The sequence below is a fragment of the Tamandua tetradactyla genome, chromosome 13 (assembly GCF_023851605.1).
Source record: "Tamandua tetradactyla isolate mTamTet1 chromosome 13, mTamTet1.pri, whole genome shotgun sequence".
NCBI lineage: Eukaryota > Metazoa > Chordata > Mammalia > Pilosa > Myrmecophagidae > Tamandua > Tamandua tetradactyla.
In genome coordinates this window covers 2,427,436-2,499,524 of record NC_135339.1, presented here as the reverse complement: position 1 = coordinate 2,499,524, position 72,089 = coordinate 2,427,436, and the positions used below count along the sequence as shown (strand labels likewise).

General features: G+C 45.3%; 1 long non-coding RNA gene and 1 other non-coding gene across 3 annotated transcripts; both read right to left on the bottom strand.

Annotated features, from left to right (window-relative positions):
- Positions 1-9,238: 9,238 nt before the first annotated feature.
- Positions 9,239-9,345, bottom strand: LOC143654719 (U6 spliceosomal RNA). Its single transcript, XR_013161911.1, has one exon. It is a non-coding gene; the product is annotated as a U6 spliceosomal RNA (small nuclear RNA).
- A 25,204-nt stretch (positions 9,346-34,549) lies between these two features.
- On the bottom strand, positions 34,550-61,747 carry LOC143652980 (uncharacterized). Of its 2 annotated transcripts, none has more exons than XR_013160992.1 (3): positions 61,084-61,747; positions 60,364-60,484; positions 34,550-34,879 (listed from the first exon to the last, which is right to left on the bottom strand). It is a non-coding gene; the product is annotated as an uncharacterized LOC143652980 (long non-coding RNA). The 2 variants fall into 2 exon arrangements; XR_013160993.1 differs by lacking the exon at positions 34,550-34,879 and adding an exon at positions 51,416-51,973.
- Between the last annotated feature and the right edge of the window lie 10,342 nt (positions 61,748-72,089).

Here is a 72,089-nt window from a genome sequence, read left to right as displayed (position 1 = left end):
CTTCTGAGACTTCCATAATGTGTGTGTTCTAGTTTGCTAGCTGCCGGAATGCAATATACCAGAAACAGAATGGCTTTTAAAAAGGGGAATTTAATAAATTATTAGTTTACATTTCTAAGGTTGAGAAAATGTCCCAATTAAAACAAGTCTATAGAAATGTCCAATCAAAGGCATCCAGGGAAAGATACCTTGGTTCAAAAAGGCTGATGAAGTTCAGGGTTTCTCTCTCAAGTGAGAAGGCACATGGTGAACACAGTCAGGGTTTCTCGCTCATTTGGAAGGGCACATGGTGAACACGGTGTCATCTGCTAGCTTTTTCTCCTGGCTTCCTGTTTCATGAAGCTCCCTGAGAGGTGGTTTCCTTCATCATCTCCAAGGGTCGTTGGCTGGTGGACTCTCTGCTTCTCGTGGCTATGTCATTCTCTGCTCTCTTAGAAATCTCTCTCATTCTCCAAAATGTTTCCTCTTTTATAGGATTCCAGTAAACTAATCAAGACCCACCCAAATGGGTGGAGACACGCCTCCACCTAATGCAGCTTAACAACCACTCTTGATTAAATCACATCTCCAGGGGGGTGATCTAATTACAGTTTCAAACATTCAGTATTGAATAAGAATTAGAAGAAATGGTTGACTTTACAAAATAGGATTAAGATTAATACATGGCTTTTCTAGGGTACATACCTCCTTTCAAACCAGCACAGTGCGTTTTTGTGTGCTTGACGGTGTCGCAGAGGACTCTTAGGCTATTTTCACTTCTTTTTTTTTGGCATGTGCAAGCTCTGGGAATCGAACCCTAGTCTCCCACAGGGCAGGCAACAATTCTACCGCTGAGCTACCCTTGCACTGCTATTTTCACTTTTAATAGTTCTTTTTCCTTTCTGCTTCTCATCCTGACTCATTTCAAATGTCCTGCCTTCTAGTTCACTGATTCTTCTGCTACCTTCAATCTGCTCTTGAAGGTCTCCTGGTTTTTTTTTTTTTATTTCAGTTATTGTGGCCTTCAACTGCAGTAGTTCTGTCTTGTTCCTTTTTAAAATTTCTATCTCTTTCCTAAGATGCTCATATTGCTCATTTATTGTTTTCCTGGTATCTTTTAGTTCTTTCTCTGCACTTTCCTTCATTTCCTTGAACTTTTTAAGGTCATTTTTAAAAAGGCTTTTTAAAAGTATGTTCACATTCTCATCTTTTTTGTTTGTACTTTCTGGATTTTTTTTCCTTCCTTTGGGTGAGTGATCATTTCCTCCTTCTTTGTCTTGTACCCTTTGTTGTGCTCTGAACATTTTAATAGTTTAAACTGTTAAATTTGGGATTTATCCCCCGAGACACCTGTTCCTTGATTTTTTAACTAGTTGGTGATAAGACAGATGTTTTGGGCTTCATTCTTTTCAGGAACGGCTGCCCAAACATAGATGCAGTGTGCAGGGTTTTCTCTCTCTAGGGGCCTCTGTCTTGTCCTGGGCTTTTGCTTGTGCATTGTTTTGGAGAACCCCTATTTACAGCAGACTGATTGTTGTCCCCTCTGGTTTCCAGGAGACAGACCTCTCTCTCCCAGGTGTTTGAGGCAGGCAGACTTTTCCCCAGATCATCTTCTATAGTTTTGCACAGTCCTTTTGTTGTCTCATGCTGCTTTTTCCGAGAGGGGAAATTCTGGGAGGAGGGCACAATGGAGAGGAATTTCCCAAGTCAGTCTTTCCCAGAGAAAACAGGGCCAGGGACCATGAAGGGGGCACAGACAAGCTCTGATGTACCCTCGCAAGGGGATCGAGAAGTGCCAAGTGCTTCTCTGCTGGCTCCCAAAGCTGAGCTTTCTCAGCCTTGCCAGCAAATGCAGTCCTTCAGCTGATTGTTCTCTGCAGCCATGATGAAGTGTCTTTAAATCTCCACCTCCTCCACTCTTGTCCAGAAAGGGTTGAAACAATGGCTGCTGCTGCCTATGTCCAGGGTAGGTTGAAAAAATGCCACCCCTAGAGCCTGGCTTCCAGCAATCTGAGGTTCACCACCCCTGTTCCTGGGGAAGAGGATTTTTTTTGGGGGGGTGCATGGTCTGGGAATCGAACCGGGGTATCCCACATGGAGGGTGGACATTCTACCACTGGACTACCTGTGCACCCTGGGGGAGAGGATCTTTATGTCCCTTTCTGTCAATAGCAGCTAGATTCTGTGGTGGCCTGCCATGAGAGTGGGGGACGATGCCAGCAGCTGCCTCATGGTGAGAGCAGCTTATAGTTCTTTACCGTAATTTCTCATCCTCTTCCTCCCCCTCTGCTCTGAAGGCTGTACAGTGTTCTGCTGGCCTCTGGAGTTTCATAATTGTGGTTTCAGACAGTTCCCGCCTGGTTAATAGCTGTTCTGGTGGAAGAATGAGCCTCAAGCTCCTACCCTGCCATCTTTCCACAATCCTCTCATTTTTGTTAAGATATGTGCATTGCTTTTTTTTAGACATGATGTTATTGTACAGCTAATAGACTGCAGTGTACTGTAAACATAACTTTTATATGCACTGGGAAACACCAGTTCATTTTGACGTCTGCTTTATGGTGATCTGGAAAGGAACCTGTGGCATCTCTGAGGTACACTTAGGACATGCCACTCCTTTGGGCGGTTGCTACACTTCAAATCAATGTTTAAGAAAACAGGCAATGGTTGGGAGAAGATATTGTCTTTACACCTAGCAAACTGAGGATTAGCAACTTAAAAGTCAACCAGGAAAATGCAAACAACCCACAGCTGAAATGGTCGTGGATGAGAAAGAACAATTCATTTTCAGTGTACTGAAAAGAGAACCTGAGAGGCCAATACAAATATGAAATCTGATGCTCACTATCACTAATCCTCAAGCGAATGCAAATTATCATGATGAAATATCATTTCATATCTCCAATTTAGGAAAAAATGCATCTGATAATTCCAAGTGTTGATAAAACAATGAGCAGTGGGGAATCTCTCACGTCTTGGCAGGGGTGTAAATTAAATTAATACAGCCACCGTGAGGAGGCAAGTGACAAAAACTTGTGAATTAGAAAAAGCGCATTTCTGAAGATGCTGAAAGCCCATGTCTGGGTACGTACCTTGTTACAACGAGTAAACTGCAAGGCTATTCACTATGGTATTGCACAAACCTGGAAGTAACTTAAATCATTAGGGAAGTAGATAAACTGCGAGATATTTATATGATAGAATATTTATGGAGAATTAAAATGAATGAATTAGTTCTATATGTATATTGTGGATGAGCTCGAAAATAAAGTATTATTGAAAGCGACTGCTTGAAGGTCTCGGCATATGCATGCCCCCGTGTCATCTGTGTGTTCATATGCAGTGAAAACGCAAAAACACGGATGGGACCTATGCTGTCAGATGGTGCCAGTGTTTCCTTCCAGGAGGAGGGAAAACAACCTGATTCAGAAGGGAACATATCGTATTTTCTTTTACATGAATTAAAAAATTTTGAAGTAAGAATGGCTGAGTTTTAACATTTATAACTCACAATGGGAGGGGTTTGATGTCAGCTAGATTGTGCTGGGCACATTTTTATACTTTCAAAATTTTAAACAAACATGCAAAGGAACAGAAAGAAAATTAACTGGAAAGAAAAAATACAATTAAGGGCAGGAAAGGGGACCGGCAGCCGCTCGTTGGCTCCTGAACCCTAGCCTTCTCCACAACCCCTGGACTCACCCAGCCCAGTGACGGGGTCTTGAGCACCCCAAAAGCTTCCTGCCTCCCTCAGTGGAGGTCACCACACGGTGGATCTCACTGTCAGGAGTGCACCTGGTCAGGAGATGCAGATGCTTCAACCCCTGGGCAGCCTGTGTTGGACTGGACATGAAGGTCTCCTCTGGTCTCCAGCTCATTCTGTCCAGGAAGCTGCTTGGGGATCCCCTGGCCCTGCTGCTTGGCCATGGATCAGCCCTGTCCACTCCTGCCATTCTACTCCAGAAGCCAGGCCAGGTCCAAGCACCACGACGCCCACCTCTCTGCACTGGGCTGAAAGACAAGTGAGGTGTTTACCAGGGCAATGAAAGTAACCACGCCCTCTTATTGCATGCATAGGATGGCCTGGAACCACCAGCTGCCTCCTGTGCGGCCTGTGTGGGGTGCCCACTGGAGCATAGGAGGCTGGCAGACCCAGCGCAGGGCTCCAGTGAGCCCTGCAGGCTGCAGCAGACTGCTGGGGAAGCTGGAGATTGGAATTGCTTCTGACTTCGTCTCTCCTGGTCTGGCCCCCCTAGGAGAGTGGAGCAGAGAGCACTGACGAGGCTGAGGGTGCAGCCCCTGCCCCAGCTCATCCAGTCCCCAGCCCCAAGGAGGCTCCTCAGCTGGTCCCCCAGGTGCCTGGACACCCTGAGACAGGATTGTCTTCATTTCATCCATCAACAGTAGTTATGGAGCCATAACCCAAGCCAGGCACTGTGCAAGCAATTTTAGGGGACGATTAGAACAAAGAAAGTGCTGGGATCCACTGAAGGATAAGTTGGATAAGAAGCCCTTGAATCTATACATACATAGAGCTAGGGGTGGGTCAGTGGTGGTGGTGGGGAAGCGGGTACAAGCTGCAGGCTTCTGGGGACAGGTGAGGGCTTCTCTGAACATTCCAACTCCTAAGGTGAATTGGCCATGGGGCATTGAACAGGAACTTGGGGCCCAGGAAGGCCAGAGCCTTGACGGCTACCCCAGCTGAGTAGGCATGCCTGGAGTTCACTGGGGCTCAGTCCTATCTGGGAGGAAATGTGAATGCCAGGAGTCTCAGCCTACCCTTGGCTCTGGAGTGGGGCCAGGCCCCATGCCCCTTCCTCCAGCCAGCACCCTGTAGCCAGGGGCAAACCTGTCCTGGAGGTCCCTTGGCTTCCAGGCAGCTCCCACCCGCCATGACTTTCCCGTTCTGGAGTCCTCAGCTCCACCTTGGCTCTGCCCATCCTGCCCAGATAGGTGCCCTTTGATGTCTTCCCCAGGCTTTAACTAGTTCTGCTGACGGCCCCTCCCTCAGCCAGATGCTGCTGCTTTCCTGCAAGAACCCCCTGTTCCATTCCCTTATTTTGGTCTCGACTTCAGTGATATCAGCTATCTGAAGAGGGGTCCTCCTTTTTTTCCCTCCTGGCTTTTATTTCATTAACATTTTCCTTTGCAAATGTTACAATCAGGATTTTGCCTCTTGAATTTCAATCCTGAATGTTATTGCTTTTGGTGCTACATTGTCTTCCGAGATAGTCTTACTAACATTTCCCATATATTGACTGGCTCCCCTTACTTCTCAGATATCGGGAAAACTGAACGCAAATCTGAGTTCCTGAGCCCACGGTAGTTCAAAGCCCTCCAATAGTTTCCGGGAATACTTTTTCTTTGTTTCTTCTTTATGGTTTAATTTTCTTTCTTTCTTTTTTTTGGCATGGGCAGGCACTGGGAATCGAACCTGGGTCTCCGGCATGGCAAGCAAGAACTCTCCCTGCTGAGCTGCCGTGACTTGCCCTTAATTTTCTTTTAATTAGAGAATTTGTGGGTTTAAAGAAGAATCATGCATAAAATGTAAGGTTCCCATCACCCTATTATTGACAACTTGATTGGTGTGATACATTTGTTACAATTGATGAACACACATTTAAATAACTGTACTATTGACCATAGGCATGATTTAACAGAGGGTTCACTGTTTGTGTTGGGAACTTTCATATTAAAAAAAAAATCATGCTAGTAACATGTATACAAACTGAAATTTTATCTCTTAATCACATCCAAATACATAATTCAGTGTTAATTATGTTCACAATCTTGTGCTACCACCACCACTATTCGTTACCAATTTTTTTCCATCATCCCAAACAGAAACTCTGTACATTTTAAGCCTTAAATTACCACTCCCTGCTCCTACTGTATCCCCTGCTAACCTGTACTCTCGATTCTGACTCTGAGTTTGCTTATTCTCATCATTTCATATCAGTGAGATCAAAGAATATTTGTCCTTGTGTGTCTGACTTATTTCATTCAACATGAAGTCTTCAGGGTTCCTCCATGTTGTCACATGCATCAGGACTTCATCCCTTTCGTGGCTGAATAATATTCCATTACATGCATATACCACATTTTGTTTATCCATTCATTGGTTGATGGACACTTGGGTTCTTCCATCATTTGGCAGTTATGAATAATGCTGCTATGAAATCAGTGTGAAAAGATCTGCTTGAATACTTGCTTTCATTTCATTTGGGTATATAATTAGAAGTGGGATTGCCAGGTCATATGGTAGTTCTATACTCAAGTTTCCAAGAAACAGCCAAGGTGTCTTTCACGGTTTAACATTTCCACGAGTAATAGATGAGTGTTTTATTTCTCTGCATACTTCCCAACACTTGTAAATTTTTTTTTTAATAGTTGCCATTCTGGTGCATGTGAAACATCAACATTGAGGTGTTGATTTGCGTTTCCTTAATGGCTGGTGATGTTAAGCATCTTTTCATGTGCTTTTGGTCATTTGTATATATTCTTTGGAGTATGCCTGTTTAAGTCTTATGCTCATTTTTATATGGAGTTGTTTTTCTTTTCATTGCTGAGTTGAATGATTTCTTTATATATTGATATTAAACCCTTATTAAATATGTAGTTTCCAAATATTTTCTCCCATTATAAAAGTTGTCATTTTACTTTCATAATAAAGCCATTTTTTGTTTTTTTTAGGGGGACAGGTGCATGGTCTGGGAATCAAACCTGGGCCTCCCACATGAAAGGCACATAATAAAACTCTTTGATGCACAAATGGTTTTAATTTCAATGAGGCCTATTATACATAATCTACTTTACTTTTGTTGTGTGTGCTTTGGGTATGAAGTCTACAAACCATTGCCTAACACAGGGTCATGCAGATGCATCTCTAACTTTTGTCTTAGGAGTTTTGTAATTCTGGCTTTTATATTTGAGTCTCTGATCTATTTTGAGTGGAATTTTCTGTGTGGTGTGAGGTAGGGGTCCACCTTCGGTCTTTTGCACATGAAGATCCAGTTTATCCAGCACCATTTACTGAAAAAACTATTCTTTTCCATTTGAGCAATCTTTGCCCCTGTGCTGGTTTGAAAGTGTTATGAACCCCCAGAAAAGCCATGTTTAAATCCTGAGACAATCTTGTGGTGCAGCCATTTCTTTTAATCCTGATTCAACATTGTCGGGTGGAAACTTTTGATTAGATTATTTCCACAAAGATGGGGCATGCCCAAATATGGGTGCGGCCTTTTGATTAGATGGTGTTTTAGTTTGCTACACCTGCCAGAATGCAACAGACCAGAGATGGATTGGCTTAAAATAAGGGGATTTATTTAGTTAAAAATGTATAGTTCTTCAGAGGAAGGGCAGCTAGCTTTCATCTGAGGTTCTCTGTTACATGGGAAGGCACATGATGACATCTGCTGGCCTTCTCTCCTGCCTTCTGGATTCCAACAGCTTTCCCTGGGGTAGCTCCTTTATGCATCTCCAAATGTCTGGGCTGAGCTGCAAGTGCTGAGAAGAGGTATGCTGAGCTGCTTGGACTGTGCTGTGTTGAGCTCCCTTCCGATCTCTCTCTTTTAAGACTCAGCTAATTAGATTAAATGTCACTCATTGCAGAAGGCACGTCCCTTAGTAGACTGCAGGTATAATCAGCCATAGATGAAGTTCACATAGTGATGGTTTAAGTCCTCAGAAACAGAACAACCTGGTCAAGTTGACACCTGAACCTAACTACCACAGATGGAGATGTGACTCCACCCGTTGAAGGTGGGTTTGATTAGTTTACTGGAGTCCTTTAAAAAGGAAACATTTTGAAGAAACCTCAGCTGCAGATGCAGATGCTTGGAGAACAGTTGGTTCAGAACTGACAAAGACATGAATGTGTGGAGACGCTTGAAGTGCTGACAAGAGAGAGCAGATGCCTAGAAGTGGGCAGAGCCCAAGAGACATCACCACGTGCCTTCCCCAGGGGATGTTAAGCACACCAGAACCCAGAGCTGTGCCCTGGAGGAGCTAAATGAAGGCCCACAGATGCTTTTTATTGTAAATTCAATAAGAAGATGTAACAATTATAAATGTACATGCACCGAAGAGCCGAGCCCCAAACTATATGAAGCAAATACTGACATATTTGATAGAAGAAATAGAATGTGTCCCAAGGAACACACTTTACCCTCTGCCATGTGTCCCTCTGCAGGAATTAAAGCAAGCAAACCTGTGCTCCAGGTCACCCACTTCACCCATCATTTCTTTCTGTCCTTTTGTATTCTCAGGCTGCTTTTGCCTAGAGGTCCTGTTCTGGGGCATGTAAAAGATAGTTTCCCAAGTCTGTCTTTCCCAGCTGGAAGAAGGTTAGGGGCCTACAAAGGAAGCACTGGATGACTCCAAACCATCCGGAGGGGTGGGCATGTATGGTGCACAAGCTTCTTCCATGGCTTCCGAAAGCTGTGCTTTCTTGACTTGGCATTAGCCTGGCACACGTAGCCCTTCAACTTCCCTCTGTGGCTCGATGGAAGCGTGCCATTTTAGTTTTCTCATGTGCCTTTGTCACGGTGAGGGCAAAACAATGGCCATCCTCAAAGCCAGGCCTCCAGTTATCCAAAGTAGCTAGTCAAAGGCAGTGGTCAGTGCTTGGACTGCATACCCCCGAATCTTGGGGAAGTAGACTTCTATGTCCCTTTCTGGTATGGGCAGTGGTAACTGCCACACGGAGTGAGAAATTTACTGGTATTTACTGTAACTTGCTAGCTTCTTATTCCAGTTTTTCCCTGCACTGTGGAGTTTCAGAATGGTTGATTAAGACAATTCCTGCTAGTTTAATAATCGTTCTGATGGAAGGAGTGATTTCTGGAGCTTCCTACTCTGCCATCTTCCCACAATTTCCTTGCTTTGTTTCTTATCAGCCCCACCCATCCACCTTGTAAAACAAAAACCAAAAACCAAAGTCAATCGAAAAGCTTTATTGAGGTAAAACTGACACACCACAAAATACATCCATTTTAAGTGTACAGTGTGATGAATTTGTCAAAATTCACTTGTAACCTTCACCACAATGTACATTGCATACCTGTATAACCTTCACCATAATCAAGATATGGAATATTTCCAGCACCCTAGAAAATTTCTTTATGCCTCTTTTTGATCAAGTCCCACACTTCTGAACTTGATGACCACCAATCCATTGGCTGTCACTATAGTTTTGCCTATTCTAGAATTTCATATGAATGGAATCATATACAGTTTCTTTTTTTTTCTTTTTTCTTTTAAAAATATGGAACACTTCATGAATTTGCATGTCATCCTTGTGCAGGGGACATGCTAATCTTCTCTGTATCGTTCCAAATTTAGTATCTGTGCCACCGAAGCAAGCACCATATACAGTTTCTTTTGCTCAGCATAATGTTTTTGAGATTTGTGTTGTGTGTTTCAGTACTTTGCTTCTTTTTATTCCAAAGTGGCATTCCATTGTGAAGGTACATTACAACTTCTTCATCCTTTCTCCTGTTGCTAGACTTTGGCTGAAGCTGGGTTATAAGGTATCTTAGTTTCCTGGATGCTATGACAAATACCACACAGCAGGTTGGATTAACAGCAGGAATCTGTTAGCCCATAATTTTGAGGCTAGGGGAAGTTCAAAATTGAGACATCAGCAGGGTTATGCTGACTCTGGGGAGACTATGGTGCTCTGGGGCTGGCTGCTGGTGATCCTTGGGTTCTTTGGCTTTCCCATCATGTGGTAATTCACATGATGACATCCTCTCCCTTCTCTTCTGGTTTCTGTTGACTCCTTGCTCCTTGGCTTTCTTCTCATAAAGCTGCCAATAATAGGATTAAAGCAACCTCATTTAGTTGGCCACACCTGAACTAAAAACATCATCAAAAGGTCCTATTTATAATGGAGTCTCATCCACAGAAAGAGATTAGGATTAAGAAAATATGTTCTTTTTCTGGGGTACATAATTCAACCTACCATATAGTTATGCATATATTGAGCTTGAGTAGGTACTACTGGATTCCCACAGTAGCTGTAATCAATTAATTTCCCACCTGAACTGTATGAGAGTTCCAGTTGCTCCACAACGTTGTCAACAGTTGGTGTTGTCTTTTTAAAAACTCAGCCATTCTAGTGAGTGTGTAGTGGTATCTTGTTGTGCTTTTAATTTGCATTGCTCTACTGATTGCTAATTTCAGGTTCATTTTATGGTTTTGTTTCAAGTTTAATTTTAACCTCCTGCTTTCTCTCTTTCTCTCCACATCATCTCAGGGTTTCAAGGTGTTCCAAAGACTGAATTCCAATCATATGACCCACCCCACTATGTTCAGATAATGTGCTTGCTCAGCCCACTTCTCACTTAAGGAGTAGCTCTGCTAGACTGGCTACGTTTTCCCAGGCCCCTGGGAAATACAGCCAACAAAATTCTCCTTTTTGTTTCATTAAGTTCCTTTCTCCCCTCTCCTTAACTCAGTTCACAAATTAAAGTAAGCCATCTGTCTAATTCATCATTTATCTCTTGTTTCAAGAGCTTTTTTAAATAAAACATTTTATTTCAAAATATCTTCAAATTTACAGGACTGTTACAAAAATGATACAAAACTCACATAGAAACTCCAACATACCCCAACACTCCATTGCTTAGATCCACCAATTTTAACATTTTGCCACATGTGCTGTATCATTCCATACACCTATCCATCTATCAATCTATTTATCCTGTATGCATCCAACTAGCTGTCTATTTATTAATACATTTTCTGAACAGTTGAATATAGGTTCTGTGCTGGTTCGAAATGATGCATGTCCCCTAGAAAAACCTTGTTTTAATCCTAATCGCATTTTGTAAAGGCATCCATTTCTTCTAATCCCTATTCAGTATTGTATGTTTGAAACTGTAATTTGATAATCTCTGAGATGTGATTTAATCAAGAGTAGTTGTTTAGGTGGATTACTGGAGGTGTGTCTCCACCCATTTGGGTGGGTCTTGATTAGTTTATGAAGTCCTATAAAAGAGGGAACATTTTGGAGAATGAAAGAGATTCAGAGAGAGAGGAGAATGCTACAGCACCATCACGAGGCAGAGTCCACCAGCCAGCTACCTTTGGAGATGAAGAAGTAAAACACCTCCCGGGGAGCTTCATGAAACAGGAAGCCAGGAGAAGAAGCTAGCAGAGGATGCCATGTTCACCATGTGCTCTTCCAGATGAGAGAGAAAACCCTGAACTTCATCGGCCTTCTTGAACCAAGGTATATTTTCCTGGATGCCTTTGATTGGACATTTCTATAGACTTGTTTTAATTGGGACATTTTCTCAGCCTATAAACTGTGAACTTGCAATTTATTAAATTCCTCCTTTTTAAAAGCCATTCCGTTTCTGGTATATTGCATCCAGGCAGCTAGCAAACTAGAACAGGTTGTATACCTCATGCGACTTAAACACTTAATACTGCCATGTACATTTCCTAAGACCAAGAATTCTCACTTACATAATCATCTTAAGTGCAGTTAAGCAGTTCAGGAAATTTAACGTTGATATGAAACCTTCAGTTTATGTTCCAATTTTTCCACATATCCCAATAATTCTTGTAAGACTTTTATCCTCCCTCTTAGATCCATTCCATTTAATTGTAATGCATTTAATTTATGTCTCTTTAGTTGCTCTTTTTTACTGTGGGAACATAATATAACATAAACATTCCTATCTCACCCACTCCCAAGTATACCTTCAGTGGGATTGATCTCATTCACAACAGTGATGTACCCTTGACACATTTCATTACTAAAACTTTCCATCTCCACATTCCCCCAGACACCTGCCCCTGGAGACCTGTAGAGGCAGATGTTGGAGAAATTACAAGTTTGGTTCTAGACCATAGCAATAAAATGAATATTTCAATAAAGCAGGTCACATGAATGTTTTGGTTTCCCCCAAATTAAAACATTTAAAAGTTATGTTTACACTATTGTGTAGTCTATTAATTGTACAAGAGTATTCTATCTAAAAAACAATGTCAATATCTTAATTAAAAATATTCATTGCTAAAAAAACGCTAGCCATCATTTGAACCTTCATCGAGTCGTGATATTTTTGCTGGTGAAGGGACTTGCCTCAGTGTTGATGGCTGCTGACCAACCAGAATGGTGGTGATTGAAGTGGGATGACTGTGGCAATTTCTCAGAATAAGACAACAATGAAGTTTGCAGCATCAATTGACTCTACTTTTTCTTTTTTTTACATGGGCAGGCATCAGGAATCAAACTCAGGTCTCCAGCATGGCAGGTGGGAACTCTGCCACTGAGCCACTGTGTCCCACCCAATTGACTCTACTTTTGTGAGAGATTTCTTTGTAGTATGTGATGCTGTTTGATAACATTTGACTGACGGTAGAACTTCTTTCAAATTTGGAGTCAATCTTCTTAAAACCTCATACTACTTTATCAATGAAGTTTATATAATAATCTAAATCCTTTGTTGTCATTTCAACTATATTCACAACATCTTCACCAGGAGTAGATTCTTTATCAAGAAACCACTTTCTTTGCTCATTCGTAAGAAGCAACCTCTCATCTGTTCAAGTTTTATCATGAGTTTGCAGCAGTTCAGGCACATCTTCGGGCTCCACTTCCAATTCCGGTTCTCTGGCACATATGCACTTACTTTCTCCACTGGAGTCTTTAATCCCCAAAAGCCATCCGTGAGGGATGGGATCAACTTCTTCCAAACTCCTATTCTTTAATGGTATCTAGAATGGTGAGTCCTTTCCAAAAGGTTTTAGATTTCTTTTCCCAGATAAATCAGAGGAATCATTATCTATGGTAGCTGTCTCCTTATGACATTTATTTCTTAAATTATAAGACTTGAAAGTGGAAATGAATCCTTGATCTATGGGCTGCCAAATGGGTATTGTGTTAGCAGGCCTGAAACAACATTCATCTCTTACATCTCCATCTCAGCTCTTGGATGAACAGGTGCATTGTCAACAAGCAGTAATATTTCGAAAGGAACTTTGATTCTGAGCAGTAGGTCTCAATAGTGTGTGTCAAATATTCAGTAAAGCATGTTGTAAACAGATGTGCTGCCATCGAAGCTTTGTTGTTTCACTGACAGAGCACAAGCAGAGGAGATTTAGCATCATTCTTAGGAGTCCTAGGATTTTGGAATGGTAAAAGCATTGGCTTTGACTTCAAGTCATTAGTCCTTCACTGGACAGTCAGTCTGTCCTTTGAAGCTTTGAAGCCAGGCATTGACTTCCCCTCTATAGCTGCAAAAGTCCTAGATGGCATCTTTTTCCAATAGATGACTGCTTTGTGTACACTGAAAATCTGTTGTTTAATGTAGCCACCTTCATCAGTTTTCTAGGTCTTATCCTGACCTTCCGCATTACCTACTGCAGCTTCTACATCAGTCCTTCCTGCTTCCCTTGCACTCTGATGTCATGGAGATGGCTTCCTTCCTTAAAGTTCATGAACTAACCTCCGCTTGCCTCAAACTTCTCTTCTGCAGCTTCTTTACTGCTCTCAGCCTTCAAGCATTGAGGAGAGTTAGGGCCGTGCTCTAGATTAGGTTTTGTCTTAAGGGAATGTTGTGGCTGGTTTGATCTTCTATCCAGACCAATAGAACTTTATCCGCATCAGCAGTCAGCCTATTTTGTTCTCTTATCATGTGCTCACTGGAGTAGCACTTTTTAATTTCCTTCAAGAACTTTTCCTTTGCATTCACAACTTGGTACAAGAGGCTTAGCTTTTGGCTTATTTGACTTTTGAAATGCCTTCCTCAGCAAACTCAATTATTTCTGGCTTTTGATTTAAAATGAGTGGCATGAAAAAAAAAAAGAGTGGCATGTGGCTCTTCCTTTCACTTAAATTAAACATTTAGAGCCCAGGGTAGGGTTATCAATTGGCCTGATTCCAATATTGCTGTATGTCAGGGAATAGAAATTTCTCAGGAACGGCAGAGAGAGGGGCAACGTCTGATTGACGGAGCACACGTACAGCATTTATTTATTAAGTTTGCTCTTACATGGACGTGGTTTGTGGTGCCTCAAAGTAATTACAATTGTAACATCAAAGATCACTGCTCACAGATCACCATGACAGATACTAATAATGAACAAATTTGAAACATTGTGAGAACTGCCAAAAGGTGACACGGAGACGTGAAATGAGCACCTGCCTTTGGAAAAATGGTGCAGGTTAGATTTGCGTGATGCAGGGTTGTCACAAACCTTCAATTTGTGAAAGGCGTAATATTTGTGAAGTGCAAGAAAGCAAAGCAGAATAAAAGCAGGTTTGTACTCTGATTTTTGAGTCAACGAGCTTGCATGTTCTCCATTATTTGTCATTTAACATTCTAAATCTACAGAAATCCTATTTTATTTGATAACTTAATTTCAATACTACATTTAAACTATGTTCCTATGCCCCTGTGTCCCCCACCTTTATTTAGTTTTTGTCACAAATTATATGCTTATACCAAGAATCCCAAAGCGCTGATTTATCATTACATTTTATGCATTGGCCATTTAGATCCTGCAGGAAGCAAAAAGTGGAGTTACAACCCAAACATACAGTAGTCCTTATATTTAAATTTACCTGTGCTGTTGCCTTACTGGAGATCTTTATTTCTTCATGTGGCTTCAACATATTCGCTCTTGTCCTTCCTTTTCAGCCTGCAGAACTCCAGGAAGCATTTCTTGCAGGCCTGTCTCGTGGTGATAACCACTCCCCTCACCTGCCGCTTTTGGAATTTCCTAATGTCTCCTCTTTTTTTTAACATGGGCAGGCACCGGGAAACGAACCCGGGTCTCGGAAATGTCTCCCTCATTTTTGAAAAACAGTTTTACCAGACACAGAATTCTTTGTTGGCAGTTTTTTGGGTTCATCACTTTAAACATGGAGGATGATGCGCCGTGGTTTCTGATGAGAAACTGGCCCTTAGTCCTTTCGGGGTTCCCTTGTATGTACGGTTTGATTATATGATGCTGCAGCATGGGTGTACTTAGGTGTATCCTGTTTGAAATTTGTTAAACGTCATGTCTTTCACTAAATTGGGGAACCTTTTCGTTCTTATTTCTTTAAATATTTTCTTTACCCCCTTCTCTCTTTCTTCTCCTTCTGGAACTCCCATAATGAGCATTTTCATATGCTTAATGAAGTCCCAAAGAGACTATTCTCACTTCCAGCGTTTCCTTTCTCTTTCTCTTTCTCAGCCTGGCTCATTCCTCCGCTCCTGCCTGCGCTCACGGACCCTTCCTTCCGCCAGCGCCGGTCTGCTGTCGAGCCCTTCTAGGGAGATTTTGATTTCTGCTACTATGGTCTTCAGTTCATTCCTTTTCCTAATTTCTATTGCTGTTGTGTTTGTGCTCATCTATCATTTCCCTGATTTCCTTTAGTGCTCTGTCCATTTTTTCCTTTACGTCTTTTAGCATATTTAGGACTATTTTTTAAAAGATTTTTTTCTGACATAGCTCAGTTCTGGTCCTCCTTATTGATGATTTTTAATGCTTTAATCTTCTCCTTTGCCTGGGCCACTGCTTCCCATTTCTTTGTATGTTTTGTAATCTTTTGATGAAAACTGGACATTTTGATATTTTAGTATGTTGTTACTGGAATTTAGACTCAGGCATCATACCCAGCTTAGTGTTATGACAGTTTTCCTTGAATAACAGGAGTTAACACACACACAAAAGAATGAAAGGAAGGAAGGAAGGAAGGAGAGAGAGAGGAGAGAGAGAAAGAAAGAAAGAATGAGAAAACAAAGCACACAACCCACTCTCTGCAGGTTGGCCTGTGCAATTACGTGCTTCAGGGATTATCTGTGCAGTGAGTTTAAAGAACAGCTCAAGTGTAAAGACTGGAGGCCTCCCTGATAGTTCTGCATGTGTCCTGTGTTGTGCAGGTACCTGTGGCCCTAGAAATTCCCTCATTTAAAAGATGCAGTTGTGCCCTCTTCCTTAGAACAGTTACCCCATGGTCCCAGACAATGCACGGTGTGCCCTACAGCCGCAATCCCTTGAGTGTTTTTCCTCAGCATCCTGTACGACAGCTCTGTGAGTTCTCTTCCATATGCAGAGCTAGTTATGGGTCCATCCTGGTTCACTCCCTCAGGCTGGTTCAGTCCCTCAGGCTGGTGCAGTCCCTCAGGCTGGTGCAGTCCCTCAGGCTTCCACCAGTCAGACTGTACAGACAAACATGCTCCCGGTATGTGCATGGAGATTATTCTGCTCCCTCTGGTACTGGGACCAAGTACCTACACCGCACCAGTTTCATGCAGAACCAGTGAGGAAAAGGGGGAGGGGCCAGCCAGGGTACCATGAGGTCCTACCATTTTGATGTTGCTTTCTTATTAATTCAATGCTTTCCCTGTTTCTGCAATCCTTCAACTATTTTCTAGAGACTTAAGAAGATGTTTTTGCCATTTTTTGCTGGTTTTTCAAAGCTTCTGCAAGGTGGACAGAGCACTCTGCCACCTTGATGCAGGAATGGGGGTGGGGAGATTGAGAGTTATTTTATTTCTGCATTTAATATAAGCTGGATGCTTTCTGAGATTTACTTCTGTTTCCTATAGCAGATCATTTTTTCAGTGCATATGCTTCATTGATCTCTTGAGGGCTGTGTTATTCTTTTCCTTTGCAGATCCTTTCTCTGTCTCACACTTGTGTTTTTGATTGAGTCATTTTTGAATGTCTAAGTCTGTATGGCAGTTTGGTATTTACCTCCAATATGTATTGGTAGCTATTTATATCATTGTATCTCCTCATTGTCCACTCAGAAGATAGTAGAATCCTGCTCTTCGAGGACTTTGTAAGTTTACGTTTATGTAATCAACTCAGTAGCCTAAAAGGAATTGATGGGCAGTCCCAGGAGAAAGCTTCACCTCTGTATAGGGGGCAGTTTTCTCCTTGGGTTTGTGAAGAAACATCCCTGGGGACCCTCTCATCTTATTTGGTCGCCTACTTGGACTGGCGGATCCCTTCTCAGCTGCATGTGCTGTGTCTAGCTTACTCTCTGGACTTCTGCCCCACCTTCAAGGAAGAGTGTTGCTTTGGCCCTCCTGGCATGACTGCTTCAGAAAACCCTGCCCCTCCCCGCCCCCAGTGTCAAGGGATTCCATCTGTCATGCTGATATCCATTCCCTGCCCTGCCCTCACCCACAGCACCACCCTCTTGAGTGGGTTATTCCTGGGCTTATCCTGTGCTCGCCCAGCAAGGACAGGGTCAAATTTCTCATCAGTGTGATGCTTCAGGCCAGTGCTCGCCTGCGCTGCATCCTGCGGGAATGGCTAAAACCTGAGGCACGGCCGTGGTACACTGCCTGAACTTCCAGAATGGATCCGGGCTCCTCCTCCTTCTTCTATTTCCGGAGTTATTCTTGTCAACATTTGGGAGGATGCAGTTAGATGCCCATGCTCAGGTATTCGCTTACCTAAATGCCCATCAAATTATTTAGACAAAAGACTCACCTGATCCAAAGTGTATTTTACACTTTGGTGGGGAGGAAATTAAAGAGAACAAGACTGGAGGGAGGGAATAGCAGAGAGTCCTTTTGTTCTAGTCCTTGTGAGTGCTAATGAGGGTCTGAACTGGGCAGCAGCAGTGCAGAGGGAGTGAAGAGGATAATTTAAGTGAAATTAATGGGGCTTCATTGTACAGAGGATGAGGGAGAGATAGGGGTCAAAGATGACTCCAACGTTGTAATTTTCTATCTTGTATTTTCAGTTTTAGGAACACTTCTCATTCCTCCTTCCAGTCAAAAGGATTATTCAGGCCAGAGGTATTTCTGATGTATTTCTCTGCTTCCTACACCCTCTAGTACAATTCTCAAAGGGAACTAAAAGTAAGCAGACCGATGGACGGATGGGAGGGTAGGTGGGTGGGTGAGTAGATGGATGGATGAATTGCTGAATGGATGACTGTGCGGAGAGATGGGTGGATAGCGGATGGGTAGAAGGGTAGATAATGGATAGATGGACTGTGGTTGAATATATGGATGAATGGATAGGTGGATAGATTGTTGAGCAGATGGCTTTGTGGGGGTGGTGGAGGAAGGGTATTGAATGGACAGATTGGGAAATAGTCAAATGGAAGGACGAATCAGTGGTTAGCTGTGTGGATGGATAAAAGCATGCATAGTTGGGTGGAAGGCACAGGCAGAGGTACACCATTAATAGTGCCCCCCAATGCTCTGGGGATCCATGCACCAATATGAGGGCACCATTCCTCAAAGCAAAGAATCAGTCTGGGTCAGGGCTCTAGTGTATGCACTGATTCTTGCTTGCAGCCCTGTCCTGGGCATCCCAGGGAGCACTGAAGGTCCGTGCAAGTCCTAGAGACTGCAGGCACTGAAGCCATCAGTGCAGCTGCCTGGTGGCGGTGCCAGCAGTGGGACTTGGCTATGCCTTGTAGTCTTGAACAGCTGCCTTTCAACTGCACTGGGTGAACATCATTCCTGGGCAGGCGTCCTGGCTTCCTGTGGTTCCCCATTTCCTTTGCAACACTCTTCCCACTTCTTCATAGCCACTGTCTCCTACTTTGTAAGTTAGAGGCTCCAATGTAAGGAGCTAGTAAGGAGCAGAGGTGGCAGTTGTCTTCACAACTTCCCATCACACCAGGAGTTCTCCGTGTCCAACATCCCCTCAAGGGTTCACAGAATCCAACGAATTATTTCCTTCTTCTCTCCTGTTTGCTCACAAATGCATGGTGTAGTTTTCCACAGTTTGCAAGTTATATGATATCATGACAGAATGAATGCAGAGGAAGGGGAGAAAATCTGTGGTCTTCTCTTGAGCTGGACATCAAAGATATGTGCAAAAATATGAAATGGTGTCACTCCTCATGGGATTTCTTTGTTTTGGAATATAACATTATTTTCATGAGAGTATGATATTCATATTAGAAGAGTAATAGGCTGATTGTTGTCATTTTTAATGAATTAATAACAAAATATTTTTAAATTTTGTTTTAGTTTTTAACTGGATGCACATCAATAGACATAACCCACATAAGCAAAAGCTCTTCAGGTTCTCTACATTCTAGAGGACAGAGGAGTCTTGAGGTCCACCCTGTGGGAACTGGTTTCCTAAACCATACTGTGGGATTTTCACATCGAAAGCTTTAGAGTCTCAGCCCTGCCAGGATTGGCACACTCTGGGGCCAAGCTGTTTGAGCTGTGTGACTTGGCCCCTGGAGCGGACAATCACACAAAGCCTCTGATAACATCTGGAGTGTGTAGAAAGGTCTCCAGGGCTGGGAGCCAGTTCCTGCAGCAGCCCCTGAACGCTGGAGGACGGGGTTGCCCTGCTGCTCCACCCGCCATTCACCAGGTCCTGCGGATGACAAACAGCCCCCTGAGATGGCAGCTCCATCCATTTGGTCCCATCCCCGCCAGAGGCTAAGGTGTCGTCTCTCTCTCTCCACTCTGCCTGCCTTCATGTCGGTGTGGGGCCAGCCCTGTCCTGCTTCTCAGGCCACCAGAGCCTGTCCCAACTCTAATCAACCTCCTTCCATATATTATATTGTCCCACAGTTAGTGGTGAGGGCCCACTCTACTCCACGCCCTGATTGAGGCCCTGGGGTTGCAGTGTGATTCTTCCCCCAGGGAGAGCAGAGTCAGGTGGGGTGAAGAGACATGATTAAATCATTACACAGATGCTGCTGGTGACTGAATCGTGTCCCCAGAGAAGCCACGACTGTCTGTGTCCCTAGGGATGTGAACCCATTTGAAGATGTTTTTGCTAGTTAAAGTGTGGCCAAAGCGAACCAGGGTGGGTCTTCATCAGATGACTAGAGGCCTTATAAAGAGAAGCAATTCAGATACAATCAGTAGGAACCAAAAACTAAGAGAAGCCAGAAACCAGAGGAAGCCACAGGAGTTGGCCAAGGACACAGCCGTGAGATGGAGGCAGAGATGCAAGTCTGGGCACCCCAAGGACTGCGGCAATCAGGCATGAGAATGCTGCAGACACGGGGGGAGTGCCTGGCTGTGGCGATGCGGACTTCTAGGATTTGACACTGAAAAGCGGTAAATGCTTATTGTTTAAGCCAACCCACTGTGCCACCGCAGCTGTGGCCAAGTGAAGTCTGGCTCAGTAATGCTCAGTGAGGGGTGCTGAGAAGGAGCTGGGGGTTGGGAGCCCCGGGTTAGGGATGAGGAGTGAGCGAGGTGGAAAATGGGACATTCAGGGAAGAAAAGGAGGAGCATGGAGAGGTTGGAGCGCCGGAGTGGGTGGCATGGGTGAGGTGAGGCTGCAGAGCTGGGGGCCGGTGGAGAAGGACCTCCCGTCCCAGGAGCAATAAGAAACCATTTGCATTTTTAACAGACAGATCTTGGGGTAGTGAAGCCACAGAAGTGGGGGGGGGGGCAGGTAGCAAGGGTGGAGATGGGGACCCCTCAGGAGGCTGCTGTGTTGACAATGAGAAGTGTCACCTGAGCCTGATGATGCTGGAAAACAGCCAGGGTGTAGAAATGCGTCCGCTGTTTGGACAATGACTTACTGCAAAGACCTCCCTTCTGCACAGGGCTCAGTTAAGACTCAGGGTTGCCCCTTGTTCACCAGGGCAAAGCCAGACAAAGCCCTCCCACGTTCCCGTTCTTCGCTGCATGAATGGCTGATCAGTTGGAACGAAATGCTGGTTAACCAAACTTTGGGGAAGCTTCTCTTCTTCCTCCAAGCTCCTGAACTCTAGGAGCGCCTCCCAGAAAATAGGCAGCTTCAGCACAAGACATTCCTGGGTCTCCTATCCTGCCAGTCTTTCATCACACGTCCCCACAACCACTTCTTTCCGCCCTATCAAAGGAAAACCCTCCTAGCCTGACTCTCAGGGTGCTTTCAGACCTTACGGTCAGAGGGCTCTCTTGTTACGATAAGACCCTTCGTCTACTGCAATCCCCCCATTCCCTTTATGATAGGCCTTTTAAATACTCATATAGTATCAGATTTTTTAGGAGCCAATTCATAAAGTAAAAAGAAACAGGGAAAATTAATAATAATAAAATAATTATTAATCTTAATTATTTTATTTAACTGAATATATCCAAAACAGAAACATTTCAGCATGTATCAATGAGCTGTTACTACTGTTTCACAATCAGTACACAACACATCTTAAATAAGAATTGACACATTTCAGGGGCTCAGTCACCCATGTGGTTTGTGGCTGCCTATGAGCAGCATAGTTCTTGATGGATGATGGGTCCTGACAGAGCTCTGGGCACTGTGAGAGCATGAGCTCTGTCGTGAATACCTTGGGAATTAGCAAGAGTGCACCAGAGAGACAGACTTGATATCTACCTATCTTTCTATCTATATCTATCTATCTATCTATCTATCTATCTATCTATCTATCTATCTATCTATCTATATCTATCTAAATACTTAGAGATTTATTCTGGAAATTGGCTCACACAAGTGTAGGGATCAGAAAGTCCAAACAGCACAGGGCAGGACACAAGTTGGAAACTCAATGAAGGTAAAGTTGAGTTCCCTAGGGGAAGCTGGCTGGCCAAAGTAGACAGAAATTCTCCTTTCTGACTGCTGAAATCCTCAGTTCTCACTTTAAGGCCTCCAACTGATTGGATGAAGAGACGACTCCCTTCACTGCTGAGAACAATCTCCTTTGTTGCTTGTAGATGCAATCAACTGACTAATGATTTAAAAAATACCCTCACAGCATCCGGCTGGTGCTTGCTTGACCAAACAACTGCACACTATCACCTGGCTAAGGTGACACAGGAACGAAACCATCACACAACAATCACACACTGATCAGATGTGCTCTGGAGGTCTCTGAGGGTGATGCCAGGACACAGAGGGAGGCATCAATCCAGGCTCGGAGCAGCGAGGCGGGCTGGAGATGAAATGGGGGCTGGAGCGTGTGGCTGATGATTGGATGAGGCCACTGACCCAGGGCAGGAGGAGTGTGAAGTGCCGTGTAGGCCAGAGCCAGGCAGGACTCTGACATTTCAAGGTGGGTGGAAGAGGGGCCTGAGGGACAGGTGGCAAAGCAGGAGGGGAAGGGGAAAGACAAATTCAAGGAGAAAGCGGGCTGGGGGGCCAACTGAGTTCAAGAGACCGTGTCAGAGGAGGCACCCCAGGATTCAGGGATGCTGAGCTTTTGGGAACCAAGAAGAGAGGCATTGTAGGGGTGTGAAGGGGCCCAGGCGGTGGACACCACTCCGTGGGTGGGTGTGGAGTGAGTGGGCAATGAGGAAGTGGGACCAGAATGCATTTGAGAAGGTTGGCCTCGCGGAGGGAAAAAGAGGCAGGAGAGGGGGTGTGGCCCCAAAAGGAGTCTCATAGCTGGGAAGTGAGCACGGCTCATTCAGAAGAGCAGGATTTGGAATGGGGAGTGAAGCTGAAGGGGCCGAAGACAAAAGGCACATCCTGGTAGCAGGAGGGCCCGGCTTGGCAGGGCTGAGACGGGGAGAGTGGCAGAAGGCTGCTCAAAGGATTTGCAGTGGGAGGGGGAGAGTAGCTCTCTGATGGCTACTCCTTCCAGAGGTAGTAAGTATGGCCATGTGCAAAGAGTGGGGGGTTTGGGGGCGGGGACCCGCAGAGCTCCCACCCTGCCTGTCGTCTCCTACACCCGAGTCCTTTGAGCTCCTGAGAGGTCTTCTGCCTGGCCCACCCCATCCCACTGTTCCCCACCGTGGAGTCAGCCCAGCCCCAGGCAGGATGGCAGCTCCTTTCCTGCCCTCCCCCAGCTCTCTGCCCTTTTCCATCTTCTGCGGCTGCTAAGAAGCCACTTCTGCTGGGTGCTGTGTTCGGTGGGCCTCGCGCTGAGGGGGGTGCATGGCTAACCCACCGAGCCCAGGGTTCAGGCCTGGCTTCTCCCTCGCAGAAGGGAGAGAAGCTCCAGCCTCGCTCCTCCGTGAAGGCGTCTCGCTGCCCGGGCATCTCTCCCCCTGCTGACCTTGGTGGCTCTGAATGGCGAGGCTCAGATGTAGAGATTTCTGCCTGAGAAGGACTACTGGAGGCTCTCTGGCTCACCTTGAGTCTTGGCTGCTGCAGCCCCAGACCCTAACACAATAGCGGGCCCTGGCAGCCCACCCCCACTGAGGCGCCCATTTCCTGCAGGGGGATTCTGGAGTTCAGGCCGGCCCCTTGCCCACCCTTCCCTGGGCTGTGCATGCGGACTGGACCCCAGTCCGTGGCCTCTCTGCTGGGCCTGCTGGCATCCTGGCTCAGCTGTCTGCTGCGGCCCCTCCTCTGCCAGGGTCTGCTTGAGAGCCCGAGGGCTGGACAGGCCTGGGAACCCAGGACACTTCCTGCAAACGAGAAGCGGCGCTCTGTCTTCTGGGTTGAAGACAAGCTTGGTGCACACGCTTGGAGGGGAGACCGGGGGGATCCTGGCCGCCTCGCCCCTCCATGGGATTCCCTTGCGTGTGACACAACCTACCCTCCATCCCCAGGCGGGTGGCTCGGACCAAATCGAGGAGATGGGCCATTCTCTCGGTGCCCCTGGCACTCTGCCTGCACTGCCCTTTCCAATCTGCTTCCCGGAGCCAGCGCCTCTTGTCTCACCAGGTACAGCAAGACTCTTGGGCTCCGGGGATCCTGTTCCAGGCAGATGAGGCCAGGGGAGCCACCGGGTGCTGGCTGAAACTCAGCCTCCCTGCAGGCCCAGCCGGACCAGCCTTGGGGGGATGGATGAGAACTCTGGGGGACAGCAGCAGGGGTGTCAGAAGCAGGTTCAGGGGGCCTAGGGACCCAGCAGGCATCTGCTGGCAACACCAGCTGATGGGGAGGAAGGTATACCAGGAAGGCTTCTTGGAGGAGGCAGCACCATGGTCTCGAAGGGCAGCAGAGATGTGGGGAGGGCACCCAGAGGGGGACCCGCATGGAAGGGTGTGGAAGGTGTGAGTATCCAGGCGGGCTGGGTGCCGTGCCGGGGATGGGGGGCAGCGTGGTGAGGCCGACGGGGACACTGGCCATTCCAAGACTCCTAGACTTCCTGCCTCTGTCAGGAGTTTACAAACATTTTGTGAAAAGAGGCAGAATCATATTTCCCCCCCAAAGATAGTCTTATTCAAGCTGAACCCCAATACTGGGACTGCTGGTCTGAAGGCTGGCACCTGCCCAGCCTCCCCTGTGACTTGACATGCACAGGAAGGGCCCCCTGGCTCCTGGTGCAGCCTGCTCCTCACCTTGCCCCCCAGGCCCCTCCGTCTCTGACCCCAAAGAAATAGCCTTCGGTCGGGGGAGGGTTGGCATCCACACTGACCCAAAGCCAGAGCCCATTCCCTCCTGACCTCATTTTGTCCTTAAAACTCCTGGAGGGAGGAATTATTAGGCCCATTTTACAGGCCAGTAATCAAGGCCTGGAGAAGTTGAACCACTTGCCCAGGGCTCTGTGGCTGGGAAGTGAAGAGGCTCAGATTGGATGCAGCTCGGTCTGACTCAGCACTCAGAGTCACCCACCAAAAGGATCGGTGCTTCTGCTGGGCAGGGCCCTCAGGGGACCCTCGGGGGGCTGTCAGCAGTGCCCTGCAGATGGGGGCCTCAGAGAGGCAGAGGGACATGCCCAGGCCACCCAGCAAGGGATCGAGGGGCTGGGGTCTCCCGCCTTGCTCAGACCCTTAGAAGGAACAGGGCTCCTGCTGGGTGGGTGTCTCTCATGACCCCAGGCAGGTGCAGCCAACCCTCCTCCCGGGGCCCAGCCTCACCCTACCGTCCTGCCTGGGCACCGGGACTCCAGGGGCTGCAGGAGAACAGCCTCTCCCTCTGCCCAGCATTTTAAACGGTCCTTCTTGGGACCTGGAGGCACCTTCTGCAGCTGAGAATGGGCCATGGTCCAGACAGGGCAGGGAGAGGGACTGATACATGGGGGTCCCGACACCCCTGGGGTCCCTAGAAGCGCAAAGACAGGGTGGAAGGGGAGGGGGAGAACGTCTGCTCTGGCGTTGGTGATGCGTCACGCAGCTCGCCCCACACTTCCTCTACCTTCTTCAGAAAGCCCCTTCTCCGTGGGTCCCGTCCCAGCAGCTCCCCCAGCCTCCCTTCCTTAATCTTCAGCCCAGGGGGCCCTCTGCTCTGACGCCCGCCTCCAACGAGCCACTCTCAGCCTTTCCCGGGTTCCTGTGCACGGATGTCCTCATTCCTTTCTGTACAACAAAGACTCAAGAAGGAATCCCTAGAGGGGGAAGGGAGAAGGCTGGGAGTGGGCTTACGCTGACAGTCCTTGTTTTGGTCCCCGACACATGTAAGACAAGGTGCACGGATCCCGTGACTGCCGGAAGGGCTGAGGGCTTCCAGGAAGGCACCGCCATGCTGCACCCTGCGGGCCCTGGGCCTTCCCTCCCCGCCTCCCTGCCCTGAGCCCTGACAGTGCAGGCTCCCTGCCCTGAGTCCTGGCGCTGCAGGCTCCCTGCCCTGGTGCCCTGAGGCTGCAGGCTCCCTGCCCTGGGCCCTGAGGCTGCAGGCTCCCTGCCCTGGGCCCTGAGGTTGCAGGCTCCCTGCCCTGAGCCCCTACGCTGCAGGCTCCCTGCCCTGGGCCCTGAGGCTGCAGGCTCCCTGCCCTGAGCCCCCAATGCTGCAGCCTCCCTGCCCTGGGCCCTGAGGTTGCAGGCTCCCTGCCCTGGGCCCTGAGGTTGCAGGCTCCCTGCCCTGAGCCCCCAATGCTGCAGCCTCCCTGCCCTGGGCCCTGAGGTTGCAGGCTCCCTGCCCTGGCACCCTGGGCGAGCAGGTCCCCTTGGGCCTGCAGGGCACAGCCACTGTGAGTCCCCTCTGCTGCCTGTCTCCGTCCTTCCTGCACAGCCCTGAGGCCGGGGCGCCGGAGGCTTCTCCCTGATCTGCTAAGGGCTCCCTGCTCTGGGCTCAGGGCCCTGCGGGCGGTAGCCGCATGCTTGGCTTCTAATGAGCCCTTGGAGTCGACAGAAGCAGGTTCCGGGACCAGGCCTCGTGTCGTCTCTGGGTGTGAAGGATTCTGCTCGTTTGGTCACTTTCTCCCTGCTGGGGCCCATCCATGCCTGAGTGTCAGGGCTGTGGCACTGAGCCCAGCGTGAGGGGGAAGAGGACGAGGCAGCCCCTGGGATCAGGTCAGCACCCTCCCCTGCCCTGCGAAGCCGGCTTGGCCTCTGCGCGCAGCGAGCCCCAGGGAGGCCCTGAGCGGGTGGTAACGCAGTCATCAGCTCCTGGCAGCATGCAGAGCTTTTAAGGGCACCATCGTGTTTGTGCTCCATGATGCCCTGGCTGGACCCATAGGTGGCGGGTGAGCCCTGGAGGGGGCAGGACTCTATCTTAGTCACACTGAGACCCTTCCTGGCCTGCTCCATTCATCTGTCCAGTCTTGTCTCTGACTGCACCCTTCTTTGAACACAGAGCTTCTGGAAACATTTCTTAGACTGCCGGTCACTCCTTCCCATCGCCATCCTGTGCTTGGGCCCTGGCCCTTCCTGGGACCCTTTCCCCTGGGCCCAAGGCTCCTTGCCCCATAGCTCTTTGTGCTCTGATTGTCCTGACAGAGAAGCGAGTTCTGCAGTGGCATCTGCTCTACAAGTTCAGAGCACCGTCAGGAAATGACACTGAAAATATGGGCTGGTGACGTCTCAGTTTGCCTGGGCTGCTAGCACAGACACCGCACATGGCGGGCTTAAACGGTGGGACTTGATCATCTCACGGTTTTGGAGACCAGCAGCCAAGTCTCCACGGGCCATGCTCTCTCCAGAGTCGGCAGCATCCTGGTGCTGGCCCGCTGCCATCCTGGACCTCTTGGCCTGCATCTCTGCCTCTGTCACGTGGCTCCTTCTGCTTGGTTGCCCTTGTCTCTGTCTTAATTTCCTCTCCTTGGAGGGACTCAGCCATACGGACTAGTGCCACCCTGATTCATCTAAACAGAATCTTCAGAGAACCTATCCTCAAAATACCCACCTCAGTTCATAAGAATACCTTCAAAGACCCTATTTACAAATAGGTCCGGGGGTTAGGACTTGACACGTCTTTGGAGGGGCAGGATCCCAGCAAGTATGCTCAAGGTCAAATAATATCTTAGAAACAGTCACAATCCGCACTGGAAAAACAAACGTGCTAAAAAAAGTACAGAGACAAGAAAAGCAGTCGGATGAGCTGAACGCCAACGGGCAGCCTCTCAGGTGGTTTGCAAAATTCAGGGGACAGATACACAGGGAGGCCTGCCCTCGCTGAGAAGCGGAGCGACTGAGGGCGCCAAGAAAGGCCTGGGCGGGTGCCACCTGGTAGCGCTCTGAGGCCTTGTGTATCTGGGGGTCTGGTTTGCTTCCGGAGGTGGAAGCACAGGCCTGCGGAATCAGAGCGGTGAGCACAGAGCGAAGGGGCCAGGATCCGGAATGGCCACGCAGATGCCAGCGTGCACGCCCACAGCCTCCCGGGTCCGAGCCAGCCCATCACGGTGAGTGGTACAGGCCCTTCACTCATCTCGCACGTGCTGGGCAGGGTCTGTACTTTGATTTCCTGGGCTGTCCAGGAAAATTCCAGGCAATGGGTTGGTTTGAAAAATGGAAATGTATTTGCTCACAATTTTGAGGCTTTGCCGGGAAAGGAAGGCTCAGGGGGAAACAAGCTGATGCAGTGGGGAGGGGTGCCGTGATTCCAGATGCCTGGTGCCCGGGAGCCGTGGAACATCCCAGGTCCTGTGCAGGCAATGCTGGCGGCAGCCACCAGCGCTCACTGAGCACCTGATGCATCTGGGAATGACGCAGAGGCTGCTTTTTTTTAAAAAAATATTTTTATTGACAAATCTTCACAAACATACAGTCTATACATGGTATACAATGGAAGGCTTGCTATATCATGACACAGTTGTGTATTCTTCACCACAATCATTTTTTTTTAAATGAAACATAACCGTATACAAACATTCTTATCACATGATCATTCCATTCTTGTTATATAATCAATAATTCACAAAATCATCACATAGTTGTATATTCATCAGCATGATTTCTTAGAACATTGGCATCAATTCAGAAAAAGAAATAAAAAGAAAACAGAAAAAACTCATATGTACCATACCTCTTACCCCTCCCTTTCATTGATCACTATCATTTAATGTACTAAATTTATTTTAACATTCGTTCCCCCATTATTTATTTATTTATTTATTTATTTATTTATTTATTTATTTTTTATATGGGCAGGCACCGGGAATCGAACCCGGGTCCTCGGGCATGGCAGGCAAGCATCCTTACCTGCTGAGCCACCGTGGCCCCCATTATTTATTTTTAATACATATGTTTTACTCCTCTGTCCATACCATAAATAAAAGGAGTATCAGACACAAGATTTTCACAATCACACAGTCACATTGAGAAAGCTGTATCATTGTACAGTCATCTTCAAGAAACATGGCTACTGGAACACAGCTCCACATTTTCAGGCAGTTCCCTCCAGCCGCAGAGGCTGCTTTGAGTACAGCTGTGGTCACTCTTCGTGTGCCACATTGTGCTACCCTTCCACTTTCTGGACAGGGATATCGAGGTTTAGGAAGGTCAGGGAGGTTGCCTGAGGCCACACACATCGGGGGCTTTACTCGTTTCCTGGGGAGCGGTGGGGGCCCTGCCATGTGCCAGTGGCTTCCCAGTTTCCCCGAGTCTGGTCCCTCGGTTCTGGAGGTGTCCCTGGGAGCAGCGTCCGCTGGACCGAGCCCAGAGGGGCCCACACTCAGCAGGACACCTGGGGTCTGCCCGGCCACTCCTGCTCAAGGGGGGGCTGCCCGGAGAAACCCCATTCCAGACCTCACAGGCCTTGCGATGGCAAGGAACCACGCAGGCAGAGTCACCCCCTTTCCAGGAAAAGCTGCAGCGCTAGGCAGTGAGAATAACCACACAAAGTTCAGTGCATCTTCCACGCACAGAGGGGAGGGTAGGGGCTAGAAGGCTGTGGCAGCCCAGGACTGAGCCCAAGGGGAAGGTAGGCAGGGGGCCGCAGCGTCTGGCGTGGAGACCCGGAGACCCCACCCGAAGCCCAAGCGTGCACCTATGTGCGTGTGCATGCATTTACACGTGTGGGTGGAAGGATGTGAGAGCAGGGGCAGGGGCCTGCCAGATTTGCAGGGCCCGAACACTCTCCTTTAAAAATGTCCTTCATGAGACCAAAGATGCGTGATCACGAACAGAAATGCGTGCTCTGGAGCTGGCTTCTCTGTTAGAGAAAAGACGTTACAAAGGGCAGTGTTGGGACAACCGGTGGCCCTCGAATCTGAACTGGACACTAGCCAGCAGCCTCCCATCGTGTGGTGATCATCCTGTGTTGTGCGGGAGAACGTCCTTGTCTCGTGAGCAGCTGACGGGTCTAAGCAAAGGGTGTTGGGAATTTATTGTACTATTCTGGCAATTTCCCTGGAGGTTTGAGATTATTTTCAAATTGAAAAGTTGAAGAAAGTGAAACGTCCTTTAGAGTCATTATGGTGTTATTGGTGTTGTGTCCGAAGGAGGAAGGGACAGTTCGGTGCTGGTAACTGCGGACTGCCTGGAGCCCTCCCTGTGGGAGGCGAGGACGGGTCCTGTGACCCCCTTCTGAGGTCCAGCTGGCCTTCCCCGGTGGCTTTAAGCATTTGTTTAGAGAGCATTTAGAGGTTTAGCAGCCGCGCTCTGAAGTGTAAAGTGGCAGGAGGAGGTCAATTGAAAATCGATCCTGTGAGGGGCTGGTCAGCTTCCATGTCAGGGGGCACCTCCCCAGGGCACCGGAGTCAGGCCCCTAGGGAGGGGAGGGGGGCACCTGCCCTTTAACCCTATGGCCCAGGCAGTGGGAGGGCAAAGCAGAGCTGGAGCGCAGCTGGGGGATGGGGGCCGGGGGGCCCACCCCCCGACTCTCACACCCTCCATCCCTGTGGCCTGGGGACCCTTGGCTGGCCCTGGCTGAGCCCTGGTGATCCGCTGCCCTAGATAAGTCTCCACGGCTTGCCTGCCTGTCACCACATGGGACGGAGAGAGGTGAGAGGTCGTCTCGGGCGAGGACGGGGCTGGGAGGCCAGAGGGGAGGAGCTGTGCCATCTGTATCTCTGGGCCCAGAGCAGTGCTTGTCTTTTTATGGGTACCAGCAAAATACTCAGGGGTTGGTTGATGCATTTTCACAGCAAATCTTTACCTGGTGATGCCTGGGTGCTGGACCAGGCCTGCGGGGAACAGGACCCTTAAGTGGGGCAGCCCAGGCTGCAGACGCCCTGAGAGGACAGCCCGGAACACAGAGGAGTGATGCTCCAGTGACAGCAGCCTGAAGGACGCCCAGAAAGCAGCTGAGCATAGGACAAGAGATGGAGAGCACCACCCGGGGCAGTGCTCCGGGGGCCCCAGCTCTGCTGATGATGCCTAGACATTCTCAGTAATTTTAGTGTTGAGCCTAAGTGAAGTCCTGGGCCACGTGCTCGGAGCTTTCCCGGCACCCCCTGAGCACAGGTAATTCCCGTGCACTGCTGTGGGAGCGTCTCTGCCTGAGTGAGCGTGGGCTGGGGGTGCTGCCAGCCCCCAACAGGCCCTGCTTTTCTTTTCTTGTCTTATTTTTTTTGCGTGGGCAGGCATCGGGAATCAAACCCAGGTCTCTGGCATGGCAGGCGAGAACTCTACCTGCTGAACCACATGACCCACCCCCAGCTTTTCTTTTAAGATGGAACTTGCCTCCAATGCAAGTTCGAAGACGCTGGCCCTCTAAGACACACATGCTGCTGAGGCATGGCCCTTTCTCACTCCTGTGATGTCCCTTGATCATCCAGCCACTTACACTGATGACACAGGAGGAAAAAAAAAGGAAGGGCGTCCCTGAGCTCCTTCCCCGGGGGTCCTTCCTTCCTCCTGTAAGCCAGAGGCTCAGTGTGGCGGGATATGCGTTCCAAGAGGTGCAGCAAGGGCGGCCGAGTTAGCTTCACACAGCGCTCTGCAGGAACAGGTTGCATGCACGTGTACAGCTACGAGACACAAATTCCGCATACATGTTAAATGATTTTTAGTCGCATTTAAAACTGGCTGTAAAGACAAACCATAAAATTCATGCTAATGATTAACAATTTTAATTTTTCATTACTCAGAATGGCATTAAACAGCGCCCCTTCCTTCCAGGGTCTGCGGGAGCTGAGCTTAGGGAAGCTGTTTGAGCCCACCCCACCTCCGGAGGTACTTGGAGCCTGGCTGGGGTCTCTCCTTTGTCCTTTCACTCATCAGTCCTGCCCTCCTGGTGTCAGGGGAGGGGCCCCCTCCACTTGAAAGCACAGATCATTCACGTCAAAGCCGTGGTGATGGAAGCGCTTCCTTAGCTCTGGAGGGAGGGCAGTCCCTGGACGCCTCCCCTTTGAGCTCCAGCTCCAGTCCACCTCAGCGTGCAGGTGTAGGGGGCACTTCCCGGGGACAGGGGCACCCATACCTGGAAATGTGCAGGCTGCTAACAGGGGTGAGGGCCCACGGGACTGCTGCCAGGGTCCCCAGGCTCCCTCACCTTTGCACTTGGTGGAAAAGGACCCTGTTCTTGGCCGGGACTAGGGAACATGAAACTGCAGAACAGGAAATCTGAAACCTTCACAGAGCCAAGATGGCTTTCCACAGGAGCAGCTGAGCATCTGCACTGCTCCCTCAGATGGCCACCTTTATGGGCACAAGGCAATGAATAGGAAGACTCTGAGCAGCCGGGGCATCATACCCAGGTCTGCCCAGCCAACCATCCTTCTGTCTGTCATTCATCCATCTGTCCAGTATCAGTCCATCCATCCATCCACCACCCACCCACGCTTCCATCCATCCATCCACCCATCCACCCACCCTTCCATCCATCCATCCATCCATCCATCCATCCATCCATCCATCCATCCATCCATCCACCCATCCATCCACCCACCCACCCACCCTTCCATCCATCCATCCATCCATCCACCCACCCACCCACCCTTCCATCCATCCATCCATCCATCCATCCATCCATCCATCCATCCACCCACCCACCCACCCTTCCATCCATCCATCCATCCATCCATCCATCCACCCATCCATCCACCCACCCACCCACCCTTCCATCCATCCATCCATCCATCCACCCACCCACCCACCCTTCCATCCATCCATCCATCCATCCATCCATCCATCCATCCATCCACCCATCCACCCACCCTTCCATCCATCCATCCATCCATCCATCCATCCATCCACCCATCCATCCACCCACCCACCCACCCTTCCATCCATCCATCCATCCATCCATCCACCCACCCACCCTTCCATCCATCCATCCATCCATCCATCCACCCACCCACCCTTCCATCCATCCATCCATCCATCCATCCACCCACCCACCCTTCCATCCATCCATCCATCCATCCATCCATCCATCCATCCATCCATCCACCCACCCTTCCATCCATCCATCCATCCACCCTTCCATCCATCCATCCATCCATCCACCCACCCACCCACCCTTCCATCCATCCATCCATCCACCCTTCCATCCATCCATCCATCCATCCATCCACCCACCCACCCTTCCATCCATCCATCCATCCATCCATCCATCCATCCATCCATCCATCCATCCACCCACCCTTCCATCCATCCATCCATCCACCCTTCCATCCATCCATCCATCCATCCACCCACCCACCCACCCTTCCATCCATCCATCCATCCACCCTTCCATCCATCCATCCATCCATCCATCCATCCACCCACCCTTCCATCCATCCATCCATCCATCCATCCATCCATCCATCCATCCATCCATCCATCCATCCATCCATCCATCCATCCATTCACCCACCCTTCTATCCATCCATCCATCCATCCATCCATCCATCCATCCATCCATCCATCCATCCATTCACCCACCCTTCCATCCATCCATCCATCCATCCACCCATCCATCCACCTATCCTTCCTTCCAGCCATCTAGCCATTGATTTATCCATTTATTTATCCATTCTACAAATATTGATGCAGTACCTTTACAATGCCAGTGATGTCCAAAGTTCAAGGATGCTTCTTGGGGCATTAATTCTATTTGAGGGATAAATAATACACAAGCAAACAGACAAGAATATAAAAAAACTACTGTTATGCAGCAATAAATAACTGATGCACATTGTCTGTGTAGAGGACCACCTGCAGGGGCCTTAGGTGATATGAAGGAGAGCTCTGGGCTGCAGGGGCTTACCTGGCAAGAGTCCAGCAGAGTTCCTGTCCACCTTCTCCTGTAGCCTCCCCCAGGCCAGTGGCAGACATCACCTGCTGCTCAGGCCCAAACACCGGGCGTCCACCTTGGCTCTGGCCTTTCTCTCGCACCCCACACTGAGATCCTCAGTGCATCCTGGGACTGTCACGCCTTACTGTGCCCTGAGTGTCTCCATTTGCCTCCGTCTTCCCTCTGCAGCCTGGTCCTCATGTCCTCATGGCTCACACCCACAGCTCAGAACATGTAGATCTCACTGACCCCTTGGTAGCCTTCTCTTAGCCACCATCACGCACCTGCCATTTCCTGAGCTCAGACTGCGAGCATGGGATTCTAACCCTCATCTGAGCTTAACTCACAGGGGCAGAGGGCCCTGTGTCTGGGTGCAGCTGGGCTTCCTGGTTCTAACCCTGGCTTAAACCCCAGCTCTACCACGTGTGCTGTGCTCTCCTGCAGAGTGGGGGAAACCACCTGCCCGGGGCTCTGCTGGGGGCTGATGAGTGCACACAAACAGTGCCTGCTACACGGACGTGGTATGGAAGCATCTGCTTAGAGGGTATGGGGAGGTGAAGAGACTGGTCCAAGGACCTCAGCTCGCTCCACTCCAGTCCCTGGCCTGGCTCCTCTGTGCTTTCCCACCTGCCCACCTTCACGGGTGTGGAGAGGTGAACCACAGACACAAAGTGGGCGTGAGACCTGGCCTGCCTCTAACCATGGTTCTCCTGCAGCCAGCATCTCCTTTGCTTCCCCCACAGCCCCAGCACACCCCTGCCCAGGGGCTCAGGTGACCCGTAATTTATTACATGAGCCACCTCCTCACTGTTCCTCCAGCCTGCTCATTCTAGACTTGACAACTGCCATTGGCCTTGCCCAGAATATTCTCCCCTCACCTTTCCTCAGCCCTTCAATGGCACCACCCACATCTCCCATCTGAGCACCCGTGGAGCAAGAGGCCTGTGAATCTGATCCTGCTTCTGTCCCTTCTCCAAACCTCTGTGCACAGGCCCCGCTGGCCAAGCACAGACTGCTTGTTCTGGAATATTCTCAGGGCCCTTCTGCTTCCTTCCCTGCCTGTCTCACTTGCCTCTCCCTCATTAAACTTCCCGAAACAACCTCTCAAATAAATGCACATGCTTTGCTTCTGTGGGAACTTGGTCTGAGACAAACTTCTGTTAAGCAGAGAGGACCAGCAGGGGCGCAGGCCCCTCCAGCTGGAACCAGACCTCCAGCCCCAAGCCCAGCTCCTTCCAGGCACCCCCCTGCTCCTCCACAAGAAGCAGAATCACCCACGGTGCCCGGGAACCTGCAGCCCCCACCATTCCATCAGGATAGCTGGTAAATCGCATGTTTGGGGATTTGGTCAATTCGGTGACTAGAGCTGGCCTGTGGATGTCACAGCTGGATGCCAAAACTGTTCTTTAGAGGGAAATGAGGGATTTCTGAGAAAATTTTCTGAGAAGTGTGGTTACTCAAATTTTTTAATTAAAAAAAAAAAAAGAAAAAGACTCCCTGGAGTCTTGGAGTTTTGAGGTCTGACCAGCCCCCAGATTGTACGTCTCAGAGTTGGGAGGCCTGAGGCCCCCGTGCTCCAGCTCCCAGTTCCCAGGAGGAAGGCTTGGAGATGGAGGCCCACCTCGGAGCTCTCTTGGCTTCTGCTGACTTGGGCAACCTCAGGGGACTTGGAGTTGTGAAGGTCTCGGGGCAGGCACTGCTGAGGAGGTGACCGAGGGCTTGACTGGGGGATCTCCGGACTCCTAGGTTTTGAAGGGATTTTTTGAAGGTCATCAGTAGCCTGGTGCTGGGAAGATGCAGAATGCTGAGTCAGTGTCTGGCAGCTTGCACTGGGCTCTAGCCAGACTCCAAGGAATACCATTAAAAACAAACAAACAAAAAAAACCACTATGGAATTTTCAACTGATTGCTGAAAGACTTTGTATTTTTTACTACAGCTTTAGTGAGGTATAACTCATATACTATAAAATTCACCCTTTGAAAATATACAGTTCAGTGGTTTTTAGCATATTTGCAGAGTTGTGCAACCCTCACTATTATCAGTTCCAGAACATTTTCATCACCCCAGAGAGAAGCCCCATGTCCAATGGCAGTTGCTGCCCATTACCCCTTCCCCAGCTCCTAGCGACCACTAACCTATTTTCTGTCTATGAGTTAGCCTCTTCTATTTCATACAATACTTGACTTATTTGCTTGGCTTATTTTGCTTTTCATAATATTTTCAAGGTTTATCCATGTTGCAACATGTATCAGTGATCTATTATTTTATATGGCTGCATACTATTCCATTGTGTGTAATACATTTTGTTTATGTATTCATGGACATTTGGGCTGTTTTCACTTTTTGGCTACTATGAGTAAGACTGCTATGAGCACTCATGTACCAGTTTTTGTGTGGACACATGTTTCAGGAACTGTCAAACCATTTTTCAACAGTGGCTGCACCATTTCACATTCACGCCAGCAACCTATGATGGCCTCAACTTCTCCACGTCCTTCTCTTCCTTATCATACAGCCATCCCAGTGGGTGTGAAGGGATGTTTCATTATAGTTTTGATTTGCGTTTCCATAGTGACTAATGATGTCTGTGCTGATTGGCCATGTGTGTATCTTTCTTGGATAAATGACTAATCAAATCCTTTGCCCATTTTTCATTTGGCTTATTTCTTTTCTTATTGTCAAAAGTATATGATTTTCCAATACTTTTTCCCATTCCGTAGGCTGTGTTTTCAATTTCTTGATGGTGTTCTTTGGAGAACAAAAGATTTTTATTTTGAAGAAGTCCAACTTAGCTTTTTTTTGCTTGGGTTGCCTAGCTAAGAAATGATGACCTAATTGAGGTCATGAAAATTTAGTTGTATGCTTCCTTCTAAGAGATTTAAAGTCTTAGTCTTTATATTTAGGCCATTGATCCGTTTTGAGTTAACCTTTGTATATAGTTTGAAGTATGGATCTAACTTCATCCTTCTGCATGTGGATAACTAGTTTTACCAGCACAATTTGTTGAAAAGACAACTCTTTCCCCAGTGAATTGTCTTGACATCTTTGTCAAAAATCAGTTGACTATTGAAGTAAGGGCTTATTTCTAGTCTCTTAATTCTATTACAGCAATGTACTTAGCCACATTATCTTGATAACTGCAGCTTTGTAGTAAGTTTTGAAATCAGGAATCATGAGTTCTCCAACTCCGTTCTTTCTCAAAAGGCCCCTGGAATTTTCTAAGGAATTGCATTGAATCTGTAGACCAAATTGCATAGTGTTTCCATCTTAAGATTAAGTTTTCCGAACCATGAACATGGAATGCCTTTCCATTTATTTAGGCCTTCTTTAATTTTACTCAATGATGTTTGGTTCTTTTTGGTGTACAATTCTTGTGCTTCTTTTGTTAAATATATTTCTAAATTTATTTTTTCTGATGCTGTGGTAAATGGAATTATTTTATTAATTTTCTTTTCGAATTGTTCAAGTGTTTAGAAATACAATCGGATTTTTTGCTGAACTTTTTATTAGTTCATAATAGTTTCTTGTGGTTCTAAGGAACTTTCTCTTCATTCTGGATCCCTTTTGTTTCTTTGTTGTTCATCACCCTGGCTAGAATAATGTCGAATAGAAGTGACGAAAACGGACATCCTTGTTTTGTTCCAGATCTTAGGTAGAAAATGTTCAATATTTCACCATAACGAATGGTGTAAACCGTGGGCTTTTCATAGATGTCCTATAGGAGTGTGGGAGTTACCACTTATTCCTAGCGTGTTGAGTGTTTTGAACAAGAGAGGGTGTTGGATTTTCTCAATTGCTTTTTCTGCATCTATTGAGATGATCGTGTAGTTTTGGTCCTTTGTTCTCTGTGTTTTGCATTGATTCATTTTTTTTTTTGAGTTAAATCAACTTTGCATTCCTGGATAAATCCCACTTAGTCATGGTGCATAATCTTTGTTATATGTTGCTGGATTTAGTTGGTGTGGTAGTTAGGTTCAGGTGTCAACTTGGCCGAGTGATGATGCCCCGTTGTCCTGTTTCTGTGGACTTAAATCATCAGTATGTGAAACTCATCTATAGCGGATTATATTTGCAGTGGTCTGAGGAGAGGGCCTTCCACAATGAGTGAGGTTTAATTTAGTTATCTGGAAGCTTAAAAAAGAGAGATCAGAAGAGAGCTCAGCAGCTCAGCATACCTCATCTCAGCACTTGCAGCTCAGGCCAGACATTCGGAGATGCAGAAAGGAATCATTCCAGGGAAAGTGGTTGGAACCCGGAAGCCAGGAGAGAAGGCCAACAGACATCACCCTGTGCCTTCCATGTAACAGAGAACCTCAGATGAAACTTAGCTGCCTTTCCTCTGAAGAACTATACATTTTTAACTAAATAAATCACCTTATTAAAAGCTGATCCGTCTCTGGTGTGTTGCATTCTGGCAGCTCTGGCAGGCTAAACCTGTTTGTTAGTATTTTTAGTATATATTGATAAAGGAAATCAGTCTGTAATTTTATTTTTTGCATGGTATTTGCCTAGTTTTGCCAGCAAGGTAATGCTGGTCTCATAGAAAGAGTTGGGAAGAGTTCCTTCCTCTCCTATTTTTTGGAAGAGTATGTGAAGGATTGATGATAATTTTTCTTTAAGTGTTTTTGTAGAATTTACTCATGAAGCCATGGGGGCCTGAATTTTTCATTGTGGAAAGTTTTGGATTACTACCTCAATCTCTCTACTGGTTCCTAGATCTGCTCGAATTTTCTGTTTCACCTTGCATCGTTTTGGTGGTCTGTGTTTTCCCAGGAGTTTGTTCATTTTACCCAGTTATCTAATTCGTTGGCATACAAGTTTTCACAGTATCCTCTTACAATCCATTTCACTTCTGTTAGGTTGGTAGTAAAGTCCAGCCTTTCATTTCTGATTTTGGTAATTTAATTCTTCTCTCCTTTATCTTGTTCAGCTTAGCTGAAGATTTGTCAGTTTTATTGATCTTTATAGAGAACCAACTTTGGGTTTATTTTATTTTCTCTACTGTTCAATTTATTTTCTTTATTTCAGGTCTAACCTTTTGATTTCCTTCCTTCTGCTTGCTTTGCACTTCTTTTTTTTAACCATCACAATACTTATTTATATGTTAGAGAAGTTGCAGATTTACAGAAAAATCATGCATAAAATACAGATTTCCCATACACCACCCTATTACTAATACCTTGTACTTGTGTGGTACATTTGTTATAATTCATGACATCACATTTCTATGGCTATACTATTAACTATAGTCCGGGTTTACAATAGGGTTCACTGTGTTTTATAGTCTTGTGGTTTATTTATTTACTTTTTTGCATGGGCAGGTACCGGAAATTGAACCCCGGTCTCCAGCACAGTAGGTGAGAACTCTACCTGCTGAGCCACTGTGGCCCACCCCTGCCCTATTTTCAACTACTCATTTAAGTTTCTTCGGTAGTGTTAGATCTATTCAGTTTTCTATTCCCTCCCTTTTGTTAAATTATATTTTTTGAGGAAATTGCCCATTTTGTCTCTTAAGTTTTCATATTAATTAGTATAAAGTTGTTCATAGTATTTTTATTTTTTTATTTTAATTAATTTAATGCTGACCTTCAGAACGGCAGAATTCCTACTCTGAGCCTGAGGTGACACACAGTACCCAAAGTTCCAGGGAAATGCCAGGTTATACATATACAGAACAGCCTCTCAAAATCTGGAAATAACAATTACAGCTCCGGATTAAATGCGACCACTGTAAGTGCTTACGATCTAGGCCCCAATTTTCTCTTAAGTATTTTTAAATGAGACCACGCAAGATTTGCTCTTCTGCTTCTGGTTTGTTTTGTATCACATGATGTCCCATAGGTTCATTCACAGTGTTGCCTGCCTCGCGTTGCTCCTTTCTGTAGCAGCACACTACTTGGTCATAGACAGGTATTCCGCATCGTTTGCCACCCTACTTCTCAGTCAGTGCATCCTTCAGGCACCTCCACCCACTGGGCATCATTTATAATGCCCAGAGTCAACAGGCCATCGCTCACATTAGCCTCACTTAGTGCTATAGTCATCAACACTCTCAATTTTAGACAATTTTCATTGCTCCTAAGAGAAAGGTAACTGATACACATACCCTCACCGAACAGAAAATCCAAACCTTCCCTTAGCCCTTGTTCTCCCCTGCCCCATTATTTACCCCGGTAGTGCTGTGGTACTGTTGATGTCTTCCTGTTAAACACAGCCTATAGCATGCTTCACACCTATTTCACCCTTATTTTTCTAATGTATTTGTATGGAAGGTTAGGTTATCAATTTGAGATCTTTATTTTAATACAGACATTTACAGTATGAAATTTCTTCTAAGCATCACTTTATCTGTATCCCATAAGTTTTGGTGTATGAAGCTTTTGTTCTCATTCAATTTTCCTTGTTAGTTCTTCTTCGACCCATTGATTATTTAGGAGTGTATTGTTTTGTTTCCACAATTTGTGAAATGTCAAAATTTTTTTCTGATATTGACTTCTAATTTCAATCAATTGAGTTTGGAGAACAAATTTTGGATGGATTTCAATCCTTTAAAATTTATTGCGGCTTATTTTATGGCTTCCCATATGATTTAATCTAAAGGATGTTCCATGTGCACTTGAGAAGAATCTGTATTCTGGTGTTGTTGAGCGGAGTGTTCTATAGATGTCTGTTAAGTCTAGGTGGCTTACAAAGCCATTCAGTTCTTATATCTTCTCATTTATCTTCTGTCTAGTTGTTCTATCTATTATTTAAAGTGGGATAGTAAAGTCTCCCACTACTATTTTTTTTTTTTTTGGTGCATGGTCCAGGAATTGAACCTGGGTCTTTTGCATCGAAGGTGATGCCTTCGGAACCACCTGTGTACCCTCCCACTACTTTTAATTGTCTATTTTCTCTCTCAATTGTGTAAATTTTTGCCTCATTTATTGTGGACTCTGTTGTTAGGTACACATAAGATTTTAATATTTATGATCTTCTGATGGATAGAGACTTTTATCATCATAAACTGCTCTTCTCCTGGAAACAACTTTACTTTAAAGTTTATTTTGCTTTGATATTGATATAGCTACTATAGCTCTCTTTTATTTGCATAGTATATCTTCTTCAATACTTTTAACCCATTTGTATCTTTTAATCTAAAGTGCATCTGTGTAGGGTGGGCCACGTGGCTCAGTAGTCAGAGTTCTCACCTGCCATGCCAGGGACCTGGGTTTGATTCCCAGTGCCTGCCCATGTAAAAAAACATGAATAAAGTGCATCTATGTAAAAACGTATATTGAATCTTTTAAAAAAAACCCATCTGTCATTCCCAGAAGTTTTATTGCAGTTTTTAATCTATTTACATTTAGTGCAATGTCTGTTATTTTGCTACTGGTTTTCTAAGTCATATCTTTTTGTTCCTCTATTCCTCCATTCCTGCCTTCTTCTGTAGCAAATAAGATGCTTTCTAGTATACCACTTTTTTGCCCTTGTTTCTTTTACTATATGTTTTCTTGGTGAGTTACCAATTATTTTCTTACTGAGTCCCTGGGGATTACAATTCACATCTTAATTAAACAATATAGTTTGTATTAATAACAACTAATTTCATAATACACAAGAACTCTGCTTCAATATAACTGTGTTTCCTCCCTTATTTTGGGCTTCTACTGTTATACGGATTACATCATTATACAGTATTAGCCCATTGACACAGTTGTAGTTATTGTCTTTTGAAGTTATCTTTTCAAGAGACAACAATAAGAGAAGAAAAGAATTACAATCAAAAACACATTTACACTATAACTTTGAAGTTATCTTTACTGATGATCTTCACTTCTTCAAACAGATTAGTTACTCTCTAATGTCCTTTTGTTTCATCCTGAAGGACTTTCTTTAGTATTTCCCAAATGCTAAAACTATAGGACTAGTTTTCTAGCAACAAATTCAACTTTTTTTTCTTGGACTGTCTAAATTTCTCTTTTGTGTTTGAAGCATAGTTTTGCTGGATATAGAATTCTTGGTTGACAGTTGTTTTTCCATCAGCACTTTGAATAGTCATCCTACTGCTTTTTGGCTTCCATGGTTTTTTGATGAGTAGTCAGCTATTAATCTTATTGAGAATCCCTTGTGTGTGATGAGTTGCTTTTCTCTTATTGTTTTCAAGACTCTCTTTGTCTTTCGACATTTTGACTATAATGTGTCTAAGTGTGAATCTCTTCATATTTATACTACTTGGAGTCCATGGAACTTCAGGGATGTGAGATTGTTTTTATTAAATTTGATAAGTTTTATTATTTCTTCAAATATTCTTTAAGATTCCCTCTCTTTCTATTCTCCTTCTGGACTCCCGTTATTTGCATGTTGGTACATTTGATGTTGTCCCACAGGTTTCTTAGGCTTTGTTCATTTTTCTTTGTTTCTTTCTATTCCTCAGGTTGATAATCTCAGATCACATAACTTCAAGTTTTCTGGTTCTTTCTTCTGTTAGTTAAAATCTGCTTTTGAGCATCCTAGTGAACTTTAAATTTCAGTTATTGTACTTTTCAACTCCAGAATATCCATCTGATATTGTGTATTTATTGAAATTCTTCTCTGTATTGGTGAAACATCATTGTCAGACATTCCCTTAATTCTCTAGGTGCTTGATTATATTTACGATGGCTGATTTGAAGTCTTTGTTTAGTAGGTCCAATCTCAAGCCTTCCTCAGGGACAATTTCTACTGACTGATTTTTCCTAGGTATGGACTATTTTTTTCCTGCGTCTTTTTATTTCTTGTTGAAATGTGAATATTTAAAGTAATGTTGCAACTCTGGAAGATTAGTTATTGCTGCTCCTGCAGCTGCCTTTTGTTTGCTGACTTTCCTGAATTACTTCCACGAAGTTTGTATTCTCTGTCAGACGCAGCTACTAAAGTCTACAAAGGCTTACATAAATGCTTTGAACCAATAAGTCTCCCAGCCTTTTCCAAAGGGCTGAGTGTGCGTGTGCACATGTGTGCACACATGTGTTGGGCACATCTTCAGTGCTCAAGCATGAAGTTTAAAAGTGCGCACCTGAACTTTTCATTTTCTGCTTGTGAAGGTAAGAGATGAGGTCCTTCTCAGTTCTTCCCTAGGTATGCACTGAAACCTGCACGTATATGTGACTCTCTACATTTGCATGAATATTTAAGTGCTTTACAAAGCTCCATATGAGTATCTCATTCCCCAGTATTTCCCTTAGGTGTTTTTTGTTTTTTTTTTGTCAGCCTCTTGTTATTCCTAAAATGTATTGCAACTTAGACTGTTGAAAGCCTTTGGTTAATTTCCAGGGTTATGAAAAAGTTGATTTTGATAATTTTTGTCAGTGTTCTCATTGCTCTTATTGAGGAGTGGATTTTCAGAGGTCTTTACTCACCATTTGGAGAGTGCTCTCATGACATTCTTATTTATTTATTGACATGGGCAGGCACTAGGAATTGAACCCGGGTCTCAGGCATCTCATGGCATTTTTAAAGAGAGTATAATTTAGAGGAGAGAACTCCTCATATTCTGAGTTCAAAGAAGATCACAGATGCTTATTACGTCAGAGCCTTGGTGAAGCCCTTGCCCAGCCACCATTTTCAATGATGAAGCTCTTGTGGGTTCAGAGACAAATAGGGTCCTGCCTTAGGCCTAATGTCTAAATTGCATGGAGGTGGTCCGTGTTTCCTTCCCCTAATAACCTCCTTTTTCTCTCCTTCATAAAGGGAAAGCCTCCTTTCTCTGATTGTATTGGTCTGCTTTACTGGAGAGCAGATCAGTAAATAAACGTTATCATATTCAAGACTATGGTTTGGCTTCACAGTAACTTCACATGAAGTTAGAAAGTAGAATTCAGGGTCTAGAAGTGTCACTCTACTAACTTTATCTCTCCTTGTTCTCTTTTCTTCATGTGTTGCTTTGGGCATGGGTAGAAATGTCAGGATTTTGGAGTAGAAACCTTGATAAGGTCTGAGCTTGGATCTGCGTTAATGCAATGGGCTTAAGCTGCCTTTCTTGACCAATGGTTTTACACACTACAGATCAACTTCTTACTCTTGAGTTAAGACTTTTGCAAGCTTAGACCTATTCTTCTCACTCCTACTCAGCCAATGTTGATAATCATGGGTTTACCTAAAGCATTATTGAACATCCCTTTCAATGGTATTTTCCAAATGGTCAGACATGACAGAGAACATCTCATTTTCTCCTTGCAAACATCTCCTCCAGAGCTTCCTGCCCCCTCCCGTAGACTGATCTGGTCTAGCTGCTCCCTATACCCCCAATTCAGCTCCTGTCAAGTGAGGCTCCTCTACTGTCCTGAGGAAATTTCCTTTGCCACTGTTTTGTTGAATCTTTTCTCTTCTGTACTTTCATCTTCCCCCTTCTTGGTCTACCCTTTAATTTTACTGATGCACGCCTTCCAGAAACCTCCTGAGAGAGAGCATATGAGGTATCTTTATTATATTCTACTCAGTTGATACCTTTGATGATATAGAATTTAGTCCAAAGCAATTTTACTCATAAATGTGAAAGTATTCATCACTAGCATTTAACTACTTGAGTTGCTCTGAGGGATTCTAATTCAAATCCGTTTTTGTGTGACTTGTGAAATCCCCCGCTATCTGAAAACCTTTAAGATGTACTCCCTAAACCTGGTATTCTGAAATTTCAAAATAATGTTCCATGGTGTGTGTCTTTTTACTGGTCATTCCATGGACTCTTAATGCAAAGATTCAATTTCCCTTAAAGTTCAGGAAATTATTTTCTATTTTAAAGTATAATTTCCTTTCTTCTGTTTTTTTTTTTTCCCGTAGCTTTCTAATTGGAAATCTGATATTCTGATTATTCAGATTCAGGACTATTAAATTTTTTCCTGGTGGAGTGACTCAACATTATCTTCTAACCTTTATATTGAAGCTTATATTTGGTACATTATATTTGTTTTAAAATTTCTAACATCTTTTTTTTTCAATTTCTGTTTGTTCTTTATTTATATCATCCCATTCTTGTGTCATAGATGCAATATATCCTTTAATCACTTTCATGGTACTTATTACAGACTTTTAGAGTTTTCTTTTGATCCATGAATTAATGGGTTCTGCTTGTCTGTCTGTCTTCCTGTTTTGATCACTGTCACTCATGTCTCTTATGATTGACTTTTAACAATTGGTTCAAATATAAGAGTGAGACTCTAAAAAATGGAACCAAAACTTCAGTTTCAGTTCTGAAATGTATAGAGCTTGGCTGATGTCACTTGCAACCTTACAGGAAAAAGCTGGGCAAACCAAAAGTCAACCTACTTTGGACCCTTAAGAGAACTGAAATTGTGCCAAACCAAATATTGAGGGTCCAGGTGTGTCTGAGAGATCCAGCTTCCCAGATAAGCTTCCATGGAGCAGAAGCAGCTGGAATTCATAACTGTTAAGAACACTTAACTGGTTATTTAAGGTGGTCATCACAGCAACTCCACGAGATTCTCATGGTGAGGACTGAGAAATACCCACTTGTGGCCCTGGCCTGAGGGAAGGGGCCTCTGAAAAGCCACCCAGGCTCTTTTCTCTAATGAAGGCCTCATGTACAGGATGAGGAATTTGCCAAAGGGGAATTCTGGAACCACTTCCAAGGAGAAGAAGGAAATTTTTCCCTGCTCTGGAATTCCTGTCTTATGTTCTCTTATGAAACAAAGTCCACAGGAGACAGAACTTCAAGAAAATAGATTGGGAACACTGCAGCCAGGAACGGGCAACTGGAGGGCAGAGAGAAGCACTTGTGGAGGTCACACTCCGAGATACAGTCCTACCAAAATGCTGAGACTTAATCAGAATATGATGTAATGGTTCCCCTTCCCACTGCCACTGCCACAAGTTCCAGGATAATAACGGCAACGACAGCCAAGGGAGCTACAAGGCACAAACTCCCTCTGAGGAGGAATATAAAAATAAGCCCCAAAGCTAAGAGGGGAGACAAAAATAAGGATACTAGAGGAATTTGGTACTGATAGCTTCCACAGGCAAACACAGTTATGCTCCTAGCCAGATTAACACAAATTCCTGTACGTCTTATGTGTTTCAGAATCTATTGTTCCAGACTTCCAATGAAAACTTTCAAGGTGTGCTAAAAGGCAAGAAAAAACACATTCTGCAGAGACAAAGCAAGCATCAGAACCAGACTCAGATATGACATGGATATTGGAATTATTATACTGGGAATTTAAAATGGCTCTGATTTATGTTAGAGGCTCTAACTGAAAAAGTAGAAAACAGCAGAAACAGATTGGTATCAGCAGTGATATGGAAACTTTAAGATAAAAATCAAAATAGAATGTTAGAAATAAAAAAAAAAACAGGAATAAATAGTGCTTTTGACAGGCTCATCGGCAGACTCAATACTGTCAGTGCGTTTGAAGATATGCAACAGAAAATTTCCAAATTGAAATGCAAAGAGAAGAATAAAAAGATGAAAAAACAAAACCCAGAACTTCCAAGAACTATGGGACAAATTTCAAAAGCTACAACATGTACATAATTGGAACACAAGAAAGAATAGAGCAAAAGCAAATATTTGAGGCAATAATGCCAAGAACTTTCCAAACTTAATTGCAGGCACCAAACCTCAGATCCAGGAAACACAGAGAAAGACATGCAGAATAAATAAGTAAAAAGATTACATCTAAGAATATCATATTAAAACCTAGAAAAACAAAAAAAAGAGAAAATATTGAAAGCAGCCAGAGCAGAACCACCAATTACCTATAGAGAAATAAGGATAAAATCACAGTGTACATATTATCAGAAACTAGGTAAGCAAAAAGAGAACAGGGGAAAGTGTTTAAAGTATTGAAAGAAAAAATACCTACCAACCTAAAATTCTATGTACAGTGATGTTATTATTCAAAAGTGAAGAAGAAACACTTTCTCAAACAGAGAAAATCTGTGAAGATTCCTCAATAGCAGACCTTCTCTACAAGAAATTTTGAAATATTTTCTTCAGGCAGAAGGAATATGAAATAGGCTACGAACTTGGATATACATAATGAAAGAGTGTGGAGAAAGGAATAAATAGAGATAAAATCTCCACTTTTCTTATTATTAATTAACCTAAAATATAACTACATGCTTAAAGTAATAATAGCACCAGAATATTAAATGATTATAGAATATGGATGAGCAAAATGATTAAAAGTAATGTTGCAAGGTACAGGACAGAGAAATTGGGAATATTCTGCCACAGGGCATCTGCACTACATGTGAGGAGGTGGAGTGTTATGTGAAGGTGAAGTTACATTAGTTAAAAATGTATATTATTAACTCTGTGGCAACCACTAAGAAAAGTTTTAAGAGAAGTATAGTTGATGCATTAAGAGAAAAAATGAAATGGAATAATATAAAAGTGTTCAACTGAAACCAGAGAAGGCAGAAAAAAGAACCTTCTGTCAATGAATAAGAAACAATTACAAACATGGTAGATATTAATTTGTATGTATCAACAGTCACTTCAAATGTGAACGGTCTTAAATACACCAATTAAAAGACAGAGGTTTTCAGAGTGTATAAAAATCAAGACCCTACTATAGAGCCCCACTTTAGATATAAAGATAGGTTATTTTTAGTATTAAGTTGCTAGGGATAGGTTAAAATCAAATGGATAGGGCGGGCCACAGTGGCTCAGCAGGCAGAATTCTCGCCTGCCATGCCAGAGACCCGGGTTTGATTCCCAGTGCCTGTCCATGCAAAAAAAAAAAAAAAATCAAATGGATAGATAAAAAAAGGTTATGCTAAAAATCAAGAGAAAGCTGGTCTAGTTATATTATTTACAGACAAAGCAGACTATAGATTAAGGAAAATTATCAGAGATAAAGATGGCATTACATAAAGTGGTCCAGGAAGATAAAACAGTCATAAATGTGCATGCACCTAACCAGAGAGCATCATAGTATGTGAGGCAAAAACTGATAAAATGGAAAGGAGAAATAAGCAAATGTACTACTGTAGTCGGAGACTTCAAAATAATCTTTCTGTCAGTAACTGACAGATTACGCAAGCATAAAATCAATAAAGATATAGGTGACCTAAATAGCATTATCAAAAACTTGATCTGATTTGTAGTTACAGAATCATTCAGTGATAATACAATACAGATTCTTCTCAAGCTCGCAAGTAACATTCACCATATTATATGACCATATTCTGGGCCATAAAACAGATCTGAATTTGTTGGAAAGAACATGAATCACTCCAAGTATGTTGCCACACTGGAGTGGAATTATACACTAACAGGAAGGTAGCTGGAGAACCCCAAATATGTAGAAGGTAGTGCAATTCTAAATAATATAGATCAAAGAAGAAGTCTCGAGATATTAATATATTTTTAACTAAATGAAAATAAAAATACAAATTATCAATATTTGTGGGGTGCTGCAAAAGCAATGATTAGAGGGAAATTTGTAGAATTAAATGCATATATTAGAAAAGAAAAAATATGTAAAGTTAACTTAAGCTTCCAACTTAGGAAACTAGAGAAAGAAGAGCAAGTTAAGCCTAGATCAATCAGAAGAAAAAATAAAACTTAGATCCCAAAATCAAAGAAAATGAAAAGGGGAAAAATAATAGAGGGGAAAAAATGAACCCAAAGCTGGTTCTTTGAGAAGATCTGTAAAATTGTTAACCCTCTAGCCACATTAACAACAACAAAAAAAGGAACTAGAAGACATAAATTACTGATATCAGAACTGATTGAGGAGATATCATCTCATGATTGTTAAAAGAATAATAAAGGAATACCATGAACATGTCCACAACTTTAATGAAACGGACCAATTCCTTGAAAGAAATAAACTAACAGAACTCATACAAGTAGAAATACAGTAATGTAAATAAAGGAGCCTCTATTACAGAAATTGAACTGATAATTAATAACCTCCCTTCTTTCTTTTGTGCCCCTGAAGAAAAGGACAGTCTAAACCCTGACGGTCTCACTTGTGAATTTTACCAGTTAAGGAAGAGATGATACCAATTTTCTGCAATCTCTTTGAGATCATGCAGTTTTTGGTAAAGGAAAGTGGAGGGTTGCTATTATACGTACCTAAAAATGTGGAGGTGCCTTTGGAATTGGGTGCTGGTAGAAGAATTCTGAAGTTCTTGATATAAAAAGCCTTGATTGCTTTGAAGGAACTACTGTTAGACTCTTTTAGACTGTTGCTTTTTGTAAAAAAAAGGAACGAAGATATGTCAATATGTTAATGTAAAATATGAGAAGGAAGAAAAAGAAATGTGGATATTAAAGGTACTTCTGCTGAAGTCTTAGAAGGAAATGATGGACATGTTACTGGAAACTGGAAGAGAGGCGATCCTTGTTATAATGTGGCAGTGACCGTGGCAAGTGTGTTCTGATGCTGGATGGAAAGAACAACTTGTAAACAACGAACTTAGACATGTAGCTGAGGGGATTTCCAAGCCGAGTATGGAAGGTGCAGTCTGGTTTCTCCTTGCTGCTGATGAGAAAATGAGAGAAGAAAAGCATAAGCTGAGAACTGAGATGTTAAACACAAAATAACCAAAAATTGATGGTTTGGAAAATCTCAGTTTATCTAGGTATTCTGGATTCTTGGCTTATCTTCTGATAATAGGGCCAAAAGTGACTCTACCAAGACCCTCTCTGAGCTCCCAGGAGGTGAATTCACACAGAACAGGTCTGTTTGTAAGGGTGTGACTGAGCAATCCTTTGCTAAAGAGCACGTGGCTGTGTGTGGACCCAGTCAGCCATCTCAGAGGAAGTCAAGATTGGAAAGGTATCTGTCTAGAAAGGGCCTGTGGAAAATCCTTCTATATGATAGTGTGGTCCCCCTTGAGTTTCATGGAAAATTGACAATGTTTTTTAGAATGTTACATTCTGTATGAACAGAAGTACTGCCAGTCAGGACTGAAAGGGACAGAGATGGAATTAATTGAAGGAAAAATGGTTTCCATGGCAGAACCATAGAATCAAAGGTCGGTATCCAAGTGATCTCCTTGGACCAAGAAAGAGGGCCTACCCAGCATGTGTAGAAAAAGTAGGCCAGTCCCTGTGGCTTGGGGGTGGGGCAGTCCTTCTGCCCAGATGCGTGGAAAGGGTAGGTCTTCTGCCCAGGCATTTGGAAAGGGCAGAGCTTCTGACCCAGGGATAGTTCAGCTACCACCCCAATGTTCAGAGAAGAAGGGGTGTCTATGCCCAGACATTCTGAGCACAGTTTGGTCACCATCCAGTGCCTGGAGAGAGAAGGATCTAGGCTCCAGCATCTGGGGAAAACATGGCCACTGCCCCCATGCTTGGAAAGGGAGGGGCTACTGCTCCAGCACGTCCAGAGGGCAAAGCATCAATCCACAGATGACTCACAGACCTTGAAATCTGATGGCGTTTGCCTTGCTGGGCTTCAGACTTGTTTGGGATCCTATTTTCCTTCCAATTTTCCCCCTTCTGGAAAGGGGATGTCTTTCCTGTGCCTGTCCCACCACTGCATTTTGGAAGCAGATAACTTGTGTCCCAGATTTCACAGGTCCACAGACAGAGAAGAATTTTGCTACAGGATGGATCATGCTTCTAACTTATTCTGATGAGACTTTATACTTAGAGTTGTTACCTAAATGGCTGTGCTGTTTTGAAATATTATTTACCCTGTGTCATGGTCAGGTTCATGTGTTAACTTGGCCAAGTGGTAGTACCTGTTTGTCTGGTTGGGCAAGTGCTGGCCTGTCTGTTGCTGTGGTAGTTAGATTCAGTTGTCAACTTGGCCAGGTGAAAGCACCTAGTTCTGTTACTGTGGACATGAGCCAATGGTAGGTGAATCTCATCTGTTGCTAATTACATCCGCAGTTGGCTAGGAGGTGTGTCTGCTGCAATGAGTGACGTTTAACTTAATTGGCTTGTGCTTAAATGAGAGAACGCAATGTAGCACAGTCTAGCAGCTTGGCATTCCTCATCTCAGCACTTGCAGCTCAGCCCGGGCCCTTGGAGATGGAGAAAGAAATCACCCCGGGGAAAGTTGTTGGAACCCAGGGGCCTGGAGAGAAGACCAGCAGAGACCATCCTGTGCCTTCCACGTAAGAAAAGAGCCTCAGTGGAAAGTTAGCTGCCTTTCCTCTGAAGAACCAACAAAATAAATCCCCTTTTATTAAAAGCCAATCCATCTCTGGTGTGTTGCATTCCGGCAGCTAGCAAACTAGAACAGTTGCAATGAGGACATTTCATAGAATTAGATCATGATCACTTCAACTGTATCCACAGCTGATTCCATTTGTAATCAGCCAAAAGGGAGTAGTGTCTTCTGCTTAATCTAATCACAGGAAGCCTTTTAAGGAGGGTTCAGAAGAGACAGGCTCTTCCTGTTTCAGCTGGCGAACCTCTCCTGTGGAGTTCGTTCAGACCCTCCATCGGAATCGTGGGCTACACAGCCTGCCCTGTGGATTTTGGACTCTGCGTTCCTGTGGTCACGTGAGACACTTTTATAAATTTTATATTTGTGAGTGTTCCCTGTTGATTCTGTTTCTCCAGAGAACTCTTAACTAATACACCCTGAAAAGTCATGTTTTAATCGTGATCCAATCTTGTGGAATGCAGCTGGTTTTTTTCATCCTGATTCAATACTAAGTTGGAAAATTTGATTAGGTTATCTCCATGGAGATGTGGCATGTCCAATAGTGGGTGTGACCTTTTGATTAGATGATGTGATATCATCCATTTCAGGTGGGTCTTAATTTGTTTACTAGAGTCTTTAAAAGGGGAAACATTTTGGAGAAACCTCAGAAATGACAGCCAAAAGAGAAGAGCTGACACAGATGCCGACACTTGGAGTTCAGAGACGTAGATTTCTTTTTTTTACATGGGCAGGCACCGGGAATCGAACCCGGGTCCTCGGGCTTGGCAGGCAAGCATTCTTACCTGTTGAGCCACTGTGGCCCGCCCAGAGACGTAGATTTCGGAGATGCTTGCAGCTCAGAAGATGTCACCATGAGATGTTAAGTAAGCCAGAACCTGGAGAGAGCCAAGGGAAGCCAAGAGATGAAAGCCAGCTCAGAAGAAGCAAAGTGAGAACCCCCATAGGAACAGAGGCTGAAAGCAGCACAGCCCAGGGACAAGGGACCAGCATGCTTTCCCAGCTGACAGAAATATCCCAGATGCATTGGCCCTTCTTGAATTAAGGTATTTTTTTCCTGGATGCCTTGGTTTGGACATTTTTATAGGCTTAGAGCTGCAAAGTTATAGCTTATTAAATTACCCTTTTTTAAAAGCCATTCCAGTTCTGGTATATTACATTCTGGTAGCTTGCAATCTAAAACAATGGCTTAAGACTCCTGGGATGTTGTAATGAAATGAGTGTATTCCGCATGTGAGAAGAGTAGGTCTTTGGGGGTCCAGAGGGGAGTGCGTGGTAGTTGGAATTATGTGCCGCAGCAAACACAAGTTCTTAATTTTACTCTGCTTTCCTGTGGGTGTGAGCACATTGTCAATAGGACCCATTGAAGTATTCCTTTTAGTAAGGCGTGACCCATCTGAATGAGGGTGGTTCTTAGTTTGGATGGCTGGCCAGCACCAGGATGTTACTCACCATGGTGGGACGCAGGTTTTCTAGCCTTAAAAACTGTGAGACTTTAAATTCCCATTGTTCAAGTGTGTGTGGTATTAGTCAGAGCAGCTCTGGAGAACGAAGAAATAGAGGACTCGGACAGCACTGTACTCCAATCAGACTAACAGACATTTATAGAATACTCCATCTAACAAAGCAGAATGCACACTCTTCACAATTGTCCCTGGACCATTCTCCAGACAGACCATATCTGCAAGGCCATAAAACGAGTCTCAATAAGTTTTAGAAGAATGAGGTCATGCAAAGTCTCTTTTCTGATCACAATGCAGTGAAGCTGGAAAACAATACAGAAGGAAAATGAAAATTGACAGGTATGTGGAAATTAAACAATACATTCTTAAAAAAACAAATGGATCAAAGAAAAATCAAAAGGAAAATTAGAAAATACTTTGAAATGCTTGAAACAAAATGTAACACACGAAAATTTATGGAATGCAGTGCATGCAGGGCTTGAAGAAACTTTATGGTGGTAAATGCGTTCATTAAAAAAGAAGAAAGATATTAAATCAATAACCTTTACACCTTAAGAAACAATAAAAAGAATAAATTAAGCCAAAGATAGCAGAAGGAAGGAAATAATAAAGATTAGAGCAGAGATAATGAAATGGAGATGAGGAAAACCAACAGAGAATCAACCAAACCAGAAGCTGATGCTTTGAAATGATCAACAAAATTGACAGACTTTAACTAGACTGACTAAGAACAAAAGAGAGAAGACACAAATAACTAATATCAGAAATGAAAGGGGGACATTACTACCATCCTTATAGAAATCAAGCAGTTTATAAGAGAATACCATGAACAATTGTATACCAACAAATTAGATAACCTAGATAAACAAATTCCTAAAAATGCACAAATTACCTAAACTAACTCAAGAAGAAATAGACTATCGGAATGGACCTACAACCTGTAGAGATATTGAATCAGTAATAAAAAACTTACCAGTGAAGGAAAGTCCAGGATCGATGGCTCCACTGTTGAATTCTACTGAAAACTTAAAGAAAAATTAACACCCCTCCTTCTCAAACTCCTTCAAAAGTAGAATAAGAGAGAAGACTTAACTTATTTTTTTAGGGTTAGTGTTACTCTGATACCAAACTTAGAAAGACACCACAGAAAAGAAAACACTGAACAATCTTGTTTATGAGCATAGATGCAAAAATCCTCAACAATCTATTAGCCAGTTGAATCCAACAAAATATTAAAAGGGTTATGCACAACGACCTGCTAGGATCAATCCCAGGAATACAAGAGTGGTTCAACGTAATTAAATGAATCATGGTAATACACCTCATTCATAGAATAAAGGAAAACGATCATCTCAATTGACAGAAAAAAAGCATTTGTTCTAGTTTGCTAGCTGCTGGCATGCAACACACCAGAGATGGATTGGCTTTTAATAAAAGGGGATTTATTTTGTTAGTTCTTCAGAGGAAAGGCAGCTAACTTTCCACTGAGGCTCTTTCTTACGTGGAAGGCACAGGATGGTCTCTGCTGGTCTTCTCTCCAGGCCCTTGGGTTCCAACAACTTTCCCCGGGGTGATTTCTTTCTCCATCTCCAAAGGCCTGGGCTGAGCTGCAAGTGCTGAGATGAGGAATGCCGAGCTGCTTAGGCTGTGCTACGTTGTGTTCTCTCATTTAAGCACCAGCCAATTAAGTCAAACGTCACTCATTGCAGCAGACATGCCTCCTAGCCGACTGCAGATGTAATTAGCAACAAATGAGGTTCACGTACCATTGGCTTATGTCCGCAGCAACAAGACTAGGTATGCTCACCCGGCCAAGCTGACAACTGAATCTAACTAACACAGCATTTTCAAAATCCAACACTCTTTCATGATGAAAACTCAGAAAACTGGAATAGATGGGAACTTCCTCAACATGGCAAAGGACATTTATGAAAATCTCGGTGGTGAAAGACTGAAATACTTCCCCCTAAGAGCAAGAGTAAGATAAGGATGCCTAATTTCATGACTGCTAGTCAATGTTGTTCTGAGAATTATAGCCAAAGAAATTAGGCAAGAAAAAGAAATAAATGACATAGAAAATTAGAAATGAAGAAATAAAGCTATTTCTATTTGCAGATAGCATAATGTTACAGACAGAAAATCCCAATGACCCCCCCAATAAAATAAAGACTACTAGAACTATTAAACTAATACAGCAAAGTTGCAGGATATGGGATTAACACTCACAACTCAGTGCATTTCTAAATACTAGTAATGAACAACATATAAAGGAAATTAAGGAAACAATTTCATTTACAATAACATCCAAAACATGCTGGGTACATAGGAATAAATGTAACCAAGTAGGTACAAGACTTGTTCACTGAGAACTACAAAACATTGCTGAAAGAAGTTAAAGAAGACCTAAGTAAATGGATTGGAAGACTTCATTTTGTTAAGATCGCAATATTTTGTAAAGACAGCAATATTCCCCAAAATGGTTTTGTGGGACCAAATTTGATATAATCCTCTTAAGACCCAAATGGACTTTATTGCAGAAATGAATAAGTTAATCCTAAAATTTGCATGAAATCGCAAATGACCAGGAACAGCCAAGGCAAATCTTGAAAAAAGAATAGAGTTGAAGAACTCACACTTACAGAGTTCACGACTTACTACAAAGCTGCAGTCACCAAAACAGGGTGCTACTGGCATAATAATAGACAGACAGATCAATGGAGTTGAATTGAGAGTCCATAAATAAGCATGTATGGCCAATTGATTCTTAACAAGGGTGTTAAGACCTCTCAAAGGGGGAATAGTGGTCCTTCAACATATTGTGCTGGGACATCTGGATATCCACACGGAGTTGGGCTCTTACTTCATGCCATATGCAAAAATGGACTCAAAATAGACCAAAGACCTAAATATAAAAGCGAAAACCATAAAATGCATAGAAGAAAGCATAGCGGTGAATTTTCATGAACTTGAACTTGGTAATGATTTCTTAGATATAACACTGAGCATACATTTGACAAAAGAAAAAATAGACAAATTGGGCTTCATCAAAATGAAAAACGTTTATGCTTCAAAAGACACCACCAGGATAGTGAAAAGACAGCCCACAGGATGGGGTGCAAATCATACATTTGTGTCTTTGTGCACTGTGACAAATAATGCAGAATGGGTTGGCTTAAGAAACCAGAATTCATTGTCTTACAGTCTAGAGGCATCAGGTATTGACTTTCTCCAAAGTTTGCAGCATTCCAGCATCTGCCATCACCTGGCCTCTCTCTATCTCTTTGCATCTGTTTATCTGATTTCTGCTGGCTTCTGGCTTCTGGCTTCTACTGACACACAGCATCCAAATTTCCTTTGCTTAAAAGGATTTCCGCCATATGAATTCAGGCCCACCCTGATTCAATTTGGTCTCATCTAAATAGGATATTTGCAGATTCGATTCACAAATGAGTTCAGACCTGAACTAATAATCACATCTTCAAAGTCCTGTTTGCAAATGGGTTCATAGCCATAGGATTATGGATGAAGACTTGAGCATGCCTTTTGTGGGGTACACGATTCAAAGTGATAAAAAAGACAACTAGCACAATTAAAAAGTGGGCAAAGGACCTGAGTAGCCTGAATGGACACTTCTCTAAGGAAGATATATAAATGGCTGATAAGCACATAAAAAGATGTTCAATATCCTTAGTCATAAGGGAAGTGAAATAAAAACTAAATGATATACCATTTCTCATGCACTAAAGTGACTAGAATCAAAAAGTCGGATGATAAGTGTAGAGTATTTGGAGAAATTGGAATCCTTGGTCACTGCTGGTGAGGATGTGAAATGGCACAGTTCCCTCAGAAAGCAGTCGAGTGGCTCCTCATAAGGTTGAGCATGGAGTTAATGTGACCCAGCAATTTCACTCCTAGGCATATATGCAAGAGAATTGAAAACAGGTACTCAAACTTGTCCCCACAGGTTCACAGCAGCAGTATTCTCAATAACGAAAAGGTAAAGACAAACATGATGTCTATCAATGAACTGACAAACAATTTGAGGTATATGCATACAATGGAGTGTTGTTTGACCTTAAGAAGAATTAAGTACTGATACCTGCTATAACATGGATGAACCTCAGAAACTTTATACCAAGTGAAAGAGGCCAGACAGAAAAAGGTCACATATAGTCTAATTCCATTTATATGAAATGTCCAGAGTAGGTAAATTCATGGAAACAGAAAACAGGTTTGTGGTTGCCAGGAAGCAGGGTGACGGATAAATGGAGAGTCACTGCGTAATGAGTGTGGAGTGTCCTTTTGGGGTGACGAGAGCATTTTGGAATTAGATAGAGATGATGGCTGCATAACATTGTGAACATATTGAATGCCGCTGACATGTCCGCTTTAAAATGGGCCTTAAATGGTTAATTTTATTTTATGTGAAATTTTTTAAAAGGGGGAAAAAAATGACACCATTAAGGGGATGAAAAGGCAAATCACACAAACTGGGAGAAAACATTTCCAAAACATCTATCTGCTAAGGGACTTACATCCAAATTATAGTAAGAACTCTTAAAACTCAACAAGGAGAAAACAAACAACCAAATTTAAAAATAGGGAAATGATCTAAACACACACTTCACTAAAGAATATATGCAGATGGCAAAAGCACATGGAAAGATATTTACCATCCTTTGTCATTAGGGAATTTAAAATTAGGACAATGAAATACCATCACATACCTAATAGAATAGCTAAAATCCGAAGAACCCTGACTAACCACTGGGAGGGTTGAGGATACAGAATAACAGAAGCTCTCATTTGTTGCTGGTGAGAATTGCAAAATGGTTCAGCCACTTTGTAAAACAGTTTGTCAGTTTCTTACAAGGCTAAACATAGTCTTGAACACATTTCCCAGCAATTGTGCTCCCCGGTTTTTACCCAGCTGACTGGAAAACTTATGTTCACACAAAAATCTACACATGAGTATTTCTAGCACCTTTATTAATAGTCGCCCAAATTGGAAGCAATAAAGATGCTTTTAATAGGTGAACAGATAAACTGTTATATCCATACAATGGAATGTTATTTAGTGATGAAAAGAAATGAGCTATCAAACCATGAAGAGACATGAATGCATCTTAAATGCATATTGCTAAGTGAAAGAAGCCAGCCTGAAAAAACAAACAACATACTGTGTGATTCTAATTATATGACATTTTGGAAAAGGCAAAAACAATGCAGATGGTGAAATAGTGGTGGGTGGGGGTGGGGGGTGGTTGAATAGGTGAAGCACAGGGTATATTTTAAGGTGGTGAAACTGTTGTGTACAATACTATAATGGTGAATATAAGATATTAAACATCTTCAAAACCCATAAAACTTTACAGCACAAAGAGTAAAATTTAATGTATGGAGATTTTCAAAAGCCATTTAGGAGGTCAAAAGATTCCAGGATGGAATACAGAATGTGACAGAAGAATCTCTAGGTATTGCAAATACATGAAGCAGCCTCACTGAAGAGGGTGGGGGAATAAGTGCTGGCCTAGGGAACTTGGGAAATGAGTGGTGTCAGTCACACCGAAGACAGAGGGAACTATACGCAAGCACTGTACTATGACTGATAAAACTGTTACCCATGGGGAAACAGGTTAACAGCCCAGATCCTGCTATACATGTACACTAGAATTAAACAATTAAGTAAATGGCTATCAGATGGTGGGAGCCAGCTGTCTCACAGATGGAGGGAGAGGCTCCAGTTAAGCAGAGAAAGGTAGAACGATTGACATGGTGATAGAGGATTAGAGTTGGAAACACCCACATGAACGCATGTGAACCTTAATATAGGTACAGATGGTTAAAGATAAAATATTTACAGATACTTGGACATACCGGAGTTAGTATACACACATCTATTTCCTTTTCAGTGGAGAGGACCTAGAAGCAACAGCACCCCAATAGCGGTGTGCACGCCCAGCACCCCAGTCTTGGTTTCCAATTTTGTGCTCCAATAGAAGGAACCAGTGCCCCCTGGAGAAATGGCTCATTCTAAGACTTGGGCAGGGAATATACAAGATGAGCCTAGAACATCTTTCCAGAAAGTATGAAAGTGCTCAAAAAATTCTGCAATAATGAGGATATGTCAAAGGGATATAGGAACCCACTGAATACTTCCAGTGGCCAGAGTTGAAATGATTTGAGCAACAAAATAAACAAACTAAATGTAATTATTCCCATGGCATAGAATTATCCTGACATGATTATGGAATTAAGTAATTAAGTAATTTTATCATCAGTGTTATAATGATGATTATTTTACCGTTATGTTTGCGATTTTTGTACATGTGTGAATTTATAAAGTAAAACATTGCATGCTTTATATGTTGGTATATCCCTGCATGAGAAAATATAAGATGAACACACGATTATATGTGAACACAAAATTGTGGTTACAATTCCACAATTTTAGGTTTTTCCTTCTAGCTGCTACAAGACATTGGAAACTAAAATCAGTATAATGATTCAGCAGTCATATTCATTCATTAAATCCTATCTTCTATGTTATAACGCCACCTCCTCCTTTGATCTTTCTCCCAATCTTCAGGGGTATTTGGGCTATGCCTATTTTAACTTTTTCTTATTGGAAGGGGCTGTCGATGATATCGGGTAGGGGATGGTACTAGTTGATATTCTTTGAGAGGTTGGCCCCTTTTCTTCAGGACTTATCTGGCCTAGGAACCCATCTGGAGGTTGTAGGTTTCTAGAAAGTAATCACAGTGCATGGACCTTTGTAGAATCCCAAATAGAAGCCTGGGTTTTCTTTAGGGTTAACAGGAATGATTTTGGTTAGGGTTTGGCAAACTGTGATAATTAGCAATGACTAGCTGAAGCTTGTAGCCTCCAGAATATCCTCTGGACTCTATTTGAACTCTCTCAGCCCCTGATACCTTATCTGTTACAATTCCTTCCCCCGTTTTGGTCAAGAAGGCGTTTCGATGCCAGCTATCTTTATTTCTAATACCAAGCATGGCACCACCAATGAGTTATGCTGCTGTTCTGCTCACTGAAGGATTCTGCGCTCCCATCAATAACCCTTAGCAATATGATTAGGTTGACCATGGAGGAAACTGATGTCATTGCTTCTACCACCACTTTCACCTAAACGAAAAGATAGGGACTTCCTAAGGCTTGGAGACTCCTCCCTTTTGTGTGTTGCAGTAGGTACTCTGAAAATCAGAAAAACTGAAGAGCAGGAAAGCTCATGCTACAGTGACCCAAAGTGTATCATTGTAAAGAATTGTAACTAGGCACGTTGACTGCTTTCGTTTTTGCCTTTGGACTAAATCCCAGGAGCTTGAATGGCAGAGATGTTATTTTCACAGAGAAGCTTGGGTTGATGGAATCCAGGGTTCCATCTCAATGGTCCCATAAGTATGATATTCTATGTTTCTAATTTTCACTTATCACAGGACAAAAGCTGTGATAGGAATATTTTTTCAATAAATTTAGAAGACATAGTAATTTTAAAAGTACAATATTTTCACTTCCGAAGTATCTTTTATCCTCTTAATTCTACTGCCCAGTATTATCTGCTACTAATGAGGTTTTGTGCACATTCTTTTGGGGTACGTTCATAAGCAATGTGCAAACGGTTTTGGGGGAGACCATAATTTGAGTTTCCCTTTTAACACTCTCTTGAGTTCTTGTTCCAATTTGGTTATATAGCTTTACCTCTCCTGGGAAAGGAGAGGTAAATTTATTGATTGCACATTTTTCTTTAATACATCTTTATATTTGCCACAAATTTTCTGTGCAATAAACATGCTTCTCTGTAAATTATTTTGAATTTGTCCCACTACTTCATTGTGACTTCAGATTGTTGGGGTAAAGGATATGCAAAATTTACATTTTATGTGAAAATTCACTTTCCCCTTTATTGCAAGGCATTGTCTTCTTTCCCCAGTGTTTGTGAATGAGCAGTCCCTGTTTCCTACAATTGTGCAGATATAATGTCTTTCACAATGTAGCAGAATGTCAAGCTTGACCATCATCACCTCATTAACAGTTGTATGTATTTCACTTCCCTCCATGTGTTCATTTTCCTTGGAATGTCTTCATTTCTCTTGGAATTTTAGTTACTTTGTTACTGATTTCCAAGGGCTCATTTAGGACTAATGATGTCAGCCTTCTAATTTTCGTGCACGGCACATGAAATACTATGTTTTCTTCCCATTTAATTGTTTTGCTATTTTATTTTTCAGTTGTACTAAGAAGTGATGTATTCAAATATAATCATTTCCAGTTGCTAAACAAACTAGTTTTGGACTATAACCAAAAGCATAAAATAAATATCCATGAGTCTACCCCAATATAAAGAAATGATTGACAAGATAAATGGAGGAGAGGAGACATAACTCTCCTGTGCAGAAGAATTCCAAATAATTTTTGCAGATAGTCCACAATTAAGGAGGTGGCGCCCTCAGGGTGGGTTAGCCATAGTGACTTCCATCCAGGGAACACAGCAGAGAAAATAAAAGAGTAGCTTTACAGTGGAGAAACCTGACAAACCCTCTCCTACACCAGGTGACCAGGCCAATGTCAGGGCCAGGAGCATGTCGCTGGTCACAATGGATGAGAAGGCATTCCCCCAGTCTAATCATGGGAAAACATCAGACAGACCCCAGGTGAGGGACATTCGATGAATTACCTGACCAGCAGTCAAAACTCTCAATGTCGTCCAGATAAGGAAAAGCTGAGAAACTCTTCGGAGCCAAGAGGAGCATAAGGAGATGCGACAACTAAATGGACCGTGCATTTCTGGGTGGGATCTTGGACAGAGAAAGGACATTAGTTAAAAGCTAAGGGAATATAAATAAAGTATGAACTTAGTAGTAATGTAGCAACATTAGTTCATCCGTTCTGACAAATGTAGCAAACTAATATAAGATGTAATAATAAGGGAAGCTGGGATTGGGGCATATGATGAGAATGCTCTATTATCTTTGCAATAATTCTGCAAATCCAAAGCTGTTCTGAAATCAAAAGTCCATTTAAAAGGTGGATTGGAAGCTGTACATGGGAAGACATGATGGAAGAGCCAACATTATAGTCAAAGGATCCTTTCTTTAATGTCAGTGTTTACAGACCTTTTCTCTGGGGCTATTCAGTTTCCCCAAATAAAATCCTGCAATTTCTGGCCTGGGAGTATACGACTGGATGGCATGCAAGTGGTTACGTGGGGACAAATGGAGAATATGGCATTGTTTAGTGAGTGGGCAAACTTTCACTTGCCCACGCCACATTTTCAATCTGGTCCCTCCCCCTTCTCAGGATACATGTGATATTCCCAAGACCAGGACCTCTCGGGTGCAGCTTCTCCCGGGACACCCCCCCTCCTGCAGAGGGGTCCTGGGGGTGCTGGACTCACAAGGTTGGATGCTTTTGCTTCTCGTTGTGTTCCTTCCATGAATCTTCAGGCCCTTTCCCTTCCGTATTTCACAAATGTGTCAGCATCACTTATTCTTTGGTCTCTTCTGCGTTCTCATTGATTGGCCAGTTGGTTGATTTGTTCATTTGCTTTTTAGTTTTCTTTGTAGGTTCAAATTTCTGTATTTATTTATGGTCAATTTGGTGGGATTGGGGGAGAGAGTAAAAATGAATTGTTCCATCTGCCATGTTTGACCAGAAGTTTCACCATGTTCATTCTGCAGGAAATTTGGGGCATGGCCTCTGTGACCCTAAATTCCTGGGGCTTAGAGCTGGTCCTGAGGCTCCCGACACACTTAGGCTATCCAGAAATGGGTAGGAAAAATGCTGGGGCTGAGAAAGTAAGTCAGAGACCCAGCTTCCGTGAGGGCTCCAATTCCCCGAAAACCCATGATCTTGCAAGAGGGGTTGCAATCCGGGTGGGCTTCTCTGAGGCGGCGGCTCCTGTGTGTTGGGGAATGCTGTGACATCTCTGGTCTCTCTGCGGGAAAAGAATCCCTCCCTCCCAGAAAGGCCAGCCAGCACCTCATCCCGGCAGGGTCCTAAAGACACTCTGATGGCAAGTGGGTGTTAGCCCCTCCTAACATGGCTTCCGGAACCGCCCCTTCCGGACACATGACTTCCAGAGACCCGCCCCTTCCGGACACCTGACTTCCAGAGACCCGCCCCTTCCGGACACCTGACTTCCAGAGACCCGCCCCTTCCGGGCGTCACCTGACCCACTTACTTAAACACTGCCCACGCCATCACTCAGGCGCCGTCTCGTGTTCCCGGTTCTTGGAGTCAGTGAGTTCTGCCTGGGAGCGCAGAAATAAACCCGCCCGCTTTAAATTTCCGGGTCTACCTTCCCTCTTTCTCACCCTTTCACCTCCTAAACCTTTCAGTGGGAGCTTAGAGGAGGTGGGGCTCACCCAGGGTCTCTGGCGAGGACCTCCAGCTGGACCCCTGAGCCAATTTCAAGCGAAGGCCCCACCCCTGTGGAAGTACATAAGGAAATAGATAAAGGTGCTGCTTCCATGGGCTTCTCCTCACGCAAAGAAAGCTGAACGCTGACACTCAGATCTGAAATGGTCTGAAAGTGGATTGTGAGGCTTGAGAGAAGAACCCAAAGGGAAGGCGTGGCAAAGCTCAGCCAGCCTGCCTTGGTCCCCTTGGGTCTGTCTGTCCCAGGCCTCCTGTGCCTGGCTGTCCACCTCCCACCCACCCCCCAACATACACCCTTTCACTGAGGGTGGCAGTGAAGCCGGGGGAGGCAGCCCCACTTTCCCACCCTTCCCATCCTGATGTCCTCTCATGGTGTAAAAGTGTCCTTGTTGCTGGATGACCACGTTGTCCCCGTAATCCCTATGGCGCCCAGTAGTGGGGTGGAAGCTGAGTGGCTCTACAGTTGGAAACTGAGGCAAGCGGCCCTGGGCACCTCCCCCAACCCCCATCTGGATGCTGTCAGAGTGGCCTGTGTCCGCCCGCCCTGCCCACCCTGTCTCTTGTTGACAACTCAGTGCCCACAGCTTCCTTGGGTTCAGGGGGTCCCACTCCCCCACACTTTGGGCTCCCGCTCCTGCTCCCCTATGGAGTGGGCCCTGTGGACGCTCGTTTTGCCCAGGAGCCTGAGCTTTGGCCTCTGGCCTGTGGTGGTGGCTGATGCCTGGGAGCCAGGCACTGCCTGTGGCCAGGAGGGAAACGTAGCGGAGCCCCTACCGCACCTGCATGTTCCTGCGTGTCCTGGGCGTGTGCTTCCATGGGCCCCTGAGCCTGTGTCCTTGTAGTGTGTCCTCTCCATCTCAGGACTCTGCAGGCCCTCTTCTCTGCTCCATGCCCACGTGGGGAGTTTGGCGGGCTAGTCTTTGCTGGGGCCTGGGAAGGACACAAACCCCGAGGGGCAGGCCGGGGAACCTCTCCACCCGCCCTACATGCCAGAGGTGGTCACTGCCCAGGTGGCAGAGCCTGCGAGCAGCCAGGGGTCAGGGGTTCCTCTTTGGGAAGTAGGACACACCTGATCAGGGACCATCTCACAGCCACACTCCCTTCAGAAGGCAGGCTGCACACCACCTGAATATATTTATGAGAGCCTGTTTTTGTTTGATCAATGAAATCAATGAAGCAAATCCTAACCCAGAGAGTGATTTGAAGTCTCTGTTGGGAAACCTCTTGGAAGGCTCCTCTCTGAAAGGCGCAATGGCCTCTGCTCCCTGCTGGGGGAGCGGGCCGCAGGGGAGCCTGCAGCTCCAGGCTGGGGGGCGGGCAGCTGGAAGGAAGGCTCCCTCCTCCCGCTGGGGCTGCCATGCCAGGGACGCATGCTGCCCTTCGTCTGCCGACACCCGTGCACGCTGTCCTGACAGCGGACACCCTAGCTCCCAGCTCCTCGGGCCATTGTCCGGCCTCCCACAGGCGCGTGTAGACCAGAGAGAGCCCCCTGGGTGACAGGTGACAGCCCCGGGATTTTGTCCAGGAGGGTGTGGAGGTGGAGGGCAGGTTCTGAGGGCCTGACCTTCCTTGGGGACCCTGACAAGTTCCTCATGTGAGACCCCAGCTCCTGCTTGGGTCACCAGCTGGCTCGTAGGGGTGGAGTCAGCACAGGCCGTGGGGGTGGGCCAGCTCGAGAGAGGGACCCTGGGCACCGGATGAACGCCCCTCTCTGACGGGAGCCTGACTCAGGGCTTTTGGACTGCAGGGAGGGCGGGCAGGATCCCAGGGGGTCCCGTCCAAGGGCAAAGGAAGTGCCGCGATGGCTTCCTTAAGAAAGTACCAGGTAGAAGGGCAGTCTGGGGCAGGCCCCCGCGGCTGCGGTCAGCCGGAGAGATGGAGAGTGTTTGGAAGACCCCTACAAGACTCTGGAGGACCCTGGCATCCTGGGAGTCCCTGGCCAAGGACAGCGGGACACGGCAGTCCTGGAAGGAGCCTGAGCCCACTGCCCAATAAGCTGCCCTTGTCTGTGTGTCTGCCTGTCTACATCACGGCTCAGCCATGGGCTCGGGGTGGGGGGACAAGGGGCACTAGTGAAGCTTGGAGGGGGCCTCCAGTAAGAATGGGGGCTGGAGCAGACAGGATGCTGTGGCCATGCTCTCCTGTCCTGCTTTCAGGACAGAGGCCCCCCCGGCTGCACCCTTCCCCAGCAAGGACCTTCCAAGGCGCCCGGCCCCATCTGCGTCGTCAGCCTGCCAGGGGTATTGCGTGGAGGCCAGACCCAGATCGGAGGGCCAGTCAGCTGGAGGAGGGCCTGACCCCCATGCTAAAGCCAACTGGGCTAGGCCCGTGAGAATGGGGTAAGTCAGACTTGCCGCCTGCAGGGGGTAAGCACTGGGCCACAATGAGGACACAGGGTTAGATGTTTTTCTTGGCAGTTGTTGAAATCTCGCTTAATAAGTGTATTTATTTCATATTTTTTAGGGTGAGACCCAGGGAAAACAATTAATGGGACTGGATTCTGAACCACAGGGCTGGGCTTCCCTGTAACCCCCAGACCCTGAGGCAGGTAAGGCGAGGCCGGGCTGTTGGCTGGACAGGATGGGACTTGACCTTCAGTTCACATCCTCTGGGCCACGGGAACCTACAGACCATCCTTCAGCCTGCATCCAGGTTCCTGAGACCCCCGAGGTTGAGGAGCACGCTCCGTCCAGCCAGTATAGGTCAGTGCTGCTGTCAGACTCAGGGGTCTGCTTGCTTCTCCCTGATTTCTCAACGCGATGCATCCATTGCTGTGCTGTGGCCTCATGGCCATTTCCTGTAAGTCAACTCACCTTTTTAGCTAGTCTCATCATCAGCATCAATTGCCTTAAAATCAAACATACTCAGGTTTCTTTTCCTTTGATACCCAGTGTTTTAGTTTCCTGGGCTGTTCAAAGCAGATACTGTAAAATGGGTTGACTTCAGCAGTGGGAATTTCTTACAGTTCTGAAGCCATTAGATTGTCCAAATCAGGCACCATCAAGGGGACGCTTCCTTCCCAAAGACCGCCTGCCAGTGAGTCTTCGCTCCTCCACCGCCTGTGGCAGTGTCTGCTGGCCGCTCCCTTCTTCTCCAGGTTCTATTGTTTTCAGCTTCTTCCGTGGCTTTCTTTTTTGTCTGAACTTCCTTCTGCTGTAAAGGATTCCAGTTAGAAGAGTAAGACCCATCCTGGGCCACATCTTAACTGAAGTAGCCTCATCAAAAGATCCTACGTACAATGGGTCAACACCCACCTGAAAAGTTGAGCTTTAAGAACATGATGTTCCGGGGTCCATAAAGCTCCAAACCACCACACCCAGCATCTGTTAAGATGATTTAGGAAGTTCCCAAAATGAATTTAGGAAGTTCCAAATCCATCCCGCTACTGCTAAGTGGACTGTCCTCAGTGCAGGCAGACGGCTTGGCCAGGACAGGGCCACTGCTGCTGGGATTTACACACCCTACATGGCCCCCCAAAGGAGGACAGGGTCTGGAGCTCTTTGTCTGGGTACAAGGCAGGACTGGGCTCACCTTGACGTGACCCCAAGGACCTTCAAGGAAATGGCTGCTCCTTTGCAAAGCCAGGTGGAATGAGGTCCAGAGCAGGCTTTTTCTTCCCCATTTCATCGTGAAAGTGTGCCCACCTGTCTCCAGTAATGCTTTCTGTCTGAAGTCTATTTTATCCAAGAATTGACCCAGCCACAACAGCTTTCCTTCAGCTACTATTTACGTGGTGTGGTAGATTGAGGAATGCACGCCACAAACACTTGTTCTTCATCTTAATCCCAGGCCTGTGGGTGTGAGCCCAGTGCCAGTCGACCTCTTGAGGGTGTTCTTTGTAGTTAGGTGTGGCCCAACCGAACAAGGGACTCTTTTTCCAGGAGCTAGGAGCTTTAGAAAGAGAACTGGGAAGTCACAGAAGCGGGAAAGGTGAGGGCGTTGCCATGTGATGGGAAGAAGAGTTACAGGGCCAAGGAACCCCAAGACTGTCGGCAGCTAGCACTAGGGTGCAACCCGCCCCGGGAGGAACGTGGGTTGTGCCGAGGCTTTGACTTGGACTTTGGACCTCTGAAGCCGTAAGCCTGTGAATTTCTGATGTGAAATCCTGAGCCAGTTTGTGGTGACTGTGCAGCAGCTCAGGACAACTAGGACGTGTTTTGGTGGACGGTTTATTCCCCACCTGTTACCTTTTACCTTTCTGTGCAGGTGTGACTCGCATAAGCAACATATGGCTTGCTTTTGGTTTGGTCTCCAATCTGATGGGCTCTATTCACTATATGGATGGCTGTTATTTTTATTGACCTGTGAGAATTTGTTCTTACCACTCAATTTTTTTATTTGCCCAGGGTTTTACTAATTCTTTTTTTCCCCTCTAGTTACCTAACTTTTATTAGAGTGATTGAATTTTCTTTATTTCTTTTTCTTCATTCTACTGGTTTGGAAGTTGTAGTAGACCAGTAATGGTTCCCAAAGATATGTCCACATCCTAATTCTGGGCACTTAATGACAAAAGAGTGAATATTATCTGATACAGAAAATGTTAGACTATTACCTTATATTGCAAAAGAGCTAATATCACCTTATGAAGAGTAGTTATGCAGGGTCTCCCAGGTCAGCCCCAAGTACCATCAAATGTATCCTTATAAGAGAGAGGCAGAGGGAGTGTTGACACAGACCCATGGACGAGAAGTCCACGTGAAGATGGATGCAGAGATTGGAGCTGTGCTGCCACAGTCAACAAATGCCTGGAGGAATCAGAAGCTGTAAGAGGCAGGAAGGTCCTCACCCTAGAGCCTCCAGAAGGAATTCTGCTGACACCTGCGTTTGGACTTCAGGCCTCCAGAACTGTGAGAGAACACTTTTCTGTCAGTGTAAGCCATTTGAAGTGCTTTATTACAATAGGCAGAAGAAAATACAGAAGCCAACTTTCTATTTCTATTTTATTTTTGAAGTACCTAAGATCCACAAATACTCACAATGGTATGTTCTACTTTGTAAGAGCTGCTGGAATGCAATATACCAGAAACAGAATGGCTTTTTAAAAAGGGGAATTTATTAAGTTGCAAGTTTACCGTTCTAAGGCTGTGAAAATGCCCAAATTAAGCAGGGCTATAAAGAAGTCCAACTAAGGCATCCAGGGAAAGATATCTTGGCTCAAGAAGGCCGATGATGTTTGTAGTTTGTCTCTCAGCTGAAAGGGCACATGGCAACATCTGCTAGCTTTCTCACCTGGCTTCTCGTTTCCTAAGGATTCCCCAGAGGCATTTTCCTTCAACATTTCCAATGGTATCTGGCTGTGTGGGCTCTTTCCAAAATGGTTCCCTCTTAAAGGGCTCCAGTAAGCAACCCCACCTTGAATGGTTGAAGACACAGCTCCATGGAAAACATCTACTCAAAATTGCCACCTACAGTTGAGTTGGTCACATCTCCTTGAAAACAATCAGAAAGATCCCACCCAGCAATATTGAATGAGGATTAAAGGACATGGTTTTTCTAGGGTACACAGTAGCTTCAGACCAGCAAGATGGTGTGAGTGACTTCCGACTCTTTATGAGACAGTGCTGTGCCTGAATTACTCCACTTTCACAGTTGACTTACACTCATGTTCTTGTTATTTTAATAATGAGTTATCCTTACACTTTTAATACATGTCCTTGCATTGATGGAGCCTAGATGTAGCCAACATTTCTGTCCTCTTCCTCAACCAGGTGGGATGCTGCTGGACTTTCCGGTCCAGAATGCCAGCCTTGGCTTATCTGCACGAATCATTACTTTTCTTTGTGCAGCAGTGCTCACACGGTTCTGTCCAGAGATTTACTATGCTTCTTGCTTTCCACTCCTTTCTCCTGGATCCAATTTCCTTCTTTTTAGAAATTCTTTTAAACAGTGGTTGGCTTGTGGTAAACTCATTTGGTTTTTGTTTGTTTGAAAGTGTCTTTATTTTACTTTTTCTTTCAAATGATTGATTAGTTCCCTGTTTGGCTGGCTGTTTTCTCTCAGCATTTTCTTCTGACTGCATTTATTGTTGTAAGATTTGCTAACAGTTTAACTGTCTTTCCTCAATAGGTAATATGTCTTTTCTTCCTGGTTGCTTTTAAAATCTCTTTGCCTCTTTATTCTTCTTTGTTTTCACTGTAATGAGACAAGTCATTGACTTATTTTTAGTGAGTTTGTTTGGAATTACTGTGATTTCTGAGCCTGGGAGGGATATCTTTTATTACTTATGCAAAACTTCTCACTCATTATATCTATGGATATTTTCTCTCTCCTTTTTGATTTCTGGAACATCTATCTAGAACTTCTCTCTTGCATTTCCCATCTTTTTATGGTTTCTATGCTACATTCTGCATACTTTCTTCAATATATCTTCCATTTGAATAATCTCTTTTCCACCATGTCCAATGTGCTGTTTCATTTTTCCATTGTTTTTCATGTCAATTATTCCATTTTTCATTTTAAAATATGCAGTTTATTAGTTTTGATATCTGCTCATTTTTATAGTATCTTGTTCTACTATGCTTTCAGACATTCACGTTGTAGTTTCCATCCAGTAGTCTATCGGCTAAGACTCTTGGGGTCAAATTGTGAATCCTGACCCTCTGTAAAGTTGGAAACTCTGTCCCTCTGTGCCCTTTGTAATCGGGGGTTGTGAGCTTATCCACTGTGGGGCTTGGATTGTGGGGATTCTCTGGAGTCTGGGTGGAAGGCACATATTCTAGAGACATTCTGGTTTACTTCTACCAAGCTCCTGAGGCTCCTGCTGGCCTAGAACCACTCTTGGCCAGAGGCCAGTCATGCAGTTACTGCAGATTTGAGCCTCAGACTCTTAAGGTGGTAGGACTATGGTTAATACCCAAGCAGAAATAGGCCACCTGCCTGTGAATGGGAAGGTTTTGTGTAGCCCCTCAAGTTTCCAGACTTTGTGTGTGTGTGTGCCAGAGGCAAAGAAGGAAGCCTCAATCCCAGCTCTCTACCTCTCATGGGCTCAGGTTCCTGACTCCTCTCTTGTGAGGGGCATTGGCAGCAGGTCATTATGTTAAGTTCACCAAAGGATCGATTCACTTGAAAATCAAAAGTCAACTTTTCAAAAACTCAATTTGCTGAAGAAGGAATTTATCAAATGACCAATTTGCCAAATTTACCAATTAAAAAACATTTACTTCTTTGATGATTATAAAGTTTATATCAATTGGGTGGGATAGTTTTAACAGCTTATAAAGATTTCTGTGAAATGTAGGTGACTGGCCTTTATTTTGTTTTCACACCAGCATTTCAAGGATGGTTCAATTGGTGGAATGTTGTGGGTCATAAGGTGCTTTTAGCCTTTTGATGAGTCGATTTAATCTCTAGTCCTGGGCTCCAGGGCCCCCATCCTGCCTCCTCAAAGGCCCCAGGCTCTACAGCTATGCTGAAACCAGCCCACTTATGGATATAAGGGGTTTTCACCACCACCCGGCAACATTCCCTAATGGTCCCCTCTGCGGTCATTGCAGCTGGGCTCCAGGGCAGCCCGGCCCACCACCGTCCTCTGGCTGTGGCCCACTCTTCTGCTCCTGGTCCACTTGCCTGCAGACCAATAAGTGTTTTCAAGTCCCCTAATCTGACATGACACTGGCCCGTGAGGGAAGAATCAGTGTTGCCCAGCCTCAGAGTCAGCAGCTCACAGAGCCTGGGTTCCAAGGCAGGCTTTGGATGCTGGGCAGACCACTCCTCCAGGGCAACGACCCGAGGACAAACATCGGAGCTCGTCTCACGCCTTCGAGGTCGTCTCCCTCCTCAGGGCAGATGCAGTGGGGACACCCTCGTGTCCTGGGAAGCTCCTGTGGGAAATCAGCTGCCACATCACACATAAGCAAGATGCCTCTACCCCTGACTCCCAGCATGGGCACTGGGGCAAAGTGGCACGACGCTGGGTCCCCTCGGCATTGCTTGCCCTGACCTTTTTATCAGGCCACATGAGTCATTCCTTGCAACTGCACTGGGGGCTGAGAAGGAGTCTCAGCAAAGTCTGTGGAATTTGGGAGGGGAGCAGATGCTGGGAGAAGATGCAGGGAACAGATACTGGGTGACTATTGAGAATCTCTTAGAATTATTGGGGAGAGGGTGCCAGAGCTGGAAGGGGCTATGCGGTCAAGCATGGCAAAAAGTTTTACCGTTGCTTGCCAGCTCTGGCGGTTGGGTGGTGGCTGTGCTGTGTTGAGAAGGATGCCAAGGACTCATCTGGGCTCTGTGGGAAATGGTGTTGCAGTCACCTCTGCCATGGATGGGGGAAGGGGCGTGGGGGATGGTGGAGTTGACTTTGCTGACCATCTTGGGTTTACAGATGGAGATGGGGGTCTGGTGAGACCAGGGTGTGCCAGCTGACCCGCACAGCTCTTTTGCTCCAGGCCCCACAGTTCTGCAGCGGCAGCTCCCTCCTCGAGTGTGGGCTAATGCGCTCTTACATATTGCATGAGGCAGCTTGCTGACGAAGGGCTTGGGCCATTCTTGCTTACAGGCAAACCTGTCTCTAAACTCAAAAGCCCAGCAGACCCCATTAACTTCGCTTCATGGGTCGATAGGCACCTCGGAGCCTGGCCCACCAGCAGGCATGGGCTGAGGCAGGGTTGTGCCCTGGACACTCTGCTCACGAGAAATGAGGCTGTCGCCCCTCACCTGGGCTGCTGTTTGAGGGCACAGACGCCTGTGAGTCACTTGAGGTGCTCTGGAGGGCAAGACTTGCCGCTGATAAACTGTGTGGACAAAGCCCCGGGCACCCTGCAGCACCAGGAAACCCCTGCCCTACTTCCTCTTCGAATTTCCCCTTGAATTTCCTCTTTATCGTTTGGAATTTGAAATCCCCACCAAGGCAGCTGACGTAGCAGTCCATCAGTTCATTACCTTTGACCCTTTACATAATAAAACCCTCCTGGCCTAAGCCCACCCCTGTAAGATGAAGAAACACTCACTCAATCAATGAGTCACGCTAACTTCCTTTTACGTCTAAAAGAGATGTTTGCCAACCCTGGAACCCTGAAGCTATGTGTGTCTTTGCAAGTGTTCTGGCTTCCTGGATGCAACAACACCTCAGTGTCTGGAATAAAATGGCTTGTACTCTGCAAACTTGCCTCCAAGCTGTCTCCTGAGGAGGGTGGGTGAGCTTCAGGGCAGCTCCAGAGCTGGCTGTCTGGGTTTGCACAGGACCAGCTCCAACTCACCTGGCCGCCCTCCCGGCTGTTTGTGCTCAGCTGTGCAGCTGACATGGCCTGAGGGGCCCCCTATCCCGTGTCCTGGGCTGTCCTCATGGGGACTAATCACACTTGGCAAGGGAGGGGCCCGCATGGAGGGTTTGCTCCAGGTCTGTCTCTTCTGGAACTTTCTGTCAGCTGCTTGCAGAGCCAGCCCCTCTGGGTGTGCAGAGCCGAGGCCAGCCCTGTCATGTCCCCTCTTGTCCCCTGCTGGAGTTCCCTTTCTTCTGGACCTGTTTGGACTGAGGCGTGGGTGGAAGTTTGCTGCCCGGGGATGACATGTGCAGTCGGGGGGTCCCGAGGGCTTTGCCCCCCTCAGGCAGCGCTCTGCTCAGTGCCCTGCAGTGGCCCCCAGTGGGGAGGTTGGCAGGGATGTCCCAGGGCCACAGCCCTTGGCCCAGAGCCAGTTCCTGCCTGGCCTGCTTGTGGGGGTGGGGTGGTGGCTGGGGACCCCTCCCTCCTTGTGGATCCTGCCTGCCTCTGACAGCCCACCATGCCTGCCCACGCCAAGGTGATGAAGCCCACACAAAGCCTTTGGGGTCACTGGACCTCAGCACAAGATCCCAGGGGCCCTCCCCTGAGCACCTGTGGCAGGGCCAGGGTCTGGGCTCTCAGGAGGCCTGCTCCTTCATCTCCAAGCTGATGCCTGGGCTCTCTCTGGCATGGGGTCTGCACCTGCTGCCCCCATGCCCTGCAGCCGGCCCTCCAGCTCAGCCCACCCAGCTCCCTCCTCTGCACAAGTTTCCCTGGAGCTCATGCCCCACCCCCGACATTACAAGGTTTAAAAATAAAAAGT